This window comes from Theobroma cacao, chromosome 10, assembly GCF_053813885.1.
Source record: "Theobroma cacao isolate CCN51 chromosome 10, ASM5381388v1, whole genome shotgun sequence".
NCBI classification, from domain to species: Eukaryota; Viridiplantae; Streptophyta; class Magnoliopsida; order Malvales; family Malvaceae; genus Theobroma; species Theobroma cacao.
In genome coordinates this window covers 7,868,137-7,940,225 of record NC_142648.1, presented here as the reverse complement: position 1 = coordinate 7,940,225, position 72,089 = coordinate 7,868,137, and the positions used below count along the sequence as shown (strand labels likewise).

The 72,089-nt window shown below is 35.8% G+C and overlaps 1 protein-coding gene and 2 long non-coding RNA genes across 4 annotated transcripts; 1 reads left to right on the top strand and 2 right to left on the bottom strand.

Annotated features, from left to right (window-relative positions):
- Window positions 1-3,018: 3,018 nt before the first annotated feature.
- LOC18586624 (protein PIN-LIKES 1-like) lies at window positions 3,019-5,446 on the bottom strand. Of its 2 annotated transcripts, none has more exons than XM_007010111.3 (10): window positions 5,312-5,446; window positions 5,117-5,196; window positions 4,877-5,001; window positions 4,660-4,781; window positions 4,269-4,475; window positions 4,017-4,109; window positions 3,840-3,940; window positions 3,679-3,731; window positions 3,410-3,595; window positions 3,019-3,322 (listed from the first exon to the last, which is right to left on the bottom strand). In XM_007010111.3, the coding sequence occupies exons 1-10, from the start codon at window positions 5,444-5,446 to the stop codon at window positions 3,198-3,200; spliced, it is 1,227 nt and encodes a 408-aa protein (XP_007010173.3). In that variant the 3' UTR covers window positions 3,019-3,197. The 2 variants fall into 2 exon arrangements, with proteins under 2 accessions (XP_007010173.3, XP_088658759.1); XM_088802633.1 differs by having other exon boundaries at window positions 4,017-4,102; window positions 4,277-4,475.
- Window positions 5,447-29,677: 24,231 nt separating this feature from the next.
- On the top strand, window positions 29,678-32,156 carry LOC148760340 (uncharacterized). Its single transcript, XR_016023157.1, has 3 exons — window positions 29,678-29,962; window positions 30,614-30,693; window positions 31,562-32,156. It is a non-coding gene; the product is annotated as an uncharacterized LOC148760340 (long non-coding RNA).
- A 6,280-nt stretch (window positions 32,157-38,436) lies between these two features.
- Window positions 38,437-40,287, bottom strand: LOC148760339 (uncharacterized). Its single transcript, XR_016028802.1, has 3 exons — window positions 40,185-40,287; window positions 39,454-39,537; window positions 38,437-38,618 (listed from the first exon to the last, which is right to left on the bottom strand). It is a non-coding gene; the product is annotated as an uncharacterized LOC148760339 (long non-coding RNA).
- Window positions 40,288-72,089: the final 31,802 nt, after the last annotated feature.

The window sequence follows — 72,089 nt, the reverse complement described above, 5'->3', positions numbered from 1 at the left end:
TTTGAACTATAAGATTCTATGAAGTATTCAAGGAAATATTTAAATGACTTGATTTGATAATGATTGCGATATGTGTGAGAGAATGATTTTCAAATTGTTTACGAATTTACTATGAATGTAAATATTTACTATGTATTAGTTTTCAACAAGGGGGGTCAAGCCTTTTTTTTTGTTTGTAGTCCACTTGATTATTCTAGCCTTTGGGCTAGTACAGGTATGAGATATTTCTATGGTTAATGTATGGATGTTATTATGCACATGTTAGATATGATGTAGCATAATAAGGATGTTGGATGCATGAGTGTCCATTTATGAAGATATGCATGATTATAATGTGATGTCTTGTGGACATGTGAGATTCCATTTATGATGAAATTGATGATATGGAATGTATGCCATGAGTTATATTTGTTAAGGAAATTCATGTACACTATGGGCTATGTATGAAATGTTTATATGCATGAATGCCATGAGATGTATGTGTGAATGTAACCATATACATTATGGTATGATTATGTTATGGGAATGTTTTATTTTCATGATGCAAACCAAAGATGAGGATGATCTTAAGCTTGAGAGAGATATTATGATGATTGTGGGTGAGGCCAATGTGTTACTCACATAGCCATGATGGTTGTTCACGCAAGGTGAACTAGACGGTAGCAAGGACTTTGTCCATTACCAGCTTGAGTGGGGTGGGAACACTCGATAGATCATGGATGACACCGATGTGCCATTCATGAGAGTGCACTAGAAACCTAAAATAGTGGGGGTTAAACAATAATTTGCCAAAATGTGGCGAACCCACTCATAGTTAAAATGTTATGATGAATGAGATTAATGTGTTAGAGAAATGATTGAATGTGTATTGCTTCATGATTTATGCTTAAATGTCTAGTTATGATTATATGAGTATTGATGATGTTATTCACATTGTAATGTGGTGATATTGGCTTGTCTAGAAAGAGCCTTAGCCTACGGAATGATCACTCAATGTTAGAAAGACTTATGAATGAGTTAGATTCAAGAAAATGCCTAAAAAGTTGGATTTTGTGGCAAAATTATCAATATATCTGAAGTATGTATTGATACATTTTCAACAGAATGCTGTAAGAGGCATTTTATATGAAATGTATCAATACATTACCAAGTGATTTTAAGGAGGTTTTCAAGATTAAATGGCTTTTAATGATTTATGTAAAGATGTTTTCCATGCAATATTATTCAGAGGATGATTAAATGCCATGTTTCATGAACATCATGGTAATGTAAAAGGAATTTATGAATCATATGTATTTACAATTGCATGGTTATGAAAAACTCTCCCCTTTGGCTTATCCCTTTCCTCGTATACATTTACGGAGTTTTCGTGACTCACACGTTATTTTCCCTCATTATTTTTGTTGCAGATCAGTGATAGCACTCTCTTGTTAGTAGCTGGTGTCACAGAAATGTGATGCATTCATTCCTTATTGGTAGGTGTCTAGTAGCTCTTGATGCCTAGTGAGTCGGGTTATGTTCCGCTGACGAGTCAGTCCATGTTATGTTCTGCTGACGAGTCAGTCCGTGTTATGTTTATATTTATAGACTATGAACATGCTTTGTGGTTTATGAGTATGTTATGAAAATATAGCAAAATCTTTGGGCATATTACATTATGAATGCTATGTTAAATGTTTAAAGTGGCTCAAGAGCCCATATGGACACCGAGGGTGTTGAGACATGTAAATGATATGGTGTACTGAGAATGTGGCACTCTGATGGATATATGAAATGTTTGCACTTACAGTAATATGTTGAGAAGTTCTATATATGTGTAATGTTGTGTATGATGGTATGCATGAGTTGATATTATATGTCTATGGATGTTTAAATATGCTTCTGCACTGAGGAATGTTTAATGATGATTGTTAAAGAGGCTTGTTTAGGCCTAATGAGCTATACCCATCTAAGTTCCTGCATTGGTCATGTTCCATCATAAAATGGGATGTGACACTTGGTTTATCCCCTTCCTCGTATCCATTCATTAAGTCTTTGTGACTCACTTGTTATTTTCTCCCTTTTTTTTTAGATCAATAGCTTGTTTGGCTTGGCTACTTGTGAAGTAATAGCCCAACTCATTCATGGTAGGTGAGGTAGAGCCTTCTTTTCAACCTTCTAGTGTCGTTACACTCCACAGTTTGTCGAGTTAAGTCTTGAACTGTTATGTTGATAATGAACTTAATTATATAAATAAATGTTGATTTACTCATACTTGCTTATATTTCTAGATATTATGTTAAGCCCTGGATATGGATGCATGTGAAAGTTAAGACTATGGTGGATGACCCATAGCAAAATACGGACGAGATGCATACCGAACCGCAGTTGTTATAACATTGTGAATATTTGTATGAAATGCGGTAGAAACCACACTATATATTGAGAAGTCCCCTAGTGTGGTGGCTTTGACGAATTATTTTCATATTCTTAAATGTGAATAGAAATGTACGTGAATGGATGGATGAATAACCCATGCATTATTGGTTTAGGTTTACTTGAGCCTAATGGGCTATTCCCATGTAAATCCATGTGCCAATCACGATCCCCTTAAAAAATGGGATGTGACACGTTGTCACAAGGTTAATATATATCTAGAGGTAACAATTACCAAGGTGTATTCGGTTGGCACTTTTACTATGTAGGTTTTTTAAGCAAACAAAACAAAAATCACGTTTGGATATACAAGTAAATAAAATTTTTTGAAAGATTATACATAAATTATTTGTTTTTTACATAACAATATATATGTATGTATATGAATTACTTCTATGTTGATTAATTATGTTATAATTAACGTTATATTTTATATTTATCTATTTTAAATCAAATAATATATTACATTTTACTTTTTATTTTCAATTTATAACAATTCTTCAAAAAGCAAAAAACAAACAGCAAAGAATAAAAGTAGCGAAACATCAATCCAACGAAATTCAAGTAATTAAATATTAAAGTTTATAATTTATTATTCCTATGTTATGTAATAGGAATTATTCCTATATGAAAAAAACTTGACAAACACAAAGCTAGAAAAATTCTGCCTCCTTTAGGAAACCCTTGTCTTCATGTATTCCTTGATACCTACACATCATGTACTTCTATATAGCCTTGTGGTGTTACGAAATATTAAAGGTGAAAAAAGTTTGGCCAACAAATCAAGTTAGAAGCCACATGAAAAAGGTTGACCAAAGTGCGAGGGTGACTGCGGCTACAGCATAAGTCCATAGCATAATCACAGAAGTTTCACCTTGACCAAGCTGAAAAAATTGTGTCATTGTACCTGCCAAAAGTTGGATTAAATCAGTAGAAATTAAGTTGCTCAAAAGGATCCTAGTCAGGAATGCTAATTAGCACAAGCTTGTCATACCTACACTCATTGCAGGGGGAACGGCATACTGAAGCAAAAGAACGAATTGATATAAGGAATCTGAGCCAACCAAGCCAAAATGTTGAGCAGCTTTAACAACACCGATCCCCGAGAGGGGCAAGAAGATGTTCCTCACTGCTATAATCCCTATAATCACACTCCGGCTTACATCTGATCCTTTTAAACCTGCAAGAAATTGCAATGTTGCTTGTGACAAATTCAAGAGGAATTATAACTACGGAGTTCAGAGCACAAACGGTGGATTTCACCTATCAGAAGGTTTGCCCCCATTATCAAGGTTACACATGGAATTGTTGCCTCCCTGAAAATCGTCATTTCACCATTTTTCTTAATAGAAAAAAAGCATGTATATGTATTCATGTGAAATCTATATTATGAGAAGCTCAATAGGATGCCGGACAAAGCATACCCCAGTATATGTGCACAACCATCAATTACACGAAGAGGAGCACTATTACCAATCATTAGTTTTCGGATTGGAGAGGCTGCCCCGATGATGAACCCAACAATCTGAAGAGCAAAGGGATGTTAACAATAGATTAAGCCCGTATAGCAGGGCACATGTTTTCTGCTAACAATTGATTACCGCTGCAATTGCTGCTGGTGCAAACATCTTCTTTAGGTCAATCTTTCCCGAAATCATCTTGATACGCATCATTATCTTCATCAAACCTGACATCTATCCAGAAATCTTGATAAGATTATAAGCCAAAGTAATTGTTTCAATTTAATATTGAAATTAAATTGAAGGTTTAGAGTTAAAATCCCAAAGATGATATCGAAATCATAATCCCCAGTAAAGATTAGAATTTTAGATGAAAATGGAGTCGAAACAAACCCTTGTACTGCTTTCACTGGAAATGGTGCGAGGCAGGTGAGAAGTGTTGCAATCACTTGAAGGTAGGGCAGCTTGTGTGCAACTCCCTGAAACTGTTTCAGATGTGTCTCTTGGAGAATTGAGTCCGGTGGTGGAGCTTTCAATGCTTTTGTTTACATACATGCGCATGATACCATACACATATGACCACATAAAAATGACTCCAATCTGTAGTCAAAGCACAATCTTTATATATAAACTGAAATTAATCTAAATTTATTTTTTTTCTTTATAAGGGAAAAGTCAGGTGAAAATGTGCCCTTAGTTTCCTTTTCTTTGACAAAATTACAGTGACAAATCAAAATTACTTGGTATTAATCTAAAAAAAATTAGAATCGTGTATAAATCATACCGATAAAGATAAAGAAGCATATGGCTTAGCATTTCTAGAGCAAACAGATGGATCTCCGAATGGATTACGTGGTTCCTCACAGAGAGCAGGAACCATAACGAGAGGCAGGTTTCCCATATTTCCTGTGCAAGTTTCCCCAATAACCGAAACAATTGTTGGACATTTACATTGTTTTTGTTATTGACAATTTTAGAACAGGGCTAGATAGGAAATGTACCTGCAGAACAGCAACCAATGACAATACCCTGAAGGTGTTTAGGAGTTCTAGTGATTTTTATGATAAGCCAAGCTAGTGCTGAACCCAAAACGAATGTTATCAAGATATTCACCGGCATGAACCACCTAGAAAAAGCAACAATCAACAAAAGGGAACCGCCCCCATAAATATTTATCAATCGATGCAGAGACGAGAAAGCAGAAGAAATTAAAACAAGGTCAGGGATGGAATGAAACTAACAAGGTTGTGAAACTTTTGAAAGTCATTGTTTCAGCTAAGCTGCTGGCCGCAAGTGCAGGACTGAACACATAGAATACAATCTATACACCAGAGAAAAACCAAAAAACAAATAAACAGTATCTTAACTTATGCAATTCAGTGCTTTGTATCCAGAAAAAGGGAAGGAGGAGTGCATTTATACATGTATATATTTACATTGTTCAAATGGTGTTTTGCCTCCGGTCCCAAGAGCTTCATGCGATCCAAAGCAAGCAACAAGCCAATAGCAGTAATCAATATTATTTTAAGAACTGGCATTACTGCCACAATGAAAAGATTCAGAAACCCCATTTACAAAAACGTTTCCCTGAAAGTGAAGAAGCAATTATGTTCTCTATTCTTTAGCAGTTAAACGTATATATAATAAACACTAAATTGAAACATACAATTATTGGAACTTTTGCAAATGGTTAAGTAAATGGAGTTCAGACTTGGAGCTCTTCTATGTGATTGAGTGAAGTTAAAAAATTGTTAAGTAAATGGAGTTCAGACGTGGAGCTTTTCTATGTGATTGAGTGAAGTTAAAATTGAACATTGAAAACTGGACAGAAGTGTTATTTATAAGTTAGGTGAACTTCCAAAAATGGAGCACTAAATGTATTATTTAAAAAAGTTAAATTTTTTTTACCCTATAGATATAGATATATGTATCTTACTAAAAAAACTAATTGGGAAAATTATATTTGATCAAATAAACATTTATTTCCAAATATGATAATTAGTATTGCCTACATGAGATATTAGATAAAATTAAGAGTGCTTTTTATAAATGGGCCTAAGGGATAAGGCGTTTTTTAGAATGGTTCTCTTTATAATTTTAACTGTTTTTAGCCAAGAGAAAAACAAATGGACAAAATTATCCTTAATGAAATCAACCCATTCGCTAGGCTCCGCGCCTCAACCCAAAACCTATTAACGGGTCAAGTATGTCCTTTATGTGGACCACAACTCTTCGGTTTTCATCGAGAGACCGTACATATCCTTAGAAGCAAGTCTGCAAAAGCATTCCTTGACAGTTCAACTTTCGAGCATTTTGGCAGTGGTAGGAGCCTTTTGGAGTGGTTATTATTCGCACAAAGGTAGTTCACATATTGAGTAGTGTGAGGAAGTTGATATTACGCTGAGAAAGGTATAATATTTTTTTATGAATTTATTTATTTTATTTTGAACCATGTGGATATTTTTGACAGAATGGTTATTGTTCGTGTCTAGGGTTAAGGTTTTTGAGCATAAACCTATACATGTTGCACGTTCATATTGATATTTTTGTTGTTTGAAATTTTTGAATATAAACATGAAGGTGGTATTGTTGGTGTTTAGGGGTGGAAAGGTGACCGGCCATGCGTGACTGGTTGATATGTATGTGTTAGAAATTCGGTTGAGGGTTTAGATGTTGCATGAGTGAGGGCGTGCTTAGGTGGTTGGCACCTTTTGCGTGAGTGGATTTTGGCATGGGGTCACTTTGGGGTTGCATGATTGAAAAAGGGTTCAACTTAGCGTGACTGATTGATAGGTCATTGCGTGACTGGTTTCTATGTTATTGAGTGAATATTGTTCAGGCATGGCGTCAGTTAGTGTGCGCGTGACTCGATTAGTTATTCTTAGAATTGCGTGACTTGTTTATAAATCATTGTGTGACTTAATGTTAATAATTGCGTGACTAATTGATTAGGCATTGCGTGATTATTGTTGTAGGAAATTGCACGAGTGTCATAATTGCATGAAATTTATCTGCATGGGTTCATTCTGTATTATTTTGGGTCAACTGTAATGCTTTAATGTGTATATGTTGATTTACTTAATAATCCATGCTCCACACTTGGATTAATTATTCTGTTTCAGGGATGTCTAAAAACAGTAAAAAATATTATTAGGGTTATTTTTTGAGTGAGCTTATGAGGAGGGTCATTTTTCAGAAATTCCTTTAGTTTTTTTGTTGATCTACAATGATGGTATTGACATGACTAAAATGGGAATGTTATCTGTTTTATGTTGCAGATGGACAGCACAGGAACAGAGCAGGAAAACATGGAGTCCTTGCTTTGTGTGCTGAGGCACCAGTGGGGGTTTAATGTGGGCATTAACATCCACTGTAAGTGGTCGCATCTGCATGTGATACGTGAGATGCCGTGTCTAGTGAACGAGTTGGAAAACTTTAAGAAAACATGCTTCGGGCACATGATGGATGTCGAAGCAGACAAGGGTTTATTTTGTGCCAGTCTAATGCACAAACTAATGCTGCGTAGAATCAACGAACCTGACGCCACGGAGGCAGAGTTATGGTTCGCAATAGGGAAGACGAAGGCTCGCTTTTCTAAGAGGGAGTTCTGTTTGGTCACAAGAGTGAAGTTTGGTCCCCTACAGGCCCTCATTGTCAATCGGTACGAGGCCCTTCTTGGAGGAATTCACCTAAGATATTGGGGACCAGGGAAGGAGGTGAAGATCCAACAAGTTTTAGATATGTTGAAGGGAGGGCCGTTTCAACAGGAAGGAGACACGAGCAAGATGGCCCTCATCTTGATCGCAACGAATGTTTTATTCGGTCAAGACTACAGACGATCTGTGGTTCCATGGTTGTTGTCGTTGGTTGAGAACATCGACAAGTGGAATGCATTCCCATGGGGCACATATGTGTGGAGTTTGACTATGGATTACCTACTGAGGGGTTTCGAACCTCCTGCTGTGGGCGAAGCAAAGAAGAAGTGCTACCACCTCTATGGATTCATATGGGCGTTTCAGGTAGTCTGCCATAGCCTAATGTTTATCATTATCATTATTCTTTTCGCATAAAAATTTATGAGGTGAGTAAAAATGTTACGCAATTGATGTGCAGTTTTGGGCATTGGAAGTAATACTTGAAATCAGAAGCTTGTTCGGAAGGTAGCGACAGTCCAGACAGGTTTGGCCAAGAATGCTTAAATGGCAATGTGACTAGAGGCCTTCAAGTTTCCACGCCAATATTGCAAGTTTGGAGAGAGAGGGCAAGGTGAGTAAATAAACCATATTTTTTTTATTTTATTAATTTTTATTTTGATTATCATAGGGTAGCAAGGGTTATACCTAATGGTAATGTATGTTTTGGTGCAGTTGTGGGCAGTGAGGACGTTGGAGCCAACTGCAGAAGAGATGTTGATCGCATACTGGGCGGACATTGAGGTCAATATCTCCGAGGGGCAGTAATACATTCCATTATGGAAGTTGGAGGATCGGTTAGAATTCGGCCCGCAACAAAAGAGGAAAATAATGAACCTTAAAAGGACAAGTCCAGTATGACGAGCCGTTAAGTGGAGTCACACCACGGACGAGGAGGTCCATTTCGAGCGAGGTGCTGCTGAGGGACTTCATTCTCCTGGTGCAGCTCTTCATGGTGCATCTCTTGTTGCTCATCATGCTGCTGATCCTCCTGCTTTTGCTGCTGCCCCTCCTCCTGCTTCGGGTGTTGCCCCTCATGTTGAGCTGCGCATCTGGGTGCTGCGTTTGCAAATGACTATGAGCATTAAGGGAGAGCTGCAAAAGATGCGGACACAATGGAAGAAAGACCTCTAGTCCTTGCAGACGAATATGCAGATGCAGATGCAGTCAATGCAGTTGGAGATCCAGCGGGTGATGCAGATACAGTCAATGCAGTTGGAAATCCAGCAGTCAATGCAGTTGGAGATCCAGGGGGCGATGCAGATGCAGACGCAGTCACTACATGATCATATCTAGCACTCACTGCAAGGGTTGGAGGATCGGATTATCGGTCGGCTGATCGACCATTTTGAGGTATGAGGTTTTATGTTATTCATTGCGTGAGTTATGACATGTATGATGTATACATTATTCTAATGTGTTTGATTTTTTTGATCGTTTAGATTCGAATCTCACCTCCCGATAGCCCGATTGAACATGATCTTGTGCGTATCCCATCTCCGGTAGAAGCAGCCCAACATTCTCAACCCACACATTCTTCCTAGGCTCCACCTCCTCTGTCTGAGGTCGAAAAGGTACTTCATCCTGCGAGTAGTGGAACTACAACTTCCGCTCGTCCTGCTCCTGTCCCAACTTTAGCAGAGGCCCCCTTGCATGGTGAGATCAGACCTTTTGCTGAGGCTCCACCTCGACCTGAGCCCGAAGATGCACGTGTGATCTTGGCCAACAAATACCTTTGAAGCCCGTACGTTAACCCGGTATTAGTCCAGCGCAAAGCGAAGGACGATTTGAAGGACCGATATGAGTCTTTCCTGAAAAACGATGAAGCAAGGTAAATTGAAAACAGTAGACCATATTAGGGTTAGCAGTTCTAGGATATTTATTAAATAGTCCGTAATACTATAATTTTAATAGAACTCTATTTTAAATTTGTGGGGTTAACATTCTGAGCATCGAAGGGTAGGAAGGCCCTGATTTTTTTAGACGATTGGAGATGCTGACAGAGTTAATGGACATCCAACAGATTGATGCATGCATCAGTGTGTTGTGTAAGCGGGCGTGCGAGCACCATCCACAACACTACAAGCAGAAAATATTGATCGTTGACACCACATTCTATGTAAGTATATTATATTTTACTGAGTTATAATTATTCAAATGTATGGGGTTTAGGGTTAGTTAATTGCATCTAACTATTATGCATAATGTAATTGACAGCTTATTTTGCTCTAATTGAGCGAAGAAATACGGCCTTCGCCGACCGAGAAGACATTCAAGCCAAGTGAGGTGGTTATGCCAGACGAGCTGCTTGAGTATGCTAGGGGGAGACCTTCGTGGGGTTTGCCATGGCATGAGGTTGATGTAATTCTCATACCGTGCATTTTCGACAGCCACTGGGTGGTAGTGCACGTTAACTTGGTGAAATGGACTATGATGTTAGTGGACTCATCATACGGTAGAAAAGATTCACTGAATTTCGGCTTGCGTGAAAAGCAAATGAGTCCACTAACATCATTGTTTCCCATTATATGCCACCAGGCGGGGTACTTTGTCAGTTCGCACCGTCAAAAGCGACCTTTGTCACGGATGAAATGTCAAACCTATTTTATAAAATAATTACGACGTCATTTACATGCTCAATAGAATGGTTACATATTTAGGAAGTTTGAGAAATCGTTAAAAGACGATATTGCCCCTAATGGTATCATTAAGTCAATTAAGCCTCGAACTAAATCAAATAGGAATTTTAAGGTGAAATTAAGAGTTTCACAGTTCAGGGATGACTCAAAATGGTAATTCGGAGTTCGAGGATCAATTTGGAGTCAAACCGAAATTTTCACATCTAGGGGTAAAATCGTAATTTTTCCACCCGCAGACAAAATTTGAGATTTTGAGAGAATTTAGATCACATTTGACAAATTGGAGAATGGTATGAGTATAAGGGATGAAAAATATGTCTATGGACAATTTTTCAGTTTTTGGGGTAAAAATGTAATTTTTCACTTTACGAGGGTAAAGTGTAATTTTTAAAAATTTACTCCACCAAAACTTCGGAAAAGTTTAGAAATTTCATGGAAGACATGGATAAGTGAAGAGGATTGAGTGGTAGAAAAAGAAAGTCAAAAAGATGGCTAGAAAAAAATAAAATAATAAAATATTCAAAAGGTAAATAAAATAATAATATTTTATTAAGCCTATTAAAAGGCTTGAAAATTCCAGAATTCTTCATTGGGATGGTCAGCCAAAACCAGCAGGAGAGAGAGAGAAATAAGAACAAACCCTAGAGTGAGAAAATTCAAAGAAAAAGTGTGATTTTTCAAGGAATCAAGTGTTTAAAGGTATGATTTTTCAAGCTTAGCTTAAGATTTATCATTCCCATGCATTTCCCATCATTTTTCATGGTTGAATCATAAGATTTGAGGATGAATTCAATTCTGAAAAAATGGGTTAGGAGAGAGAAACTTGTTAGATTAATTTGATTTTAAGTTATGTTAGTGTTTTAAGTTAGTTTAGCATATTTAGGAGCAAAACAACAAGAAAAGAATTTATTTTCCTCCATTACCATTATTGGCTGAATTTTTTAGGGGAATATTGGCTGTTGATCTTGATATTTATTTGAGGAATTATGATGAATAATGGTAAATTATGAGCCTAGAAAAATAATGGGAATTTTCGGAGTAAAAATATGAATTTTTACCCACTAGGGGTATTTTTGTAATTTGCTACCGAGACTGATAATTTGCACCACACTGAGGAACATTAAGTCAATTTGGGTACAATTGAGGTATAGAAACTGAAAAAAATTAATTTGAGATTAAATTGGACGCGTTAGTAATTTAATTGGGTAATAGATCGAATCAGGTCAGCACCGCATTTAAGCAGTAGTCGGATAAGTTGCATGTCATATCATGCATATATACCGAGCCTGAATTGATTTTATAATGGTCAAGCATTGATGTGGTGAATTTTGTATTGTACGTTGTGGATAGGTGGTGAGCAAATTACACTGGTAAAAGTACAGAAATTGTGCTTGAAGACTGGGATTAGGAGTACATGGACTCCTAGAACTGTGAGTGGATAATTTATCATCTTAAATATCTAGAGTTATTATACTTGTTTGATGCTTTCATTGAATGGTGAGCTTAAATTATAAAATATTATGTTTTCTAATTAAAATGTTTTTTTTAATAAAAATGAGATTTATACTGATTTTGAAATCAAATATTATTTTGAGAAAATTGAGTATATGGAGACTGTGTTGAAATTTATGATTTTATATGTTATTGAAATTGGGGCTTATGACACTATGGTAGCATGATGGCTAAATTTTTGGAGTTGGCATGAAATATATGAACAGTTTTGGATTGGTTTCGGTAGACTGGATTAAATTTTATTCGCCATATTATGCTACTGAAAATTTTATGGGTCTGGTGGTATATTAAACGGTCACTGCAGTGGTGGGGGTTTCCGTGGACTGCCTATGAGAGGGGCACGGTAACTCAATTATATATTTACCTCCGGGGGGATATGTTGGGTGAAGTATCTCCTGAGGTATGATTTGAGTGCACTTCACGTTCGGGCCACCACGTGAGAGTGAGACTCAGCCAACACCAAGGAACGGTTGCATGTTAGATGTGAAAACATGTTTATGGGTATGGGTCATTGAACAGCCTTGGCGGTCTCAGTGGGATACCTTGACGAAGGTACCCGCGAGAATGATTCTGACAGGGGCCAAGTTTAAGAAATTCATAAGTCGGGAAATTTTGATGAAAAGAAATTATTTGGTATAGATTGAAACGAATTTTGTGTTATGAACATTATTGAGATATAACGTTTTTATATTGTCTCCATCTACTTGGCTTTAGATGCTTTTGATGGTAATTGTTTACTCACTGGGATTATTTAATCTCACCCCTCTTCCTATCCATTTTTCAGGCTCAGGACAGTTTGTTGATAGTTGATTAAGACGAGAATTAATCTCGGAGTTGCATAATAGGAAGTAAGGGTTCGTTGCTCTACACCTTCTTGGTTAGTTGGGGCCCCATGTGTCACTGTAAATGAAATTTCATACTTTAATTATCTTTATTACTATATGAATAAATTTATTTTACTCTTACGTTACAAAAGTTATTTTAGGAAGACTTTGAAAATATTGTGTTTTAAGAAAATAAAATATTTTATTTAATATTTTTATTATATTCAAATAGCTATAATTTTACTTTAAACGAATGTTTTAGACTTCAAAATTTAATTTAAATCATGAAATATGTGTTTCCACTTACATATTACATTTTTACGGATTTCAAAATTTTCAAAAAAAAAAAATGATGAAAATGCCCCTGTGAGCTAGAAAATAATATTTTATTGTTTTGAGTTGGAAACAACTTATGATTTCTTGAAATGCGAGATTTAATAACTGTCGCTCACCGGGGAGATACGGAAGTTGATGCTAAGCCTTGTGGGGTTTCGATCGGCATTCGGGGTAATGAATGCTTATCGGGATGTCGCGGCAGTTGTCACGGGCCCGATGGGAGTTTCGGGTCGTGACATGAAATATAGGTTAAATGAGAAGACCCCGATGCAGAAAGATTCACACAATTGCGGGGATTGGGTTGTAGCCGCGTTGCAGTCGTTGATTGGCTCGGACCATCAGACGCTGAAGGCAAACGCCATAGAGGGCATTCGAACAAAGTTTGCCCTTAAGATTTTTGCCAATAGCTCAAGTTGTTAAATTTTTGAATTTGTTTATTCTTATTCATTCTGTAATTAACATTAACATTATTCTGTATTATTTCCATATTATTCTTTGTTGTATCATTTACATATAATTCTTTGTATTCATTCATGTGATAAGTATACGGGTCCAATAAGAATAACATTGTTTTCTTCTTATTTATATCGTAAAGTCTGTTAGTATTTTACACAATTTACATGACAGCGTTCATTCGATTGCATATGCCAACCCCCATTCACGTTTTTACTTTATAGCCCATATGACATGTTGAATTACATTGCGTGACATAGGGTGGTAAGCAGTTGCTATTGAATTGCATGAATGGTGTGGATAGAATCGCGTCACCGTTTGATATTGATTCGTGGGAGTATTTGTTATGGAGTCACGCGAGTAATAAATTTTTAATCACGTCAGTTGTTAATGTGGAATCCCATCACTAATCCACTTGGAGTCGTGTCAGCAGTAAATATGCATCTCGTCAACCTTTAAGATTTAGAGTCGCGTGAGTATTTGATATTGACTCCCGTTGGTAGTAAATATGGAGTGGCGTTACTAGTTAATATGGAAGCACATGACATGACTTTTTTCCAACATCGCGTCACTAGTTTATATTGACTCGCGTGAGTAATATGTGGAGTGGCGTTACTAGTTGTTATCGAATGGCGTGAGTATGTATTATAAAATTGCGTGAGTAGAGAAAGGGAGTCGCGTGACTGTATATTATGGAATTGCATTACCATTTGATATGGAGTCACGTGAGTTGTATATATGGAGTGGCATTACTAATTATTATTGAATCACGTGACTAGTTGCGCTTGCATCTCGTTACTCACCTATTCTGTGTCTTGTTCTTCGAATAAGGGTAAGCCAATTATCATCGATAATATCAAACCATAACTCAACTTAGAATCATAACAAAATATCGAGTTGAACAGCCTAAACCCTCAACCATATGAAAGTTAAAGCACATGTTATGAATGAAACGATTGGAAGCTATCTTATGCCCTTTATGTTTTTTGATTACAACGGTCGACATTAAGAACAACTATTGCTATTATTATACATCATGTTTTGGGCAAAAATTTTAAGAAGGATGCCAAAATCAATAACGTAAATATTATTAAATTAAATATTTCATGCTTTATTTAATCGTTTACAAAGAAAAATAAATTATGAAGGAGTACAATGAATTTGATAATCCAACAAATGGGCTAAGTACTCTAACTAGAATTTTATGATCTAACTATGCAATGGCATTTTTTTACACAAGGGGAACTGTAGTGAACTATACAAATATCAAATTTTTTCCAACACTTTCTCCTCACTTCCAACAGCTTCTTCTTTGTCTTCTTCCCATCCTTCTGTTTCAATAAACGTTCAGTTGTTCTAGACCTGCCTGAGTATCGATAGCTTATGAATATATCGATAGCTGCTCTGAAAGTGGATGGAACTTGTATGAAAGAGCAAACTGAACTATCTGGTTAGGGAATGAAAAGAACAATACACAAGATGTCCATATGGAAGAGAAAACCTTCAAGTCGCATGTTCAGTTGTTTTGGACCTCCATTGTTCCCCAACTAGTTCCACCGACCCTACCATTGGACTTGAAGGTTTTCTCTTCCATATGGACATCTTGTGTATCTTACTTTCATTCCTCAATCAAACCGTTTAGTTTGCTCTTGCATACAAGTTCCATCCACTTTCAGAGAGACATCTTGTGTTTTAGATTTGCTTTTCTGCTGGAATATGTGCAACTAGTCCCTCAAACTCAAAGGCACCTTCTCTTCTTCGGAGGCTGCCTATTTCCCTTTCTTGACTCTTGGATCTCTGGAGGTCATTTTTCAATTATCTGAGATTGATTAAGATAATTGAATTTGATTCAAATGGTTAATGGTTCCCTTTATTTATAGAAATGAAAGCTGACTCTTCATTTTCTGCAGCCATGTCAGTGCAATGAAGGGGGGTTGAATTGGTTATTAAGTACCTGTTCGTCATGCCTTTTGATCTTATCTACCTCTTAAAAGTAAAAGCCAAGCCAAACATCAATCGTTTGCATATGCTAACTCCCCTTTGCGTGACTTTACTTTATTGCCTATAAGACATGTTGAATTGCATTGCGTGACATAGGGTTGTAAGAAGTTGCTATTGAATGGCGTGAATGGTGTGGATGGAATCGCGTCACTAGTTGATACTGATTCGCGAGAGTATTTGTTATGGAGTCACACGAGTACTAAATTCTGAATCACGTCAATTGTTAATATGGAATCGCGTTACTAATCCACTTGGAATCGTGTGAGTAGTAAATATGGATCTCGTGAACTGCTAAGATTGGGAATCGCGTGAGTATTAGATATTGACTCCTGTTAGTAGTAAATATGGAGTGGCGTTACTAGTTAATATGAAAGCACGTGACATGACTTTTTTGTAGAATGCCGTGAGTGTTAATTCTAAAATCGCATGAGTAAAAAATGGAATCGCGTGACTAGGTATTATGGAATCACATTACTAGTTGATATGGAGTCGCTTCTGTAGTATAAATGGAGTGGCGGCATGAATTCTTATTGAATCGCATGAGTTGATGATATGGGATTGCGTCACTAGTTGATCTTGCATCGCGTGACTCATTTATTTGGTGTCATGTTCTTTGAATAAGGGTAAGCCAATTACCATGGACAATATCAAACCATAACTCAACCCCAAGCACCATCATAACAAAATATTGAGTTAAAGAAAACAAAATACCACAAGTGAATTATGAAATACAAACTACAGTTTCCATAATGCAGTTAACCCACAACTCTCAAATATGAATGTTCATCTCGTATGTTTGACTCAACTAGAACCAATGACAACTGACTTCCTTTGCATTAGAAGTTAATGTCGGAGAAACTCATATGAGGACAGTCAATTCTGTCGCGCTTCTGCTGCCCGAACAACTATATCTATTTTTTGCATTAGAAGATTCTCAACATTCTGTATCCTCAATTCCAATGCCTGCATTGTAGCAATTTGATTACTGAGCTTCTCATCAATCCTCAGAAGCATATTATACATCACATCATTGGAAACAGGAACTCTAGACGGTTGTCTGGATGGAGTATCATGGGCAGGATGAACTGGGCTGCCTTCGATAAAGTTCAATGGCTCATCAAGACTTAAGTCATATCCTCTTTTCACGAGCCATCAAAACGATAGATTACGAGGCCTGCGACTAGTCCAATAAGCTAGATACCTATTGCTCCATATCCCTTTCTTCTTAACTAGAGCCGATATGATGTTCCCGTATGGAAGGGTCATCTCTTCCCGCATGGCAACTTTTCTCATTCTCGTGATCATATATTCTGCAATATTCATGCCAAACTCGCGTCCAATGGTTTCCATCATCCACAGATCCTCAACGCTAACATGTCTTAATCGACTGAGCCTTCCCTGTAATGTGGACGCCAGAAAATTATGTAATAGCCTATCTGGTGTAGAATTCAAACGACGAGCAGAACATGACTCTGTGGTGTATGGTTCTCTTTTGCCTGTCACCTGGGCCCATATGCTGGACAGGTCATGTGATGGTGGAGGTCTGTATTATCCGTGTCTATACTCCATTTTCAAGAGCTTCCCAATATCAAAGGGAGTGACTATAAACTCTATTCCTCCCAAAAACACGTGCAAAACATCTGGGTCAAAATCTCTAGGATTTTTGAATTCATTTTCACTCCGGCGAATGCTGAAGTAAAATTCCCTAATAAGAGTCGGGCTATAATCAAAATATGAAAAGGTACTTAGACCCTTAAGTTTACCCATGTCAAAAAATGAAGATATGTCACCCTCAAGGTATATGTTTTCCTTTAAGCTTTCCCAATCTACCACTTTCCCGCACAATATCATGGCATTCTCTAGTACCCAATACCTACCACCATGTGATATGTCCCTAAACCGTAAGAGAGAGAACAAATCATTACTTGGTTAAATTGAAAAACCAATTGATGCGGCAGGCAATTGAAGAGCTAGTTTCCATTTCTTCCTTGATCGTAGGTGGGAGTTTTCATCATCACCCATACTTTGGTCGCCATTGTCATGGACATTGGGTCTGCTCGAAGATGCGGCCATTGCTTAAGACAGTGCAGGACAGTTCAACTTTGGTGGCTCAACTTCCCTTCACCCTTAAACTAAGTTTGGAACGGTTAGAATATGAAACTGTAGCTATCAATAGATATTGGGAAGATTGGAATATGAAAGAAACGGTTGGAAGCTATCTTATACTCTTTCTGTTTTTTTATTGCAACGGTCGACATTAAGGGTGCTTTTGGTATAAGGGATGTGATGTCATTACATTGCAGCCAATGGATGTAATGTGATTGCATTCCAAAACCAATGCAATCACATTACATTGCACTCTTTCATGTCTTTAAGGACATTTTTACCCATCGAAGCAAAGCATCGTTTTTGGGGCTGAGGGTTTACTGCTTCTAACTATTTTGCTAAAGTCACTTCTCTTTCTTCTAGCTCTACTTCTTCATAATATGAAATTGTGGGTTGAAATCTCCCATTTTTTTTTCTTTCTTTTTTTTTTATCTTCTTCTTGTATTCTTTAATCTGACTTTTTTCTATTAATTTAGGTTTTCTTCATATTTATATTTTAGGGTTGACCACTGAAACAATTTGGCCCTTGGTCGGCAAGCGAGGTTGGATTTTTGGGCTAATCTTCAACATAAGGCCTTGCGTGACTTACCTTGGACATTGCGTGGCTAGTTTGTGATAAGTCATTGCGTGACTAGTTTCTTTTAAGGCATTGCGTGAGTAGTTGGTAGGCATTGCATGACTTACTTTGGACATTGCTTGTTAGTTTTTATTAATGCATTGCGTGATTTTTTTTGAATCCATGTAACTTTTCGAGATCTACGCGTTAACAAACCGCCGTAGGCAGTCTGCTGCCGTTTTGACCCCCAAAAGCCTCATTTTAACCCTGAATTTGAATTTGTACTCTTTTCATGGCTTTTTTTTTTTAAGATTTGACCTCCCATTTATTTATTTTTGTTTAGGGTAAATTTGGTCTTCATAGTAGGAAACCATTGCAATTTTTTTTTAAGATTTTAGGGTGCAAGAAAAAAGTTCTGCTTAGTCACACTTGCATTATTGGTCTCAAGTTTGACTCTTGCTTATTGCAGTGCAATCTTATTTTTTTTGCCATTGATTGCTACCATTAGATCGGTCTCTAGTATCAATTGAACTTACATTAAAATTTTCCAACATATTCCCTGCATATCAAAAATGGATCCTTCTATATGCTGTTTTTAAATTGAATATTTGTAAGGTGGACATGATAAGTTAACTTTGTGTTTACTATATGCTGTTTTTATATAATGTTTATATTTCATGATTTTAATTATTTTTTTATATTGTTAGTTCACACAATGGAAGGGTTTTCTCAAGAGCAAACTGCAACGATCGTGTCTGCTATTGTATTAGCCATTGAGCTGTTCAACATGATACTTTTAGCTAATACTTTGGTTCAAGGATGTTATCAAATTTATGTTGATTGAGACATATTTGTATTTGTTCTTAATTAGATAAGTTATGTTTTTTCTTTAATTTTTAATTAACTATTGTATTATATATATTTGTTATTATGCCGTTTCTATATTATGTTTTATACTTGTAGATGGAAGTTGCATCATCTAAAGAACAACTATTAGTATGAGCAAAACATAATTTTCTGGGCCAAAATGTGAAGCAGGATGCCTAATCAATCACGTAAATATTATTGAATGAAATATTTGTGCTTTATTTAATGGTTTACAATGAAATTCAAATTATTAAGGAGTACAATGAATTTGATGATCCAACAAATGAGCTAAGTACTGTAATTGGAATTTGATGATCCAACTATGCAATGATATTTTCGTAAATAATGGGAACTGTAGTCAACTATAGAAAAAATATCTAATTTTTTCCAGCACTTTCTCCTCACTTCCAGCAACTTCATCTTCTTCTTCCCATCCTTCTTCCTCAATAAACGTTTTTCATATTGCATGGAAGTCATCCCTTGAAACATCCATAACTTTCTCAAAGTAACTTCAATTCTCATGCTTTGGTACACTTTTTCAAACCTCCATAACTAGCATAAGGTCTTTCTCACAAATATCAACATCTTGTGTATCTTACTTTTTGTTCAAACTCTGTCAAACTCAAGTTGAAATAGTATTATTTAATGCAAATATCAATGGCAACTTCGAAACAATCCCTAACAACTGACGTCTGAAGGGCCAATATCTTCACGTACGACACCGATAACGTTATCAGAGTTTGTAGTCCGCATTGGACAGCATTTCGACTGTGCCTGGGTTGTCTGCAAATTGCACATGCCTTGGGTCGACGTCGTCGAGCCATCGACTGAGCAGATGATGTTTCCCCGTTTGTCAGTAGAGATGCAAACAGACTCCAAAATTTTTGTCTATTATGACCATAGCTCTTGCATTGTGAACATCTACGTCGTTCGCTGCCTTCCCCAGCTGATGGAATCCTTTTCCTCCTAGGTCTTCCTGCTTGACCTCGCCAACTTGGTGGCAAAAAGACAATTTGTTGCACGTCATCGGGGATGTCCCACTCACTGGGATGCCCAACCGGGCGAATGGGAACCGCATATCCCTCCACCTAAGACCAAGTCTTGTAATAGTCTGAGCAAAATTCAATGGCTGGACGTTTGCACTTACTGCCAAGGCAATGAAATCACAGATGGCGAACAACGTAAAAATTCAATTCACCATGCACAATATAACAAAACATGATTGCTCATACCTTATTGCCGCCATGGCATGCGTGCAGGGGAGTAGATCAGACTGGAACTCATTGCATGAACACTCATTGGTGCAGAGGTTCACGACTCTGTCCTTACTTCCACTTATAACTTGAAACTCCACCCGATCGATTGCTTGTATGAAAAAGTGACATGCTTCATTGAACCGTCTGTTCAACAAATCGGTAGCCCAAGGGTTGAGGGGCGTGGTTAAATTCAATGCCTCATTGTGCCGGTCATGGAACTAACGTTGAAACATGCATCTAATGCACTCGATCAAGACCGTTATTGGCATTTTTCTTGCATGCCTCAGGCAAGAGTTAATACACTCCGTAGTGTTGGATGTCATTAGCTTGTATCGCCTTACTGGAGACCGTGAACGTGCCCATCTCTCAAGGCCTAATCTCATAAGGATGTCATAAGCAGGTTTGCAAAGCTGTTTCAGCTGATTCATATGTCTGTCAAAATCGACAACCCTATAGCAGTTGGCGGCCATGGTGAAAATCGCTGCAACATCTTCGAGCTTGAACCTGTTTTTAACGTTTTTTCATAAGTGGTAATTGCATAGACCATGATGAGTGTCCTTGTACACTTTCTCAACTGCATTCTTAATGCCAAGATGTTGATCAGAAATGAACATTGCATTTTTAGGACAACCAATCGTACGACGCAATTGGTTAAGAAACCACGACCAAGACTCTTCGTCTTCGATGTGGCCAATGCCAAATGCTAGTGGATATATCTGCTCATTTGCATCTTTGCATACCGCCACAAACAGAATACTCTTGAATCTGCCTTTAAGATGTGTGGCATCGATAGCGACTATAGGCCGCATTACAGTACTGAACCCCCGAATACATGACTTGAATGCCCATAAATAATATTTGAATCGTTATTCCCCATCAGTAGTGACACACGTCACAGTACTGGGATTTTCACGTTTCAACATATGGAAATAAGAGGGGACGAGTTAGAATGACTCTTCCGGCGGACCAAACATAAGACTCTTCGCGTACTCCTTCACTTGCTAGGCCTTACCATATAGGCATTGCAATCCCCACTTGCGATTCATCTCTTCCATTATTTCCTTTGGTCTCAATGGGGTTACACAATTTTCTTACACCCTGCTGGAGAATTACCCTCGCGTTCGCAGTTTGGTACCCACATTGAAAACCATCGACAGTACACGTGTGTACCTTATGCAACGACCGAACTTGCCAATATTCTCCCTCAGGCAACTTCGTTGCACGCAAATCAAACTTGCATGCCTTATCCTTACAACCAACCTCAAAACGAGTGTGACATGACTTTTTAACTCTAAACTCAAAATGCTCTTTTAGTGCCAACATGCTCCAAGCTCGTTTCAATTCAGCCTTCGATAGAAACACTTTTCTGCGATATAAGTGGTCGTCCATTGATATGGATTCCTCACTCTTCACTATTTGGAAGGATATCATATCTAGCCCAAGAATAATCCATTGACGAGATACCCCTGTATTTACCCTCTCTTCATCACTGTCATCAGGCGAACGAATGCTGTTCTCAAGTGCGATAGCTTTCTCGTAAATAGGGTCACCCTCAACATCTTCTAATTCAACGGTTCTGCAATGGTCATCCAACTCAACCTCTTCTAACACAACAGTTGTGGTATGACCTCTACCGCCATCTGTATGATTGCAATCAAGAATGTCGGTCTGCTCAACCCTGTCATCCTCTGAACGGTCTTCATGTCTGCCAACGTAATCATCTTCATAGTCATAACGCAACTCATGGTTTCGATCCACCGTGTCGTCCTCTTCGACATCATCTTTAATTTGATCAGATGCATCGTCATCACTCACAACCATCACAGTGTCATTTGCTAATGACAATGGACCCAATGCATTTTTGGGCGACAGTTGTGTTTGTTGCAAAGTACCGAGTATTTCGTTCGATGCACATTCTGATCGGAATTGTGCAGACATCATTTGCAGACACCTCATGTGTGCGCAAGGCTACTGAAACTCATAAGGATACATCAAATGTGATTGCCATGGTTGTTTGTTAGGAAATGCATGGTGTGGTATGTCAGAATAATTAACATTATGTTCTTGTTGATTACTATGTTGGATACCATGCTCATGTGGAATATTGTCTGCATTTCCTGCCTTAACTGTCACAAACACAACAACTGCCCTCTTATCTCGCAGAATACTCGCTACATCTTCATCATCCCTAATAACTACGTGCGAAACCCTTGCGGCATGGCTGAGCGATGCATGTAGCTCGATTTCATTATGTGAGTTGACCCCAACAACCTCTTCAACCAGCTTCACTAGTCTAGAAAATGACAAATCACTCCTAACACCCCTCACTCGTGTCTCACCACCTTTGTAAGCGTCATCAACCCAATGACCACCGTATGTAATCATAAGCTTCACATTTGGTAGGTCGCTGAAATTTAACAGAAAATAAGTGTCACGATCAGTCAATTTATCAAAAATAGCCCCTCAATGCATAGAAACCACTTATGCAATGCCTAAGTCACATTTGGCCGGTCGTAAAAATTTAAAAGAAATTAAGTGTCGCAATGTCTAATACACATTAATGCAATGCCTAATAACTAGTGAACAAACGCCCCTAAACAAGAGGCAAATTGCACAAGTCACGCGCCACGGTTCTCGCAATATATAACAATAGGTCACGTAATACATAAAAACCAGTAACACAATTCTAAAAAACTACTGAACAAAAGCCTCTAAACAACACATGAATTGCACAAGTCACGTGCAACCACTCTCGCAATACATAACAACACGTCACGTAATATATAAAATTCGATCACGCAACCCTAAAAACTACTAAACAAAAGCCCCTAAACAACACATGGATTGCACAAGTCACGCGCCACCACTCACTCTACAACAAGTAACGTAATATATAAAAATCAGTCACGCAAGCCTAAAAACTACTAAACAAAAGCCTCAAAACAACACATAAATTGCACAAATCACGCGCCACCACTCTAGCTACAACAGCTAATGCAATATATAAAAACCAGTCACGCACTGCCTAAAAAACTACTGAACAAGAGCCTCAAAGCAACACATGAATTGCATAAGTCAGTCACGCACCGTCAGGCTCGTAACACCTAAGAATAAGTCACCCAATGAATAATAAGCCTCTAAACAAGAGGTGAATTGCACTAGTCACGCACCACCAGTCTCGCAATACCTAATAATAAGTCAATCAATGCCTAATATCCATTCATGTTATGCCAACTTAAACAGTCACATACTGGCCCAACGCCATGCAATACATAACAACACGTCACCATAGGTACTTTATTCCATATACATACAAACCACTCACGCAATGTCTCAACAGAAGATATGCATAGCACAATTCACGCACCGCGTATCACCCACTATCCCCATACTTAATAATAGGTCACCTAATGCCTAACATCCATTCATGAAGTTATTCAGCATAATATAACTTGAACGAAGAAAATAACTCAATGAAATATGTGCTCAATGAAAATAAAAATTGCTATAAATTTTATTCAAATTTTATTAAAAAGACCCCCTCGAAAATACAAGGAAATGATACAAAAAAAATAAATCGTAGTTCATTTCTTCGTAAGTTCATCTAGTTTAAACTCTATCTTGGCGAGAATCTTTTTGTTGCTCAGGATGGCAGCCTCTAGGTTAAAAGTCCTTTGCATCAGGTTGTCGATGAGCACTTGAATCTCTTGCTGGAATATGTGCAACTGGTCCCTCACACTCAAGAATATGTGTAATTTGTCCCTCACACTCAAGAATATGTGCAACTAGTCCCTTACACTCAAAGGCACCTCCTCCTCTTTGGAGGCTGCCTCTTTCCCCTTCTCAACTCTTGGATCTCTAGATGTCATTTTTCAATTATTTGAGATTGATTAAGATAATTGAATTTGATTCAAATGGTTAATGGTTCCCTTTATTTATAGGCATGAAAGTTGACTCTTCGTTTTCTACAACCATATCAGTGCAATGAAAGGGGGCTGAATTGGTTATTAAGTACCTGTTCGGCCTGCCCTTTCATCTTATCTACCTTTTAAAAGCAAAAGCCAGGCCAAACATCATTTTCCAAGAAATTCTTAATAAAAAGCAGCTTCAAGGTTTTCTCTCTTTTTCACTAATCAACAAGGATTTTAATGTTACCTCTTTTCTCTTCTTTTTTTTTTTTAATTTAGGCATCATGGTCGACCAACCAAAATCTAATACTATTGCTACTATACAAGTCTAAAATTATATATAAACTTCAAGAATTACATTAGAGCTTATTAGGTTATTGAAGATAATCAGTAGAGAATCACCTTCAGCATTAGGTAGCTAAAGTCACGCAATGTCTACAAATAGGTCACGCAATACTCAACAAATATTCAGTCACGTAACGCCTATAAAGATCTAACGCAATGCTCAACAAATATTCAGTCACGTAGTAACTGTCACGCAACGCTCAACATATATTCAGTCACATAATGCCTATAAAGAACTCATGCAATGCTCAACAAATATTCAGGCACCTAATGCCAAATAAACAGGTTACGATTCCTAATATCCAGTCACTCAATGCCTAACAAATATTCACGCATCGCCTATAAATTGATTGATTTCACTACCCCCAGCCAGATTTAAGTTTCCAAACTCATATAATTTACCCATCAACTTTTTCGTTCTATGAATAACCCTAAATAAACGCAAGAACCCATAACAAATACCTTGATGTCATCTCTGCACTTTAGGATCGTGAGAAAGTTGGCTACCGATATAGACCTCGATGGTGTTGGAGAGCTGGATGGAGGGATAGCTAAATCTAAATCAAGATTTAATTTTGGAATTTTAAGCTGAATGGTGGGAGAGTAGAAAGAAAGAAACTCAGACGCGCCTTCATTTGGATTAATTGGATTAAAAGGTATTCTTGTCAAGTCTTGTCAAAAATTGGCTAAAAACAGTTAAAATTATAGAGACGGTAATTTTTGAAGTCACTTTACTACGAAGGTCATTTTTCACAATTTCCTCTAAAAGTAATCAAACTAATAACTTAAAAAGATAAAGAATAGAAGTTACACAACTCTCAAAAAATTATAACATGAGTGAGCTTCAAAAATAAAATGCTAGGAAATAAAGAAAAATTATATGTACGATTGATTTTATGTGCATAATATATGTAAAATTTGATTATTCTTTGTAGTTATCAATAAAGAACGAAATTGTTTGACAAAATGGTTTAATAGGAAAAAAATCGATAATTTAGGTAACTAAAAGGGTTTAGCATAATACCAAATTAAGAATATGAATCTAAAAACTAGGGGTGGGTAGGGTCTAGTTGGTCAATCTTAAGGTTGTCAACGGGTAAGGTATCCGTTAATTTTGAGATACCCGAATCCTAATTCTATAAAAGATAAAGTATCCAAACCCTATTAATTACCTGAATGTTTTTAAAAAATACTACCCTAACCCTAACCCTAATCCTAATATATTCCCACTATCCTATAATTACCCTAACTCGTTTAAAAATTCGATTATGTAAAAAAATTATTAAAATGCTATTCATGGGTGCCCAATTACTCGAGCTCGAATTTGTACCCATATCTATATACAATAATATTTATCTTACATATTCCATATAATTTACTAATAGTTAAATTAATAAAAACACACAAATAATAAAATTTAAATTTAAATAATAAAAAACAAATATCTCAAACATAATTAATAATTTTGTAAGTTATAATTTTTGTAATGTTAACACAAAATAGAAAGCAAATATGTTTAAATTTAAACTGTATATATACTAAAATATTTTTAGTATATATATAATAGTAATTATATTTCTTAAAAATGAGCCCAATGTATATAAAGTATATATATTTAAAGACATTACAAGTCAATTAATAATCATGGTTTCATTAATTAATTTAATTAACTATATAGGTTTGTCCTTAACTATATGAAATTAAAAAAAATAGCTAGGTTTCAAAACTATTCTAATCTCACAACTTTCCTTAAGATATATATATATATATATATATTATAAGTTTATATAAATAAAGGTATATATATTGTAATTACTAATTTTATAAGTTATAATTTTTGTAATGTTAACAAAAAATAGAAAATAAATATGTTTATATTTAAAGTACATATATATATATATATATATATATATATATATGCTAGCACCCGAACGCTTAACTCATTCGTTGGTACATGATCCCCTACTTAAAAAGTAAAGTTCAAATTCCCTTTCTCCTTATTACAATATATATATATATATATATATATATGCTAAAAGTATTTTAATATATATAATTGTAATTATATTTGCCACGACCCGGAACTCCCATTGAGCCCGTGACAACCATCGCGACGTCCCGATAGGCACTCGTTACCTCGAATGCCGATCGAAACCCCGCAAGGCTTAGCATCAGCTTTCGCATCTCCCTAGTGAGCGACAGTTATTAAATCTCACATTTCAAAAAAATCATAAGTCATTTCCAAATCAAAATAATAAAATATTACTTTCTGGATCACAGGGGTATTTTCATCATTTTTCTTCAAAAATACCGAAACTCGCCAAAAACATGGTGTAAAAGCTAAATATATTCATACATACTTTAAATCAAATAACTGAAGAATAAAATTACTTTTACAGTGACACGTGGGCCTTCAACTGACTAAGAAGATGTAGGACTACGAACCCTTACTTTCTAGGATGTAACTTCGAGATTAATTCTCATCTTAATCAACTATCAACAAATTGTCCTGAGCCCGAAAAATGGATAGAAAGAGGGGTGAGATTATGATTATATAATCCCAGTGAGTAAACAATTACCATCAAAAGCATCTAAAGTCGAGTAGATGGAGACAATATAAAAACATTATATCTCAATAATGTTCATAACACAAATTTCGTTTCAATCTATACCAAACAATTTCTTTTCATCAAAATTTCCCGGCTTATGAATTTCTCAAACTTGGCCCCTACTAGAATCATTCTCGCGGGTACCTTCGTCAAGGTATCCCACTGAGACCGCCAAGGCTGTTCAATGACCCATACCCATAAACATGTTTTCACATCTGACACACAGCCGTTCCTTGGCGTTGGCTGAGTCTCACTCTCACGCGATGGCCCGAACGTGAGGTGCACTCAAATCATACCTCAGGAGATACTTCACCAAACATCTCCCCCCGGAGGCAAGTATATGTCACGACACGGAACTCCCCATCGAGCCCGTGACAACCGTCGTGAGGCCTCGACAAACATTTTTCACCCCGAATGTCGATCGAAACCTCGCAAGGCTCTCGTATCAGCTTCTGCACTTCCCCGGTGAGCAATAGTTATCAAATATCAAAATTCGAAGGATTACAAATCATTTCCAAATCAGAACATAACATATTGTTTTCTGGCTCACAAGGGTATTTTCGTCATTTTTGTCAAAGATCTCGAAACTTGCTAAAAATGTACTAGGTAAGCAGAAAATATATATTTAATGATTTAAAAACAAATTAAGTATCTAAAACGTTCATTTGAAGTGAAAATTTGACCATTTGAATATAATAAAAATTATCAATAAAATAAACTATTTTCTTGTAAAATAATTTTCATAAAACTATCGGTACATAATTCTTATAGCGTAAAAGTTAATTATATTCATATATACTATAAAGCAAATAACCAAAGCATAAAATTTCTTTTACAGTGACACGTGGGCCCACATCTAACCAAAATGCATCGAAAGTTGAAAACCTACAACTTTTACCGATTCGAGTCCAAATGAAGGTCCTTGTCAAAGTCAGCTAACTATGAAATTTCCTGAGCCTGAAATGTGAGGAAATGAGGGTGGTGAGATTATAAAATCTCAATGAGTAAACAAATACCATCTAAACTATCTAAAGTTTAGTAAATGGAGACAATTAAAATAAGTCATCATACTGTAATTTCATTACCTTTCAACTCATTTCAACCAAATAAAATCAATCCATATAAATCGAGTAATCAACTTGGCTTATGAATTTCTTAAAATTTTGGCTCGTGCCAAAACTCATACTCGGTGATACCTTGCGCAGGGCATCCAATCGAGTCCGCCAAGGCTATTAAAATTTTTGTATACACTTAAAATATATTTTTAGTTTGAGAAAATTACAATTGTTCCTTGGGGTTGGTTGAGTTCCCCTTCACGTGGTGGTTTGGCGTGAAGTGAACCCTAAGCTTTACCGCAGGAGATACCCTACGCGCCTCTCCATTCGAGGTAAGAATATAATGGAGTTTACCGTGCCCCTCTAATAGGCTGGTCCACTGAACCCCCTCTGCAGTAAATAATTAATATATACTCCACCAATCAATAAAATTTATTCTAGCATGACATGGCAATTTATCGCAACCTAGCCTCTCAAGGCTGAATACTCAGTATAAATAATTCTAACACCAAAATCAGTTTAGCCATTCATGCTCATATATTGTCATAAGCCATTCAATTTAAAACCATAAATTTACAACACAAGCGGGCAGTCTCCAATTACTCTATTTTCAAAACCAGTATTCGATTTTCCAGAAAATTTATAAAATCATTTTATAAAATCATAATTTCTCTTAAAACATAGCAATTTACCATTTAAACCCATTTTCCATAAAATACACAATTGTATAAAACTACTCTAGATAATTAAGACGATAATAAGTTCATTTACAGTTCTGAGAGTCGATGTACTTCTAATCCCAGTCTCCAAGCACAATCTCTGTACTTTTACTAGTGTACTTTGCTCACCACCTATCCACAATGTACAATACATAATTCACCACATCAATGCTTGACCATTATAAAATCAATTCAAGCGCGGTATATATGCATGATATGATATACAACTTATCCGACTACCGCTTAAATGCGGTGCTGACCTAATTCGGCCTATTATCTCCAATTTAACTCCAAATCAATTCTTCTCACTTTCTACACTCCAATTATACTTAAATTACCTTAGTGACTGTGAATGAGATTCAATTTATCAGTCCCGATAGCAAATTATGAAAATACCCTTAGTGGGTAAAAATTCATATTTTTGCTCCGAAAATTTCTATTATTTTTCTAGTGTCAAACCCTGCTTTGTAAAATAATTATAATATCATTCACATGCTCGATAGAATGTTTGTATATTTAGGAAGTTCGAGAAATCGTTAAAAGACGATATTGCCTCTAATGGTATCATTAAGTCGATTAAGCCTCGAACTAGTTCAAATAGGAATTTTGAGGTGAAATTAAGAGTTTCACAGTTCAAGGATGACTCAAAATGGTAATTAGGAGTTCGAGGATCAATTCGGAGTCAAATTGAAATTTTCACTATATAAGGGTAAAATTGTAATTTTTCCATCTGCGGATAAAATTTGAGATTTTGAGAGAATTTAGATCACATTTGACAAATTTGGGAATGATATGAGTATAAGGGATAAAAAATATGTCTATGGACAATTTTTCAGTTTTTGGGGCAAAAATGTAATTTTTGATTTTTACGGGGGCAAAAGTGTAAATATCAAAAATTACTTCACCAACACTTTGGAAAAATCTGGAAATTTCACTTAAGACTTGGATAAGTCAAAGGGAATGCATGGTGGAAAAAGTAGGACAAATGGATGGCTAGAAAAAAAAATGAATTAATAAAATATTTAAAATATGAATAAAATAATATTATTTCATTAAACAATAAAAAAGGCATAAAAAAATCAGCCCACCCATTCTTCTTCTTCAACATTCGGCCAAGCAAGAAACAAGAGAGAGAAAGGAGAAAATAAAACCCTAGCTAAGAAATTTAAAGGGAAAATAGGTGGAAATTCAAAAATCAAGTGAAAAAAGGTAACATTTCTTAAATTTGTCTTGTGCTTTACCTTTCCCATGCATTTTTCATCATTTTTCATGGTTGAATCATGTGATTTGAGGATGATTTGAATTCTGGTCATATGGGTTTAGAGAGAGAAAGTTGTTAGATAAATTTGATTTTGAGCTATGTTAGTGTTTAGTGTTAGTTTAGCATATTTAGGAACAAAACAACAAGAAAAGAATTTATTTTCCTCCATTACCATTATTGGCTGAATTTTCTAGGGGAATATTGGCTGATGATCTTGATGTTTATTTGAGGAATTATGATGAATAATGATGAATTATGAGTCTAGAAAAATAATGGAAATTTTTGGAGCAAAAATATGAATTTTTACCCATTAGGGGTATTTTCGTAATTTGCTATCAAGACTGATAATTTGCACCACACCGAGGGACTTTAAGTCAATTTGGGTGCAATTGAGGTATAGAAACTGAAAAAAATTAATTTGAGATTAAATTGGACGCGTTAGTAATTTAATCGGGTAATAGGCCGAATTAGGTTAGCACCGCATTTAAGCGGTAGTCGGATAAGTTGCATGTCATATCATGCATATATATCGAGCCTGAATTGATTTTATAATGGTCAAGCATTGATGTGGTGAATTATGTATTGTACATTGTGGATAGGTGGTGAGCAAATTACACTGGTAAAAGTACCAAAATTGTGCTTGAAGACTGGGATTAGGAGTACATCGACTCCTAGAACTGTGAGTGGACAATTTATCGTCTTAAATATCTAGAGTAATTATACTTGTTTGATGCTTTTATTGAATGGTGAATTTAAATTATAAAATATTATGTTTTCCAATTAAAATGTTTTTTTAATAAAAAATGAGATTTATACTGGTTTTGAAATCAAATATTGTTTTGGGAAAATTGAGTATATGGAGACTGTGTTGAAATTTATGATTTTATATGTTATTGAAATTGGGGCTTATGACACTATGGTAGCATGATGGCTAAATTTTTGGGGTTGGCATGAAATATATGAACAATTTTGGATTGGTCTCGGTAGACTGGATTACATTTTATTCGCCCTATTATGCTACTGGAATTTTTATGGGTCTGGTGGTATATTAAACGGTCACTGCAGTGGTGGGGGTTTCCGTGGACTGCCTATGAGAGGGGCACGGTAACTCAATTATATACTTACCTCCGGGGGGAGATGTTGGGTGAAGTATCTCCTGAGGTATGATTTGAGTGCACCTCACGTTCGGGCCACCACGTGAGAGTGAGACTCAGCCAACGCCAAGGAACGGCTGTGTGTCAGATGTGAAAACATGTTTATGGGTATGGGTCATTGAACAGCCTTGGCGGTCTCAGTGGGATACCTTGACGAAGGTACCCGCGAGAATGATATTGGCAGGGGCCAAGTTTAAAAAAATTCATAAGTCGGGGAAATTTTGATGAAAAGAAATTATTTGGTATAGATTGAAACGAATTTTGTGTTATGAACATTAATGAGATATAACGTTTTTATATTGTCTCCATCTACTCGGCTTTAGATGCTTTTGATGGTAATTGTTTACTCACTGGGATTATTTAATCTCACCCCTCTTCCTATCCATTTTTCAGGCTCAGGACAGTTTGTTGATAGTTGATTAAGACGAGAATTAATCTCGGAGTTGCATCATAGGAAGTAAGGGTTCGTAGCTCTACACCTTCTTGGTTAATTAGGGGCCCACGTGTCACTGTAAACGAAATTTCATACTTTAATTATCTTTATTACTATATGAATAAATTTATTTTACTCTTATGCTACAAAAGTTATTTTAGGAAGACTTTGAAAATATTGTGTTTTAAGAAAATAGAATATTTTATTTAATGTTTTTATTATATTCAAATAGCTATAATTTTACTTTAAACGAATGTTTTAGACTTCAAAATTTAATTTAAATCATGAAATATGTGTTTCCACTTACATATTACATTTTTTCGGATTTCGAAATTTCAAAAAAAAAGAAAATGACGAAAATGCCCCAGTGAGCTAGAAAATAATATTTTTATTGTTTTGAGTTGGAAACAACTTATGATTTCTTGAAATGCGAGATTTAATAACTGTCGCTCACCGGGGAGATGCGGAAGTTGATGCTAAGCCTTGCGGGGTTTCGATCGGCATTCGGGGTAATGAGTGCTTATCGAGACGTCGCGGCGGTTGTCACGGGCCCGATGGGAGTTCCGGGTCGTGACATCTAGGCTCATAATTCATCATTATTCATCATAATTCCTCAAATAAACATCAAGATCATCAGCCAATATTCCCCTAAAAAATTCGGCCAATAATGGAAATGGAGGAAAATAAATTCTTTTCTTGTTGTTTTGTTTCTAAATATGCTAAACTAACTTAAAACACTAACATAACTTAAAATCAAATTAATCTAACAACTTTCTCTCTCCTAGCCCATTGTGATCAGCCATCATTTCCTCATGAAAACATGTAATTTAAGCATGAAAAATAAGGAGAAATGCTTAAGGAAAATAGATTTCAAGCTTAAGTTGAAAAATCCTACCTTTTTTCACTTGTTTTCCTTAATTTTCTACACTCTTTCTCTTGAAATTCCTCACCTAGGGTTTGTTCTTCCTCTCTTTCTCTCTCTTCCTTGCTTGGCCGGCCATATGAAGAAAATGGGCTGATTTTATGCCTTTTTATAAAGAAACAATAAAATAATAAAGGTATGACACATGGCATCATGTCATTGGCCCTTTTTTAAAACTTTAAAAATTTTAATCCTTTTTATTTCTACCACACAATTATTCAATGGTAAAAATGAGGATAAGAGATGACCATGTGCTGGAAAAATGTCCTGGTGGTGGAAAATTACTGTTTTGCCCCTAGGGTTGTAAAATTACCATTTTACCCCTATACTCCAAATTATACCGAAATTAAAATTTTTCACTTCTAAACCTCATATCATACTCCAATAAGTCAAATGGGGCCAAAAATCTTTTCTAAAAATTCCCATGTTGTCCCCAAGTGGCAAATGACCATTTTGCCCCTAGATAGCGAAAATTCCGGTTTGACTCCAAATTGATTCTCGAACTCCGAATCACCATATTAAACCATTCTGGGACTTTAAAATTCTTAATTTCATCGTATATTCTCTATTTGATCTAGTTGGAGGCTTAAATCAACTTTGTTGTACGTCTAGGTACAATACCGACTTTTGTAAATTTTTCGGGACTCTCCTAGCATGCAAACATGCTATCCATCACATGTATGTCATGACAAATATTTTTATAGAGTTGGGCTTGTCATCTTCTCCCCACTTGGATCAACCATATGATCCTTCTTCATGACTGATTTCGATATCTGGCTAAATATTAATATTTTAATATTGTTTCATTAATAAAATATTATTTTATTCTAAAAATTTTATCTTGTCTCCTTGATACCCAAAATACCTTATTATGCCTCACTTGACTTCCGAATCGCCTTTTATCTCACAAATTCTCCTCCGATAAAATTATTATTATTTTATTGTTATTTTCTCACTTACGGGATATTTTATCCTAAACTACTCCTTTCGTCTTTTATCACTTTTAAACATTTTAATTGACCTCAATTTGCATTCGATCAACTTTATTTATCACCATATCAAAGTATGGGGTATTTCAATCTCCCCCACTTAAATAGAATTCGTCCTCGAATTCCCATCGATGTTGCGTTATCAATCTCCTTGTATGATCCTACTCCTTGTTCCTTCTATGAGGACATTCAATTTATTTACCTCGTTCGCCTTCAGTTCAATTAAATGCTTTATTTATGGCAATTATCATCCATTGGAACCGGATTAGTAATACTTTTTACAACCATGATCTCTTATATCGAGACACTAAGTATGCCTTTATCACCATTATTACATTTGAACCGTAACTTCATCTCAATTATACCGATTTCGATCACATATCATACTTACTTATGTATACCTATTCATCATTTTATTAATTTGCTCCATACCAAATTTCTCAACCTTAATTCATTCATTTTATATTGGTCCATACCCTTCCTTTAATAGAGTTCCATTAGGAACTTAAACAATCCAAGGTTTACTGTCACGACCCGGAACTCCCCATCGAGCCTGTGACAATCGCCGCGAAGCCTCGACAAACATTCTTCACCCCGAATGTCGATCGAAACCTCGCAAGGCTCTCGTATCAGCTTTCGCACTTCCCCGGTGAGCAACAGTTATTAAATCTCACATTTCAAAAAAATCATAAGTTATTTTCAAATAAGAACAATAAAATATTATTTTTTTGGCTCACAAGGGCATTTTCGTAATTTTTCATCAAAAATCTCAAAACTTGCTAAAAATGTAGTAGGTGAGCAGAAAATATATATTTAATGATTTAAAAAAAATTAAGTATCTAAAACGTTCATTTGAAAGCAAATTGTTGACAACTAGTACTATTCAAAAATAATAAATAAAATATTCTATTTTCTCATAAAATAAATTTTTATAGAAATATTCGTAAATAATTTTTCGCACATGAAAGTAAAGTAAAAATTGTATGAATAAATATACAGATAACCAAAATATAATTTTTGATCTGCAATGACATGTGGGCTCCAATTGACCAAGAGGATGTAAGACTGTGAACTCTTACTTTCTATAATGCAGTTCTGAGCTTAGTTCTCATCCTACTCGACTATCTACAAACTGTCCTGAGCATGAAAAATGTATAGGAAGAAGGGGTGAGATTTTATAATCCTAGTGAGTAAACAGATACCATCAAAAGTATCTAAAGCCGAGTAAATGGAGACAATTAAAATAAGTCATCATACTGTAATTTCATTACCTTTCAGTTCATTTCAACCAAATAAAATCAATCCATATAAATCGAGTAATCAACTTGGCTTATGAATTTCTTAAAACTTTGGCTCGTGCCAAAACTCATACTCGGTGATACCTTGCGCAGGGCATCCAACTGAGTCCGCCAAGGCTGTTAAAATTTTGTATACACTTAAAATATATTTTTAGTTTGAGAAAAATACAGTCGTTCCTTGGCGTTGGCTGAGTTCCCCTTCACGTGGTTGTTTGGCGTGAAGTGAACCCTAAGCTTTACCCCAGGAGATACCCTACGCGCCTCTCCGTTCGAGGTAATAATATAATGGAGTTTACCGTGCCCCTCTAATAGGCTGGTCCACGGAACCCCCTCTGCAGTAAATAATTAATATATACTCTACCAATTTGATAAAATTCATTCTAGCATGACATGATAATTTATCGCAACCTAGCCTCTCAAGGCTGAATACACAGTATAAATAATTATAACATCAAAATCAGTTTAGCCATTCATGCTCATTTATTGTCATAAGCCATTAAATTCAAAACCATAAATTTGCAACACAAGCAGACAGTCGCCAATTATTCTATTTTCAAAACCAGTATTCGATTTTTCAGAAAATTTATAAAATCATTTTATAAAATCACAATTTCTCTTAAAACATAGCAATTTACCATTTAAACCCATTTTTCATAAAATCACACAGTTGTATAAAACTACTCTAGATAATTAAGACGATAATAAGTTTACTCACAGTATTAGGAGTAAAAATACTCCTATCTTCCGCCCTCGGGTGCAGTCTCTTACCCGAAACAATTGACTCACCACCTATCCATAATCCATGATACAAAATTCAATAAATTGTGTCAATTTATCATAAATTATTTCAGGCTCTTATCCATGCGTATGCACTAGATAGGATTTGAAATGTTTAGACAATCGCTTAATTGCGGTGTCTGACCTAACTCGCCTATACACTGTGTAAAGTCTTAAAATCCCCAATTCGACTCCAATTCCATCAATTTCAATTTCAATTATCCAATTATTTCCACAATACCTCAATGACTGTGAATTTGGTCTAATTTATCAGTTTGGACTATAAATTACGCTTTTACCCTTAGTGGGTAAAAATTTTAATTTATTGCACAGAAAATTTCCATTTAATTTCCAACCTCATAATTCATCATTTTTCCACCCAATTCTCTTAAAATAAAGTCAACCTCATCCTCACATACCATTGGCTAGATTCGGCCTACAGAAATTCATGGAGAAGATAAATATTTTTCTTGTTGTTTTGCTCATAAACATGCTAAACTAACACTAAACACTAACATAGCTCAAAATCAAATTTATCTAACAACTTTCTCTCTCTAAACCCATATGACCAGAATTGAAATCATCCTCAAATCACATGATTCAACCATGAAAAATGATGGGAAATGCATGGGAAAGGTAAAGCACAAGACAAATTTAAGAAATGTTACCTTTTTTCACTTGATTTTTGAATTTCCACCTATTTTCCCTTTAAATTTCTTGGCTAGGGTTTTATTTTCTCCTTTCTCTCTCTTGTTTCTTGCTTGGCCGAATGTTGAAGAAGAAGAATGGGTGGGCTGATTTTTTTATGCCTTTTTATTGTTTAATGAAATAATATTATTTTATTCATATTTTGAATATTTTATTAATTCATTTTTTTTCTAGCCATCCACTTGTCCTACTTTTTCCACCATGCATTCCCTTTGACTTATCCAAGTCTTAAGTGAAATTTTCAGATTTTTCCAAAGTTTTGGTAGAGTAAATTCTTCAAAATTACACTTTTGCTCTCGAACTTTTCAAAAATTACATTTTTGCCCCAAAAATTGAAAATTTGCCATAATGCATAATTTTCACTCCTCATACTCATTTCACATTCCAAATAATTAAATTTGATCAAAATCCTTTCAAAAATTAAATTTTCGATTTTGGATGGCAAAATTACCATTTTACCCTTTTACTCCAAATTATACTAAAGTTAAAATTTTTCACTTCTAAACTTCAAATCTTACTCCAATAAGTCAAATGGGAACAAAAATCTTTTCTAAAAATTCTCATTTTGTCCCCAGGTGGTAAATGACCATTTTGCCTCTAGATAGCGAAAATTTCAATTTGACTCCAAATTGATCTTCGAACTCCGAATCACCATATTACACAATTCTGGGACTTTAAAATTCTTAATTTCATTGTAAATTTTCTATTTGATCTAGTTCGATGCTTAAATCAATTTTATTGTACCTCTAGGTACAATACCGACTTTTGTAAATTTTTCAAGACTCTCCTAGCATGCAAACATGCTATCCATCACATGTATATCATGATAAATATTTTTATAGAGTCGGGCTTGTCATCTTCTCCCCCACTTGGATCAACCATATGATCCTTCTTCTTGATTGACTTCGACATCAAGCTAAATATTAATATTTTAATATTATTTTATTTATAAAATATTATTTTATTCTAAAAATTTTATCTTGTCTCCTTGGTACCGAAAATACCTTATTATGCCTCACTTGACTTCCAAATCGCCTTTTATCTCACAAATTCTCCTTCGATAAAATTATTATTATTTTATTGTTATTTTTTTCACTTGCGAAATATTTTATCCTAAACTATTCCTTTCGTCTCTTATCACTTTTAAACATTTTAATTGACCTCAATTTGCATTCGATCAACTTTATTTATCACCATATCAATGTATGGGGTATTTCATTTACCTTCAAAGTCACTCATAACTTTAATCGTTCATTGCATGTCCGTTAACACTTTAGCTCACTGAGCTCCTCTAGCATTATTTCAAAATCTCCCAATTACTGAGAACAATTCTTAACCTTAGTTAGTGAAATTATCAATTTCATATATACATGTGTACATGTATTTTCAAATGTTAACATCTCTCGTTATGTATAGAGATCCATGTGTTCACATACCTTGGACTACATTCCCCCTTTATTCATCTATATCCCAATCCTAGTTTCAATATAATAATTCTTATAGTGCATGTCAACGTTCTTATTATACTTGCGTATATCTTCATATCATTCATATCATTTCCAACCATATGTTTGAGTTTCCTTGTACTATATATCATTGCATCACAATGTCATCTCCATTGAATTATAATATATTAGGCGTGTATGCTTTATAATCCTATTGATGCCTCAAAGATTTATCTTAACTTGATCATTGCATCTGTCACGACCCGGTATTCCCCTCGAGCCCGTGACAACCGCCGCGGTGTTCCGGTAGACATTTATTGCCCGAAATGTCAACCCGAAACCCCGCAAGGCTTTACTATCAGTTTCTTTGTTCCCTTGTGAGCAACCATTGTCAAATATCGTGTTCTAAAAGATTTTAAGCTATTTCCAACTTTAAACAAATAAAATATTAATTTTTCGTCTCACAGGGGTATTTTGGTCATTTTTCTCAAAAATTTCGAAACTGGCTAAAACGTAATATACAAGTACAAAACACATAATTCATATTCAAAATGAGTTTAAAAGTCTAAAATCTTCATTTAAGACGAAATTATGGTTATTTGAATATAATAAGAGAATAAAAGAAATATTAAGTAAAATATTCTATTTTCTTATAAAACAATATTTATAGAGTTATACGTGAATAATTTTTATAACGTAAAAGCTAAATAAATTTATACATACTTAAATGCAGTAAGCCAAAATATTTAATTTAATTTACAATAACAAGAGTGCCCCCGAATAAACAAAAGTAAAGAGGACTGTGAACCTACGGTTTGGAAAATGCAGATCCCACTGTAGTCCTCGATGAGATCAGCTATCTACAGTCTATACTGAACCTGAAATGGGTGGAAATGAAGGTGGTGAGATTATAAAATCCCAATGAGTAAACAAACCTCATCATAAACATCTAGAGTTGAGTACATGGAGACAATAAAGTAAATCATCATAAACTGGGTTATAGCATTAGAACACATTTTGTTCAAAACACGTAAAGAGGCTTATGAATCTCATAAAAATCTAGGCTTGTGCCATAAATCCATTCTCGGGGACACCTTGGTCGAGGCATCCTACCGAGACCGCCAAGGCTATTAAAATTCACATTTCACATAAATCATGTTTTTGTTTTGAAAACATAGCCGTTCCTTGGCGTTGGCTGAGTTCCCCCTCACGTGGTGGTTTAGCGTGAAGTGAACCCTAAACTTTACCTCAGGAGATACCCTACGCGCCTCTCCGTTCGAGGTAAGAATATAATGGGGTTTACCGTGCCCCTCTAAAAGGCTGGTCCACAGAAACCCCCTACTGCAGTGATTAATTAATATATAATCCACCATATAATAAAACTCAATAACATGATATGGCAATTTTGTAATTCGCAGTTTTTCAAGGCAACCAAACAATTCGCATTTCAATACAATTGCCAACTAGCCAATCATGCTCGATTTATCATAAGCCAGTTAATTTAAACAATCAAATTGCCACAATTAACAGTCTCCGTGTACTCTATTTTTCAAAATCACTATTAATTTCAAAACAATTTATAATTTAATTTCATTGAAACTCATTTATTCATAAAATATGAAAATTTATCTTTTTAAATTCCTTTTTTCATAGAATTCATGAAAGCATCTAAAAACCACCCTAGATAATTAAAATGACAGTAAGTTTACTCACTATGTCTAGAATGCAGACTTTCGAAGCACTCTGTCTACTGGTCCTCGGATGCAATTTCCTTGCCTTTATCGGAGGACTCACCACCTTGACACAATACAAAATCGAGAGTTTCACCAAGTTGGTACTAAATCAAAATTAAATTAATTTAGAATACCAATGCATGATATGGAATGCAAAATGCACTGGTAACTATCTAAACCCGGTATTGGCCTAATTCGTCTTATCACCCGATTAAATTCTTAACGGGTCCGTTTAAACTCCAATTTAATTCTTTTCAGTTTCTATACCTCAATTGCACCCAAATTAACTTAATGTCCCTCAGTGTGGTGTAAATTATCAGTCCCAACAGCAAATTACGAAAATACCCCTAGTGGGTAAAAATTCATATTTTTGCTCCGAAAATTCCCATTATTTTTCTAGGCTCATAATTCATCATTCCTTAACCAATTCTCCTAGAATAAAATCAAACTCATCCTCACTCACTACATGGTAAATTCAGCCATTAATGGTTGGGGGAGAAAATAAATTCTTTTCTTGTTGTTTTGTTTCTAAATATGCTAAACTAACTAAAAACACTAACATAAATTAAAATCAAATAAATCCAACAACTTTCTCTCTCCTAACCCATTTTTCCAGAATTTAATTCATCATGAAAACATGTAATTTAATCATGGAAAATAAAGAGAAATGCTTGGGAATAAGAAAACTCAAGCTTAATAGAAAAAACTCACCTTTTTCACTTAATTTCCTTGAAAATTCACACTTTTTCTTTGATTTTCTCTCTCTAGGGTTTTGTTTTTGTTTTCTCTCTCTTCTTGCTGGTTTGGCCGGCCATGGGGTGGAAGATGGGCTGATTTTGTGCCTTTTAAAAAGGAAAATAATAAATTAATAAAGGCATGACACATGGCATCATGTCATTGGCCCGTTTTTAAAATTTTAAAAATTTAAACATTTTATCTCCACCACATGTTTAGTCAAGGGTCAAAGATGAAGACAAAGGAAGACCATGTGCTGGAAAAAATATCCTGGTGGTGGAAAATTACAATTTTGCCCCTGAGGTGGCAAAGTTACCATTTTACCCCTATACTCCAAATTATACCGAAATTAAAATTTTTCACTTCTAAACCTCAAATCATACTTCAATAAGTCAAATTATACTCCAATAAGTCAAATGGGGCCAAAAAATTCTTTTTTAAAATTCTCATTTTGTCCCAAAGTGGCAAATGACCATTTTGCCCCTAGTTAGTGAAAATTCCGATTTGACTCCAAATTGATCCTCAAACTCCAAATTGCCATTTTAAGTCATTCATGAACTGTGAAACTCTTAATCTCACCTTAAAATTCCTATTTGATCTAGTTCGAGGATTAAATAAACTTTGTTGTACCTCTAGGTACAATATCGACTTTTGTAAATTTTTCGGGACTCTCCTAGCATGCAATCATGCTATCATCACATGTAAGTCATGAATAGTATTTTATAAGGTCGGGCTTTACAGCATCTCATGCAATACCACAATTCCTAAGAGTCATCCTTTTTCCTTGATTATCCTTCATACCTTTACATTACCTTGTATCTTTCTTGCATTATGATATTGATTTGTCACTTAAGACTCAAACTCATTTGAATCATGTATACCTCAAGCATTTTCGAATTCCAATTTTCGTAATATATATTAGGAAAGTTTCATTATCTGACTTCATTCTCAGGGTCAACTTCTATCATCCTTTGTTCCACTCCTTCATATGAACATAACATCATTCTTCCTTAACCAATTTATAAATTGTACTTGAAATTGTAGAACTTAAAACTAGATTCTCCTCAAGTATTTTTCAATATTAATACTAATATCACTCTTATCTTACAGCTTCCTTTTTATAATCACATAACTTAGTGTTTGCTTTAACGGGATCCAAAGCAAAACTTCTCTTGAGTATTTCCTTGGAAATATCTATCTTAAACTTATGTCTCACAGCATGTGATCCCTTAACTTGTGATTTAGCCGTTAGGCTTCTCAGCAAGTTTTAAAAATTTTTCGTTTCATACTTGCTGTGTATGATTAGAATCTCTTCTCAAAGATGTTTATGTATTCCTAAAACACTTACTCTTAAAGATATATAAATACGTACTCATCCATTCAATCCCTAACTCATCTTCACAGGTTTCTAGGGTGTCACACAATTAGCTTCATGTTGTTACTAACCCTTGTCATTTTACTGTATCAAAACAGATATTATAAATTCTCGTAATGATATTCTATATAAACTGATTTTCTATACCAGTCTCGTAATTCTTCCTTCACACTTTCATTATTTGGTATCTCATCTCAATATAGTCATATCAAGAATCTTTCAATTTTTCTTTTAATTATATGCCTATATACAAGGTAATAAAGAGGTTTTTCAACTCATTTGGGTAAACATTCTCAAGAATATTTAAAACTCCCAGATAACAAAACACAATGACTAATAACCAAAATTCAATTTGTAAGCTCATTATCGTGTCACTCCCATCTTACTCATGCTGTAAAACCCAACCCTATAAATACATGTCATGACATACATGCACTGAGTAGCATGTTATTATGCTAGGAAAGCACATAAGAAAAGACGAAACCCGATATCGTACCTAACGGTACACTTGAGTTGATTTAACCTCGAACTAGTTCAAATAGGAATTGTAGGATGAAATTTAATATTTTATAGTCCATGAATGACTAAAAATGATTGTTCGGAGTTCGAGGGTTCATTTGGGGTAAAATTAGAAATTTTGATATTTAAGGGCAAAATCGTCATTTTGCCACCTAAGATAATAATTTGATCATGGAGTGAAATTTTTGACAAGATTAACTATTTGGAGTATAATTTAATGATAGGAAGTGAAAAAGTTTAATTCTGGTGATTTTTGGAGTGTAGGGGCAAAATCGTAATTTTGCCACCCATGGACAAATTTTGAGATTTTGAGAGAATTTAGATCAAATTTGACAAATTGGAGAATGGTATGAGTATAAGGGGTGAAAAATATGTCTATGGGCAATTTTTCAATTTTTGGGGCAAAAATGTAATTTTTGACTTTTACGGGGGCAAAAGTGTAAATTGCAAAAATTACTCCACCGAGACTTTGGATGAGTCTGAGAATTTTATCTAAGCTATGAATATATGAGACAAGTGTATGGTGAAAATTTGGAAACAAATGGATGAAATTTTAAAAATGGGCCAATGGGAAAGTGACACATGGCATTTTTTAATGAAATAATATTATTTTAATGAAAAGTCAGCCATTTAAACCCAAATTTTGAGTGCTGGCCGGCCATAAGGAAGAAAAACAGAGGAAATAGAGAGGAAAGGAAGAAGAAAAGAAAAACCAAAGAGAAACAAGAAAATTCAAAGAGAAATTCGCGGTTTTCGACCGTTTACGCGTCTAACGGTAAGATTTTTCGATTTTCGCTTGATTCCTACCTTTCCTATGCCTTTATTTCCATTTAGCATGCTTGAGGAGAGAGATCAAAAAGTGATATCAAGGGCTGGACGAAATTCTAGGAGAGAGAAATTGAAATTTTTAGGTTTTGATTTTTAGTTAAATTGATAGTTTTAGTTAGTTAAATGTGTTTAGAAATTAAATTGGGCAAGAAATCAGTAAATTTTCACAATACCCACTCTTGGCTGAATGCTCAATGCTGTACAATGATGATGAATTGATTTTATTCTAAGGAAAATGAAGAGAAATGATGAAAAACGATTAAACGTGATAGAAAAACAAAGTAGAAAATTTACCGAGTTAATGTCCCATTTTTGGCCGAATTTTCCAAGGAAGGGAGTGAGCTGATTTTGTTGTTTTTAGAAGGTTATTGGCTGATATTTAATGGTTAGAAATGTTGGAGAGAGAATGGGATGATTTAGAGCTAAAATGGAGCGCGTTAGCAATTTATCGGGCAAAGTGCCAAAAATAGGTTAATACCGCGTTTAAGCCGTTTTAGGCTATTGCATTTCATACCATGCATTAGTATAGGATTTAAGTTAATTATATAGTGATTTAGCATCAATGTGATGAATTGTGTAAATTTTTGTAATGTGTCTAGGAGGAGAGCCTTCCGGAAAAGGCAAAGAAGTCGTACCCGACAAGTAGTGATCGGGGCGTTTAGAAAGCTTTTAGTTTGTACAAACGGTGAGTAAACTTATTATTATTGTAAATTATCTAGAGTTTATTTTTAAATGCCCTTTATGTATTTTATGAAATGAAAACGGGATTTTTGATGTTTTAGGAATAAATGTGATAAATAAAAATATATTGTATTGATTATGAAATTGAGTAATTGGAGGCTACAAATTGACTTGAAAAATATATTTTACTAGGAATGGCTTATGAGAAATGAGTATATGTGGCTATATTTTGTGAGTACATTTGGGAAATTTATGTAAGTTGATTTTACTATGCAGGCTGGATAAATAAATAAAAGCCACGTTATACTGTCGAAATTTTATTAAAATTGGTGGGTTAGTCACTGCAGTGACGGGTTTCCGTGGACTGCCTATTAGAGGGGCACGGTAAACCCAGTTATATAGTTACTCCGGTTGTAGAGGCGAGGAGGGTAACTCCTGGGGTAGTATTAGAGTTCACTTCACGTCGAACCCCCACGTGAATGTGTAACTCGGCCAACGCCAAGGAACGGCTGGTTTTAAAAATAAAAATGTGTTTCACGTGTGAATATTTTAACACCCTTGGCGGACTCGGTTAGATGCCTCGGCCAAGGTATCCCCGAGGATTAGTTTTGGCTTGAGCCTTGTTTTAATAAAAGATATAAGCCTTAACAACTGTTTTGGTAAATTACAAATATTTTATGGTTTAAGAAACAAATTGAAAACATTATGAAATGGGTTGAAATTTGTTGTTTAAACTTGCCTCCATTTTACTCGCCTTTAGATATTTATGATAATGTCTGTTTACTCATTGGGATTGCAAAATCTCACCCAACTCCTTTCCACCCATTTCAGGTTCAGTATAGACTGTAGATAGCTGATCTCATCGAGGACTACTATTGGATCTGCATTTTCCAAACCGTAGGTTCACAGTCCTCTTTACTTTTGTTTATTCGGGGGCCCTCTGGTTATTGTAAATTAAATTAAATATTTTGGCTTACTGTATTTCAGTATGTATAAATTTATTTAGCTTTTACGCTATAAAAATTATTCACGTATAACTTTATAAATATTGTTTTATAAGAAAATAGAATATTTCCCTTAATATTTCTTTTATTTTCTTATTTTATTCAAATAACCGTAATTTCGTTTTAAATGAAGATTTTAGACTTTTAAACTCATTTTGAATATGAATTATGTATTTTGTACTTGTATATTACATTTTAGCCAGTTTTGAAATTTTTGAAAAAAAAAATGACCAAAATACTCCTGTGTGGCGAAAATTTTATTTTGATTGTTTTTGATCTAAAATAGTAAATATTCTCTAAAAACTCGATATTTAACAATGATTGCTCACAGGAAAGGAAAGAAACTGATATGTAAGCCTTGCGGGGTTCCGGTTGGCATTCCGGATAATGAGTGTCAATCGGGACGTCGCGGCGATTGTCATGGGCCTGAGGGAGGTTCCGGGTCGTGACAATTCGATTGGTATCAGAGCTTTTGGTTTTAAAGATAAGAGTTTTTGGTTTTAAAGTGGTTTTAAAAATTTACAATATCAGTGTGGCCCCGGATTAAGTTAAGTTAGGTTGAATAGAATGCATGCATTTTCATATAGAGCCTAAGGTTCCCTAAGCTTACTCGTTTTCTCTTATAGATTATTATGCCTCCTCGACGCGGACGCCCACCTCTCACTAGATCAGTTGGGAGGGGAAGAGGTCGTTCCCAACGTCATCAGCCAAATACCATAGAGGACGAATCAGCTGCATCTACCCTTCGAGCAGCACCTGCTGCTGAGCAGGCCGATAGTCCTCCACATCCTCCATCTCCTCAGCCACCTACGGGTATTCCCGCCATGCCTACTGAGGCAGCACAAGCATTGGCAGCTTTCTTTGCAGCAATGGCTGGTCAAGCTCAGACTGGTCAAGTTCCACCTGTAGTGCCTCCAACTACTCCTTTAGTTCCACCACCAGTACAGGATGTATCCATTTCCAAGAAGCTGAAGGAGGCTAGGCAATTGGGTTGTGTATCTTTCACGGGTGAGTTGGATGCCACTGTGGCAAAGGATTGGATTAATCAGGTTTCAGAGACTCTCTCTGATATGAGATTAGACGACGACATGAAGCTGATGGTGGCTACGAGATTATTAGAGAAGAGGGCTCGTACTTGGTGGAATTCGGTGAAGTCCCGTTCCGCTACTCCTCAGACATGGTCTGATTTTCTCAAGGAATTCGATGGTCAGTATTTCACTTATTTCCATCAGAAAGAAAAGAAGAGAGAATTTCTGAGTTTGAAACAGGGAAATCTAACTGTAGAGGAGTACGAGACTCGTTTTAACGAGTTAATGTTATATGTGCCAGATCTGGTGAAATCTGAGCAGGATCAGGCCAGTTATTTCGAGGAAGGGCTCCGTAATGAGATTAGAGAGCGGATGACAGTGACTGGTAGGGAGCCGCATAAGGAGGTGGTACAGATGGCTTTACGAGCTGAGAAGCTCGCGATTGAGAATAGGAGGATTCGGACTGAGTTTGCAAAAAGGAGGAATCCTGGTATGTCTTATAGTCAGTCAGTAAAAAGAGGCAAGGACTCAGCGATTTCAGGGAGTACTACTTCTGTTTCCGTGACATCTCCTCGACCTCCATTTCCACCATCACAACAGAGACCTTCGAGGTTTAGCAGATCTGCTATGACTGGTTCTGGGAAGAGTTTCGGAGGTTCTGACAGATGCAGAAATTGTGGGAATTATCATAGTGGGCTATGTAGAGAGCCAACAAGATGTTTCCAATGTGGACAAACGGGTCATATTAGGAGTAATTGCCCACGGTTAGGACGAGCCACGGTAGTTGCATCATCTTCACCAGCTCGCACTGATATACAGAGGAGAGATTCTTCTGGGTTGCCACCGAGACAGGGAGTGGCCATACGGTCCGGTGTGGAGAGTAATACCCCGGCACATCCACCTTCGAGACCACAGACTCGTACCTCGACAAGAGTTTTCGCTGTGACGGAAGATGAGGCACAAGTCCGACCTGGAGCAGTGACAGGTATTATGTCTTTATTTGATAAAGATGCTTATGTTTTGATAGATTCTGGCTCAGATAGGTCTTATGTGAGCACCACATTTGCATCAATTGCTGATAGAAACTTGTCACCATTAGAGGAAGAAATTGTAATTCACACCCCTTTAGGAGAAAAGCTAGTTAGAAATAGTTGTTATAGAGACTGTGGGGTAAGGGTAGGCGAGGAAGAATTTAGGGGTGACTTAATTCCTCTAGAGATCTTGGATTTTGATCTAATATTGGGTATGGATTGGTTAACTGCACATCGGGCGAACGTGGATTGTTTTCGAAAGGAAGTTGTTCTTCGAAATTCGGAGGGAGCAGAGATTGTGTTTGTAGGGAAACGCCGAGTATTACCGTCTTGTGTAATCTCGGCCATCAAAGCTTCAAAATTAGTGCAGAAAGGGTATCCGACTTATTTGGCATACGTAATTGATACTTCAAAGGGGGAACCTAAGTTAGAGGATGTCCCGATAGTAAGTGAGTTTCCTGATGTATTTCCTGATGATTTACCGGGACTGCCTCCTGATCGAGAGCTTGAGTTCCCTATTGATTTACTTCCAGGTACCGCACCTATTTCTATCCCTCCATATAGAATGGCTCCAGCAGAGTTGAAGGAGTTGAAAGTACAATTGCAAGAGTTGGTGGACAAGGGTTTTATACGCCCTAGTATATCTCCATGGGGAGCACCGGTTTTATTTGTGAAAAAGAAAGACGGTACACTTCGGTTATGTATCGATTACCGACAGCTTAACAGAATGACCATTAAGAACAAGTATCCGTTACCGAGGATTGATGATCTTTTCGATCAATTACAGGGAGCTACAGTGTTTTCCAAGGTTGATCTAAGGTCTGGGTATCATCAGTTGAGGATTAAAGAACAAGATGTACCCAAGACAGCGTTCAGGACTCGGTACGGTCATTATGAGTTCTTGGTCATGCCTTTCGGGTTAACTAACGCACCGGCAGCTTTTATGGATCTCATGAATAGGGTGTTCCACCCTTACCTGGACAAGTTTGTTATTGTGTTCATTGATGACATACTGGTTTACTCGAGAGATAATGATGAGCACGCTGCCCACTTGCGTATAGTATTACAAACTTTGAGGGAAAGACAGTTGTATGCAAAGTTTTCGAAGTGTGAGTTTTGGTTACAGGAAGTGGTATTCTTGGGACACGTAGTATCGAGAACTGGAATATATGTTGATCCTAAGAAAGTAGAGGCAATTTTACAATGGGAGCAACCTAAGACAGTGACGGAGATTCGTAGTTTCCTCGGATTAGCCGGTTATTATCGGAGGTTTGTTCAGGGGTTTTCCTTAATAGCAGCTCCTTTGACCCGTCTAACTCGTAAGGGAGTTAAGTTTGTGTGGGATGATGTTTGTGAGAATCGATTTAAGGAGCTAAAGAACCGGTTAACCTCCGCTCCCGTTTTAACACTTCCTGTTAATGGTAAGGGATTTGTAGTATATAGTGATGCCTCAAAGTTGGGGTTAGGGTGCGTATTGATGCAGGATGAAAAAGTTGTGGCTTATGCTTCTAGACAGCTAAAGAGGCATGAAGCAAATTACCCTACCCATGATTTAGAGTTAGCAGCAGTGGTGTTTGCTTTAAAAATCTGGAGGCATTACTTGTATGGTGAGCATTGTCGGATATTTACGGATCACAAGAGTTTAAAATATTTGCTCACCCAAAAAGAGCTTAATTTGAGGCAAAGGCGATGGTTGGAGTTGATAAAAGATTATGACTTGGTGATAGACTATCATCCGGGAAAGGCGAACGTTGTAGCTGATGCCTTAAGTCGTAAGTCTTCATCGTCTTTAGCAGCGCTTCAGAGTTGTTATTTTCCAGCATTAATAGAGATGAAATCTCTTGGGGTCCAGTTGAGAAATGGTGAGGATGGATCCTTATTGGCAAACTTCATTGTGCGACCTTCGTTACTTAATCAGATCAAGGACATTCAGAGGTCTGATGATGAGTTAAGAAAAGAAATTCAAAAACTGACCGATGGGGGAGTCAGTGAGTTCAGATTTGGAGAGGATAACGTCTTGATGTTTAAAGATCGAGTTTGTGTTCCTGAGGGAAACCAGTTGAGACAAGCGATCATGGAAGAAGCCCATTCATCTGCCTATGCATTGCATCCCAGAAGCACCAAGATGTATAGGACTATCAGGGAGAATTATTGGTGGCCGGGTATGAAGCGAGACGTAGCAGAATTCGTAGCAAAGTGTCTCGTATGTCAGCAAGTTAAGGCGGAGCATCAGAGACCAGCAGGTACACTTCAGTCTTTACCTGTTCCCGAGTGGAAATGGGAGCATGTAACTATGGATTTTGTTTTGGGATTGCCGCGGACACAGAGGGGAAAGGATGCGATTTGGGTGATCGTAGATCGGTTGACTAAGTCCGCTCACTTTTTAGCTGTCCATAGTACATACTCTATTGAGAAGCTGGCTCAGCTCTATATAGATGAGATTGTGAGGCTACATGGAGTTCCCGTTTCTATAGTGTCAGACCGAGATCCTCGATTCACTTCTCGATTCTGGCCGAAATTTCAAGAAGCTCTTGGAACCAAATTGAAATTTAGCACTGCTTTTCACCCACAGACGGATGGTCAGTCAGAAAGGACTATCCAGACCTTGGAGGATATGTTACGGGCTTGTGTCATTGACTTTATTGGGAGTTGGGACAGACATTTGCCATTAGTGGAATTTGCTTACAACAATAGCTTTCAGTCTAGCATTGGTATGGCACCATACGAAGCTTTATATGGAAGGAAATGTCGTACTCCACTTTGTTGGGATGAAGTGGGTGAAAGAAAGTTAGTGAGTGTGGAATTGATCGAGCTAACTAATGACAAGATCAAGGTTATACGAGAGAGGCTAAAGGTAGCCCAGGATAGGCAGAAGAGCTATGCAGATAAACGGAGAAAAGACTTGGAGTTTGAGATCGATGATAAAGTTTTTCTTAAGGTTTCTCCTTGGAAAGGTAATAATTTGAATACTTTGAAGTATTAAATCTTATTGATTATACTATCATGATAAATTATGGTGTTTTATTGGATAATGAAAGGTGTGATTCGATTTGCGAAGAGGGGAAAGCTCAACCCTAGATATATTGGACCATTCCAAATAATTGAAAGGATTGGACCAGTGGCTTATCGGTTAGAATTACCTCCAGAGTTAGATCGGATCCACAACGTTTTCCATGTCTCCATGCTTAAGAAATATGTACCAGATCCCTCTCACGTCCTCGAAGCACCTCCGATCGAGTTGCATGACGATTTGAAGTTCGAGGTACAACCTGTGAGTATCTTGGATCGAAAGGATCGAGTACTGAGAAACAAGAGTATTTCAATGGTCAAAGTATTGTGGAAAAATGCTCGAATGGAGGAAATGACATGGGAAGTAGAGCATCAGATGAGGAACCAATACCCGCATCTATTTGTCGAATCTGGTAAGTGAAATTTTGAGGTCAAAATTTTATTTTAAGGGGGGTAGAATTGTAAAACCCAACCCTATAAATACATGTCATGACATACATGCACTGAGTAGCATGTTATTATGCTAGGAAAGCACATAAGAAAAGACGAAACCCGATATCGTACCTAACGGTACACTTGAGTTGATTTAACCTCGAACTAGTTCAAATAGGAATTGTAGGATGAAATTTAATATTTTATAGTCCATGAATGACTAAAAATGATTGTTCGGAGTTCGAGGGTTCATTTGGGGTAAAATTAGAAATTTTGATATTTAAGGGCAAAATCGTCATTTTGCCACCTAAGATAATAATTTGATCATGGAGTGAAATTTTTGACAAGATTAACTATTTGGAGTATAATTTAATGATAGGAAGTGAAAAAGTTTAATTCTGGTGATTTTTGGAGTGTAGGGGCAAAATCGTAATTTTGCCACCCATGGACAAATTTTGAGATTTTGAGAGAATTTAGATCAAATTTGACAAATTGGAGAATGGTATGAGTATAAGGGGTGAAAAATATGTCTATGGGCAATTTTTCAATTTTTGGGGCAAAAATGTAATTTTTGACTTTTACGGGGGCAAAAGTGTAAATTGCAAAAATTACTCCACCGAGACTTTGGATGAGTCTGAGAATTTTATCTAAGCTATGAATATATGAGACAAGTGTATGGTGAAAATTTGGAAACAAATGGATGAAATTTTAAAAATGGGCCAATGGGAAAGTGACACATGGCATTTTTTAATGAAATAATATTATTTTAATGAAAAGTCAGCCATTTAAACCCAAATTTTGAGTGCTGGCCGGCCATAAGGAAGAAAAACAGAGGAAATAGAGAGGAAAGGAAGAAGAAAAGAAAAACCAAAGAGAAACAAGAAAATTCAAAGAGAAATTCGCGGTTTTCGACCGTTTACGCGTCTAACGGTAAGATTTTTCGATTTTCGCTTGATTCCTACCTTTCCTATGCCTTTATTTCCATTTAGCATGCTTGAGGAGAGAGATCAAAAAGTGATATCAAGGGCTGGACGAAATTCTAGGAGAGAGAAATTGAAATTTTTAGGTTTTGATTTTTAGTTAAATTGATAGTTTTAGTTAGTTAAATGTGTTTAGAAATTAAATTGGGCAAGAAATCAGTAAATTTTCACAATACCCACTCTTGGCTGAATGCTCAATGCTGTACAATGATGATGAATTGATTTTATTCTAAGGAAAATGAAGAGAAATGATGAAAAACGATTAAACGTGATAGAAAAACAAAGTAGAAAATTTACCGAGTTAATGTCCCATTTTTGGCCGAATTTTCCAAGGAAGGGAGTGAGCTGATTTTGTTGTTTTTAGAAGGTTATTGGCTGATATTTAATGGTTAGAAATGTTGGAGAGAGAATGGGATGATTTAGAGCTAAAATGGAGCGCGTTAGCAATTTATCGGGCAAAGTGCCAAAAATAGGTTAATACCGCGTTTAAGCCGTTTTAGGCTATTGCATTTCATACCATGCATTAGTATAGGATTTAAGTTAATTATATAGTGATTTAGCATCAATGTGATGAATTGTGTAAATTTTTGTAATGTGTCTAGGAGGAGAGCCTTCCGGAAAAGGCAAAGAAGTCGTACCCGACAAGTAGTGATCGGGGCGTTTAGAAAGCTTTTAGTTTGTACAAACGGTGAGTAAACTTATTATTATTGTAAATTATCTAGAGTTTATTTTTAAATGCCCTTTATGTATTTTATGAAATGAAAACGGGATTTTTGATGTTTTAGGAATAAATGTGATAAATAAAAATATATTGTATTGATTATGAAATTGAGTAATTGGAGGCTACAAATTGACTTGAAAAATATATTTTACTAGGAATGGCTTATGAGAAATGAGTATATGTGGCTATATTTTGTGAGTACATTTGGGAAATTTATGTAAGTTGATTTTACTATGCAGGCTGGATAAATAAATAAAAGCCACGTTATACTGTCGAAATTTTATTAAAATTGGTGGGTTAGTCACTGCAGTGACGGGTTTCCGTGGACTGCCTATTAGAGGGGCACGGTAAACCCAGTTATATAGTTACTCCGGTTGTAGAGGCGAGGAGGGTAACTCCTGGGGTAGTATTAGAGTTCACTTCACGTCGAACCCCCACGTGAATGTGTAACTCGGCCAACGCCAAGGAACGGCTGGTTTTAAAAATAAAAATGTGTTTCACGTGTGAATATTTTAACACCCTTGGCGGACTCGGTTAGATGCCTCGGCCAAGGTATCCCCGAGGATTAGTTTTGGCTTGAGCCTTGTTTTAATAAAAGATATAAGCCTTAACAACTGTTTTGGTAAATTACAAATATTTTATGGTTTAAGAAACAAATTGAAAACATTATGAAATGGGTTGAAATTTGTTGTTTAAACTTGCCTCCATTTTACTCGCCTTTAGATATTTATGATAATGTCTGTTTACTCATTGGGATTGCAAAATCTCACCCAACTCCTTTCCACCCATTTCAGGTTCAGTATAGACTGTAGATAGCTGATCTCATCGAGGACTACTATTGGATCTGCATTTTCCAAACCGTAGGTTCACAGTCCTCTTTACTTTTGTTTATTCGGGGGCCCTCTGGTTATTGTAAATTAAATTAAATATTTTGGCTTACTGTATTTCAGTATGTATAAATTTATTTAGCTTTTACGCTATAAAAATTATTCACGTATAACTTTATAAATATTGTTTTATAAGAAAATAGAATATTTCCCTTAATATTTCTTTTATTTTCTTATTTTATTCAAATAACCGTAATTTCGTTTTAAATGAAGATTTTAGACTTTTAAACTCATTTTGAATATGAATTATGTATTTTGTACTTGTATATTACATTTTAGCCAGTTTTGAAATTTTTGAAAAAAAAAATGACCAAAATACTCCTGTGTGGCGAAAATTTTATTTTGATTGTTTTTGATCTAAAATAGTAAATATTCTCTAAAAACTCGATATTTAACAATGATTGCTCACAGGAAAGGAAAGAAACTGATATGTAAGCCTTGCGGGGTTCCGGTTGGCATTCCGGATAATGAGTGTCAATCGGGACGTCGCGGCGATTGTCATGGGCCTGAGGGAGGTTCCGGGTCGTGACACATGCATCATAGGCGTGAGGTATTCGGAGCATTACAACGTTGAATAGTCAATGCTGAAGTACTGTAGCTATTGGAATTTTCTTCATCAAAACTATTTGTCTGCATTCAAAGTCACCACATCAATCATTCTCAACCAGTGGGTTTCCTTTCTAGACATATATCATGAGTTTCATAAGTATAGGTACCTTCTATTTTCTTGTCAACACACTAAGCCAGGTTAATACTTTCATCTCATGTCATTTTTTGACTTTTATCAACATTCATAAAATTCCACCTCAAAACATCCTTTCCATACAGTGTAATAAATTCATGATACATATACCGCTCCACACATAAGTTGCTTACTATCTACGACTTTCCTCAAATTTATTGTCATCCCCATCCAATTAGCTTCTTTGTCTTATACTCCAATAATTTTATTGACTTTCGGTATAATTAACTACGAAAACAACCCAGCTTCCTCCTCACTTTATTCTCGCAATCTTTACTGAATCAAAATTTTATATTCCCCATATTTCATAATTTAACTTCATTGGGTTATATTTGTGCCCAACTATTACCTCATAGTGTCATAACATCACTGAATAATCCCCTTCATCCTTAAATTACAATCATTAACGTAATCAAATTATCCATTCCGAATATCATTTATAACCTTATTGCTTCCTTCTATAACCTTCCTCAATAATTATATTACCAATTTATCCCTATCATACTAAAGATTCCCATATACCTTCAGTTACTTAAACAGCCATTTTATAATACATTCTAGTCATATACTTTTAAAAGCCAAACTATTTTTACTTCTTTGTACAGATCATTATTATCTCTTTTACACAACATCTACTTAGAGTTAAGGTACTGTAAAATCTTACGAAAATATTACATGTCCTTGGGATCATCATCTTAATCTGATCTTATAGGAAGATTCTACTCCCAGTCCTCCTAAAGATCCTCTTCCTGAGATTTTTTTTTCTTTGCTTTTCAATCCAGGCTTGTTGTCTTCTCCTAATGTCCTTGGCACTCACCGGTGTAGCATTTCTTCCACATCCAGGAGGAAAATGGCGTACAACGTTTACCCCCTTCCTAAGATGAATATCTCCCCTTGCAATTGTCTTCCTCATATGTTCTCTATGGTACTCTTCGGATTGTCTCGAAAGGAAATCTATTTCAGTTTTTAGAATATTGGAGCTATTCTCACTTTCAAAATTCTGGCTACTCTCAAAGCTTTCCTTATTATGGACCCATTCTGCTAAGTTTAGAGGAATTCTGTTATTAGGAATTCGGGATGGACCACCTTCCGAATCACCTGTATCAATGTGCCATTTGCTTCTAACCGTAGAATCTAGAGATCCCTCGCTATCACTATGAGAGGTATCGGGACTACCACCTCTTCTAGACATGGTGTGTATATCACGAATGCACCTCAAAACCTATATGCAATCAAATAGTTATTGCTTAATTATTTATGCATCTCAAAAGTAGGTAGATTTCTATATGTAGATGCATACATTCTATTCAATTTAACCTAACTTAACTTATCTTAACTGAACTAGACTTAGGGCCACGCTGACACTGTAAATTTTAGAACAACTTTAAACCCAAAAGTTTAGATCTTTAAAACCAAAAGCTCTGATCTTTAAACCATGCTCTGATGCCAATCTAAATTATCACGACACGGAACTCCCCATCGAGCCCGTGACAACCGCCGCGAGGCCTCGACAAACATTCTTCACCCTGAATGTCAATGAAACCTCGCAAGGCTCTCGTATCAGCTTCCGCACTTCCCCGATGAGCAATAGTTATCAAATATCAAAATTCGAAGGATTACAAATCATTTCCAAATCAGAACATAACATATTGTTTTCTGGCTCATAGGGGCATTTTCGTCATTTTTGTCAAAAATCTCGAAACTTGCTAAAAATGTACTAGGTAAGCAGAAAATATATATTTAATGATTTAAAAACAAATTAAGTATCTAAAACGTTCATTTGAAGTGAAAATTTGACCATTTGAATATAATAAAAATATTCAATAAAATAAACTATTTTCTTGTAAAATAATTTTCATAAAACTATCGATACATAATTCTTATAGCGTAAAAGTTAATTATATTCATATATACTATAAAGCAAATAACCAAAGCATAAAATTTCTTTTACAGTGACACGTGGGCCCACATCTAACCAAAATGCATCGGAAGTTGGAAACCTACAACTTTTACCGATTCGAGTCCAAATGAAGGTCCTTGTCAAAGTCAGCTAACTATGGAATTCCTCGAGCCTGAAATGTGAGGAAATGAGGGTGGTGAGATTATAAAATCTCAGTGAGTAAACAGATACCATCTAAACTATCTAAAGTTGTCACGACCCGGAACCTTCCTCAGGCCCATGACAATCGCCGCGATGTCCCGATTGACACTCATTATCCGGAATGCCAATCGGAACCCCGTAAGGCTTACATATCGGTTTCTTTCTTTTCCTGTGAGCGATCATTGTTAAATATTGAGTTTGTAGAGAATATATACTATTTTAGATCAAAAACAATCAAACTAAAATTTTCGCCACACAGGGGTATTTTGGTCATTTTTTTCTCAAAAATTTCGAAACTGGCTAAAACGTAATATACAAGTACAAAACACATAATTCATATTCAAAATGAGTTTAAAAGTCTAAAATCTTCATTTAAAACGAAATTACAGTTATTTGAATATAATAAGAAAATAAAAGAAATATTAAGGAAAATATTCTATTTTCTTATAAAACAATATTTATAGAGTTATACGTGAATAATTTTTATAGCATAAAAGCTAAATAAATTTATACATACTGAAATACAGTAAGCCAAAATATTTAATTTAATTTACAATAACAAGAGGGCCCCCGAATAAACAAAAGTAAAAAGGACTGTGAACCTACGGTTTGGAAAATACAGATCCAATGGTAGTCCTCGATGAGATCAGCTATCTACAGTCTATACTGAACCTGAAATGGGTGGAAATGAGGGTGGTGAGATTATAAAATCCTAATGAGTAAACAGACATTATCATAACTATCTAAAGGCGAGTAAAATGGAGGCAAGTTTAAACAACAAATTTCAACCCATTTCATAATGTTTTCAATTTGTTTCTTAAACCATAAAATATTTGTAATTTACCAAAACAGTTGTTAAAGCTTATATCTTTTATTAAAACAAGGCTCAAGCCAAAACTAATCCTCGGGGATACCTTGGCCGAGGCATCTAACCGAGTCCGCCAAGGGTGTTAAAATATTCACACGTGAAACACATTTTTATTTTTAAAACCAGCCGTTCCTTGGCGTTGGCCGAGTTACACATTCACGTGGGGGTTCGACGTGAAGTGCGCTCTAATACTACCCTGGGAGTTACCCTCTTCGCCTCTACAACCGGAGTAACTATATAACTGGGTTTACCGTGCCCCTCTAATAGGCAGTCCACGGAAACCCGTCACTGCAGTGACTAACCCACCAATTTTAATAAAATTTCGACAGTATAACGTGGCTTTTATTTATTTATCCAGCTTGCATAGTAAAATCAACTTACATAACTTTTCCAAATGCATTCACAAAATATAGCCACATATACTCATTTCTCATAAGCCATTCCTAGGAAAATATATATTTTTCAAGTCAGTTTGCAGCCTCCAATTACTCAATTTCATAATCAATACAATATATTTTTATTTATCACATTTATTCCTAAAACATCAAAAATCCCGTTTTCATTTCATAAAATACATAAAGGGCATTTAAAAATAAACTCTAGATAATTTACAGTAATAATAAGTTTACTCACCGTTTGTACAAACTAAAAGCTTTCTAAGCGCCCCGATCACTACTCGTCGGGTACGACTTCTTTGCCTTTTCCGGAAGGCTCTCCTCCTAGACACATTACAAAAATTTACATAATTCATCACATTGATGCTAAATCACTATATAATTAACTTAAATCCTATACTAATGCATGGTATGAAATCCAATAGCCTAAAACGGCTTAAACGCGGTATTAACCTATTTTTGGCACTTTGCTCGATAAATTGCTAACGCGCTCCATTTTAGCTCTAAATCATCCCATTCTCTCTCCAACATTTCTAACCATTAAATATCAGCCAATAACCTTCTAAAAACAACAAAATCAGCTCACTCCCTTCCTTGGAAAATTTGGCCAAAAATGGGACATTAACTCGGTTAATTTTCTACTTTGTTTTTCTATCACGTTTAATCGTTTTTCATCATTTTCTCTTCATTTCCCTTAGAATAAAATCAATTCATCATCATTGTACAGCATTGAGCATCCAACCAAGAGTGGGTATTGTGAAAATGTAATGATTTCTTGCCCAATTTAATTTTTAAACACATTTAACTAACTAAAACTATCAATTTAACTAAAAATCAAAACCTAAAAATTTCAATTTCTCTCCCCTAGAATTTCATCCAGCCCTTGATATCACTTTTTGATCTCTCTCCTCAAGCATGCTAAATGGAAATAAAGGCATAGGAAAGGTAGAAATCAAGCTAAAATCGAAAAATCTTACCGTTAGACGCGTAAACGGTCGAAAACTGTGAATTTCCCTTTGAATTTTCTTGTTTCTCTTTGGTTTTTCTTTTTTTCTTCCTTTTCTCTCTATTTCCTCTCTTGTTCTTCCTTATGGCCGGCCAGCACTCAAAATTTGGGTTTAAATGGGCTGACTTTTCATTAAAATAATATTATTTCATTAAAAATGCCACGTGTCACTTTCCCATTGGCCCATTTTTAAAATTTCATCCATTTGTTTCCAATTTTCACCATACACTTGTCCCACATATCCATAGCTTAGATAAAATTCTCAGACTTATCCAAAGTCTCGGTGGAGTAATTTTTGAAATTTACACTTTTGCCCCCCGTAAAAGTCAAAAATTACATTTTTGCCCCAAAAATTGAAAAATTGCCCATAGACATATTTTTCATCCCTTATACTCATACCATTCTCCAATTTGTCAAATTTGATCTAAATTCTCTCAAAATCTCAAATTTTGTCCGTGGGTGGCAAAATTACGATTTTGCCCCTACACTTCAAAAATCACCAGAATTAAACTTTTTCACTTCCTATCATTAAATTATACTCCAAATAGTTAATCTTGGTCAAAAATTTCACTTCATGATCAAATTATTATCTTAGGTGGCAAAATGACGATTTTGCCCTTGAATATCAAAATTTCTAATTTTACCCCAAATGAACCCTCGAACTCCGAACAATCATTTTTAGTCATTCATGAATTATAAAATTTTAAATTTCATCCTACAATTCCTATTTGAACTAGTTCGATGTTAAATCAATTTAAGTGTACCGTTAGGTACAATATCAGGTTTCGTCTATTCTTAGGTGCTTTTCTAGCGTAATAACATGCTACTCAATGCATGTATGTCATGACATGTATTTATAGGGTCGGGTTTTACAATTCTACCCCCCTTAAAGTAAAATTTTGACCTCAAAATTTCACTTACCAGATTCGACAAATAGATGCGGGTATTGGTTCCTCATCTGATGCTCTAGTTCCCATGTCATTTCCTCCATTCGAGCACTTTTCCACAACACTTTGACCATTGAAATACTCTTGTTTCTCAGTACTCGATCCTTTCGATCCAAGATACTCACAGGTTGTACCTCAAACTTCAAATCGTCATGCAACTCGATCGGAGGTGCTTCGAGGACGTGGGAGGGATCTGGTACATATTTCTTAAGCATGGAGACATGGAAAGCGTTGTGGATCCGATCTAACTCCGGAGGTAATTCTAACCGATAAGCCACTGGTCCAAGCCTTTCAATGATTCAGAATGGTCCAATATATCTCGGGTTGAGCTTTCCCCTCTTCGCAAATCGAATCACACCTTTCATTATCCAATAAAACACCATAATTTATCATGATAGTATAATCAATAAGATTTAATACTTCAAAGTATTCAAATTATTACCTTTCCAAGGAGAAACCTTAAGAAAAACTTTATCATCGATCTCAAACTCCAAGTCTTTTCTCCATTTATCTGCATAGCTCTTCTGCCTATCCTGGGCTACCTTTAGCCTCTCTCGTATAACCTTGATCTTGTCATTAGTTAGCTCGATCAATTCCACACTCACTAACTTTCTTTCACCCACTTCATCCCAACAAAGTGGAGTACGACATTTCCTTCCATATAAAGCTTCGTATGGTGCCATACCAATGCTAGACTGAAAGCTATTGTTGTAAGCAAATTCCACCAATGGCAAATGTCTGTCCCAACTCCCAATAAAGTCAATGACACCTGCCCGTAACATATCTTCCAAGGTCTGGATAGTCCTCTCTGACTGATCATCCGTCTGTGGGTGAAAAGCAGTGCTAAATTTCAATTTTGTTTCGAGAGCTTCTTGAAATTTTGGCCAGAATCGAGAAGTGAATCGAGGATCTCGGTCTGACACTATAGAAACGGGAACTCCATGTAGCCTCACAATCTCATCTATATAGAGCTAAGCCAGCTTCTCAATAGAGTATGTACTATGGACAGCTAAAAAGTGAGCGGACTTAGTCAACCGATCTACGATCACCCAGATCACATCCTTTCCCCTTTGTGTCCGCGGCAATCCCAAAACAAAATCCATAGTTACATGCTCCCATTTCCACTCGGGAACAGGTAAAGACTAAAGTGTACCTGCTGGCCTCTGATGCTCCGCCTTAACTTGCTGACATACGAGACACTTTACTACGAATTCTGCTACGTCTCGCTTCATACCCGGCCACCAATAATTCTCCCTGATAGTCCTATACATCTTGGTGCTTCCGGGATGTAATGCATAGGCAGATGAATGGGCTTCTTCCATGATCGCTTGTCTCAACTGGTTTCCCTCAGGAACACAAACTCGATCTCTAAACATCAAGACGTTATCCTCTCCAAATCTGAACTCACTGACTCCCCCATCGGTCAGTTTTTGAATTTCTTTTCTTAACTCATCATCAGACCTTTGAATGTCCTTGATCTGATTAAGTAACGAAGGTCGCACAATGAAGTTTGCCAATAAGGATCCATCCTCACCATTTCTCAACTGGACCCCAAGAGATTTCATCTCTATTAATGCTGGAAAATAACAACTCTGAAGTGCTGCTAAAGACGATGAAGACTTACGACTTAAGGCATCAGCTACAACGTTCGCCTTTCCCGGATGCTAGTCTATCACCAAGTCATAATCTTTTATCAACTCCAACCATCGCCTTTGCCTCAAATTAAGCTCCTTTTGGGTGAGCAAATATTTTAAACTCTTATGATCCGTAAATATCCGACAATGCTCACCATACAAGTAATGCTTCCAGATTTTTAAAGCAAACACCACTGCTGCTAACTCTAAATCATGGGTAGGGTAATTTGCTTCATGCCTCTTTAGCTGTCTAGAAGCATAAGCCACAACTTTTTCATCCTGCATCAATACGCACCCCAACCCCAACTTTGAGGCATCACTATATACTACAAATCCCTTACCATTAACAGGAAGTGTTAAAATGGGAGCGGAGGTTAACCGGTTCTTTAGCTCCTGAAATCGATTCTCACAAACATCATCCCACACAAACTTAACTCCCTTACGAGTTAGACGAGTCAAAGGAGCTGCTATTAAGGAAAACCCCTGAACAAACCTCCGATAATAACCGGCTAATCCGAGGAAACTACGAATCTCCGTCACTGTCTTAGGTTGCTCCCATTGTAAAATTGCCTCTACTTTCTTAGGATCAACATATATTCCAGTTCTCGATACTACGTGTCCCAAGAATACCACTTCCTGTAACCAAAACTCACACTTTGAAAACTTTGCATACAACTGTCTTTCCCGCAAAGTTTGTAATACTATACGCAAGTGGGTAGCGTGCTCATCATTATCTCTCGAGTAAATCAGTATGTCATCAATGAACACAATAACAAACTTGTCCAGGTAAGGGTGGAACACCCTATTCATGAGATCCATAAAAGCTGCCGGTGCGTTAGTTAACCCGAAAGGCATGACCAAGAACTCATAATGACCGTACCGAGTCCTGAACGCTGTCTTAGGTACATCCTGTTCTTTAATCCTCAACTGATGATACCCAGACCTTAGATCAACCTTGGAAAACACTGTAGCTCCCTGTAATTGATCGAAAAGATCAATAATCCTCGGTAACGGATACTTGTTCTTAATGGTCATTCTGTTAAGCTGTCGGTAATCGATACATAACCGAAGTGTACCGTCTTTCTTTTTCACAAATAAAATCAGTGCTCCCCATGGAGATATACTAGGGCGTATAAAACCCTTGTCCACCAACTCTTGCAATTGTACTTTCAACTCCTTCAACTCTGCCGGAGCCATTCTATATGGAGGGATAGAAATAGGTGCAGTACCCGGAAGTAAATCAATAGGGAACTCAAGCTTTCGATCAGGAGGCAGTCCCGGTAAATCATCAGAAAATACATTAGGAAACTCACTTACTATCGGGACATCCTCTAACTTAGGTTCCCCCTTTGAAGTATCAATTACGTATGCCAAATAAGTCGAATACCCTTTTTGTACTAATTTTGAAGCTTTGATGGCCGAGATTACACAGGACGGTAATACTCGGCGTTTCCCTACAAACACAATCTCTGCTCCCTCCGAATTTCGAAGAACAACTTCTTTTTGAAAACAATCCACGTTCGCCCAATGTGCAGTTAACCAGTCCATACCCAATATTAGATCAAAATCCAGGATCTCTAGAGGAATTAAGTCACCCCTAAATTCTTCCTCGCCTACCCTTACCCCACAGTCTCTATAACAATTGTTTCTAACTAGCTTTTCTCCTAAAAGGGTGTGAATTACAATTTCTTCCTTTAATTGTGACAAGTTTCTATCAGCAATTGATGCAAATGTGGTGCTCACATAAGACCTATCTGAGCCAGAATCTATCAAAACATAAGCATCTTTATCAAATAAAGACATAGTACCTGTCACTGCTCCAGGTCGGACTTGTGCCTCATCTTCCGTCACAGCGAAAACTCTTGTCGAGGTACGAGTCTGTGGTCTCGAAGGTGGATGTGCCGGGGTATTACTCTCCACACCGGACCGTATGGCCACTCCCTGTCTCGGTGGTAACCCAGAAGAATCTTTCCTCTGTATACCAGTGCGAGCTGGTGAAGATGATGCAACTACCGTGGCTCATCCTAACCGTGGGCAATTACTCCTAATATGACCCGTCTGTCCACATTGGAAACATCTTGTTGGCTCTCTACATAGCCCACTATGATAATTCCCACAATTTCTGCATCTGTCAGAACCTCCGAAACTCTTCCCAGAACCAGTCATAGCAGATCTGCTAAACCTCGAAGGTCTCTGCTGTGATGGTGGAAATGGAGGTCGAGGAGATGTCACGGAAACAGAAGTAGTGCTCCCTGAAGTTGCTGAGTCCTTGCCTCTTTTTACTGGCTGACTAAAAGACATACCAAGATTCCTCTTTTTTTCAAACTCAGTCCGAATCCTCCTATTCTCAGTCGCGAGCTTCTCAGCTCGTAAAGCCATCTGTACCACCTCCTTATGCGGCTCCCTACCAGTCACTGTCATCCGCTCTCTAATCTCATTACGAAGCCCTTCCTCAAAATAACTGGCCTGATCCTGCTCAGATTTCACCAGATCCGGCACATATAACATCAACTCGTTAAAACGAGTCTCGTACTCCTCTACAGTTAGATTTCCCTGTTTCAAACTCAGAAATTCTCTCTTCTTTTCTTTCTGATGAAAATAAGTGAAATACTGACCATCGAATTCCCTGAGAAAATCGGACCACGTCTGAGGAGTAGTGGAACGGGACTTCACTGAATTCCACCAAGTACGAGCCCTCTTCTCTAATAATCTTGTAGCCACCATCAGTTTCATGTCATCGTCTAATCTCATATCAGAGAGAGTCTCTGAAACCTGATTAATCCAGTCCTTTGCCACAGTGGCATCCAACTCACCCGTGAAAGACACACAACCGAGCTGTCTAGCCTCCTTTAGCTTCTTGGAAATGGATACATCTTGTATCGCTAGTGGAACTAAAGGAGTAACTGGTGGTACTATAGGTGGAACTTGACCAGTCGGAGCTCCACCAGCCATTGCGGTAAAGAAAGTTGCCAATGCCTGTGCTGCCTCAGTAGGCATGGTGGGAATACCCGTAGGTGGCGGAGGAGGTGGAGGATGTGGAGGACTATCGGCCTGCTCAGCAGTAGGTGCTGCCCGAATGGTAGACGCAGCCGATTCTTCCCCTACTGCATCTAGCTGACGACGTTGGGAACGACCTTTTCCCCTCCCAACCGATCTAGTGAGAGGTGGGCGTCCGCGTCGAGGAGGCATAATAATCTATAAGAGAAAACGAGCAAGCTTAGGGAACTTTAGGCTCTATATGAAAATGCATGCATTCTATTCAACCTAACTTAACTTAATCCGGGACCACACTGATATTGTAATTTTTTAAAACCACTTTAAAACCAAAAACTTTTATCTTTAAAACCAAAAGCTCTTATCTTTAAAACCAAAAGCTCTGATACCAATAGAATTGTCACGACCCGGAACCTCCTTCAGGCCCATGACAATCGCCGCGATGTCCCGATTGACACTCATTATCCGGAATGCCAACCGGAACCCCGCAAGGCTTACATATCAGTTTCTTTCCTTTCCTGTGAGCGATCATTGTTAAATATTGAGTTTTTAGAGAATATATACTATTTTAGATCAAAAACAATCAAACTAAAATTTTCGCCACACAGGGGTATTTTGGTCATTTTTTTCTCAAAAATTTCGAAACTGGCTAAAACATAATATACAAGTACAAAACACATAATTCATATTCAAAATGAGTTTAAAAGTCTAAAATCTTCATTTAAAACGAAATTACGGTTATTTGAATATAATAAGAAAATAAAAGAAATATTAAGGAAAATATTCTATTTTCTTATAAAACAATATTTATAGAGTTATACGTGAATAATTTTTATAGCGTAAAAGCTAAATAAATTTATACATACTGAAATACAGTAAGCCAAAATATTTAATTTAATTTACAATAACAAGAGGGCCCCCGAATAAACAAAAGTAAAGAGGACTGTGAACCTACGGTTTGGAAAATGCAGATCCAATGGTAGTCCTCGATGAGATCAGCTATCTACAGTCTATACTGAACCTGAAATGGGTGGAAATGAGGGTGGTGAGATTATAAAATCCTAATGAGTAAACAGACATTATCGTAACTATTTAAAGGCGAGTAAAATGGAGGCAAGTTTAAACAACAAATTTCAACCCATTTCATAATGTTTTCAATTTGTTTCTTAAACCATAAAATATTTGTAATTTACCAAAACAGTTGTTAAGGCTTATGTCTTTTATTAAAACAAGGCTCAAGCCAAAACTAATCCTCGGGGATACCTTGGCCGAGGCATCTAACCAAGTCCGTCAAGGGTGTTAAAATATTCACACGTGAAACACATTTTTATTTTTAAAACCAGTCATTCCTTGGCGTTGGCCGAGTTACACATTCACGTGGGGGTTCGACGTGAAGTGAGCTCTAATACTACCCCGGGAGTTACCCTCCTCGCCTCTACAATCGGAGTAACTATATAACTGGGTTTACCGTGCCCCTCTAATAGGCAGTCCACGAAAACCCGTCACTGCAGTGACTAACCCACCAATTTTAATAAAATTTTGACAGTATAACGTGGCTTTTATTTATTTATCCAGCCTGCATAGTAAAATCAACTTACATAACTTTCCCAAATGCATTCACAAAATATAGCCACATATACTCATTTCTCATAAGCCATTCCTAGGAAAATATATATTTTTCAAGTCAGTTTGCAGCCTCCAATTACTCAATTTCATAACCAATACAATATATTTTTATTTATCACATTTATTCCTAAAACATCAAAAATCCCGTTTTCATTTCATAAAATACATAAAGGGCATTTAAAAATAAACTCTAGATAATTTACAATAATAATAAGTTTACTCACCGTTTGTACAAACTAAAAGCTTTCTAAGCGCCCCGATCACTACTCGTCGGGTACGACTTCTTTGCCTTTTCCGGAAGGCTCTCCTCCTAGACACATTACAAAAATTTACATAATTCATCACATTGATGCTAAATCATTATATAATTAACTTAAATCCTATACTAATGCATGGTATGAAATCCAATAGCCTAAAACGGCTTAAACGCGGTATTAACCTATTTTTGGCACTTTGCCCGATAAATTGCTAACGTGCTCCATTTTAGCTCTAAATCATCCCATTCTCTCTCCAACATTTCTAACCATTAAATATCAGCCAATAACCTTCTAAAAACAACAAAATCAGCTCACTACCTTCCTTGGAAAATTCGACCAAAAATGGGACATTAACTCGGTTAATTTTCTACTTTGTTTTTCTATCACGTTTAATCGTTTTTCATCATTTTCTCTTCATTTCCCTTAGAATAAAATCAATTCATCATCATTGTACAGCATTGAGCATCCAGCCAAGAGTGGATATTGTGAAAATTTAATGATTTCTTGCCCAATTTAATTTTTAAACACATTTAACTAACTAAAACTATCAATTTAACTAAAAATCAAAACCTAAAAATTTCAATTTCTCTCCCCTAGAATTTCATCCAGCCCTTGATATCACTTTTTGATCTCTCTCCTCAAGCATGCTAAATGGAAATAAAGGCATAGGAAAGGTAGAAATGAAGCTAAAATCGAAAAATCTTACCGTTAGACGCGTAAACGGTCGAAAACTGTGAATTTCCCTTTGAATTTTCTTGTTTCTCTTTGGTTTTTCTTTTTTTCTTCCTTTTCTCTCTATTTCCTCTCTTGTTCTTCCTTATGGCCGGCCAGCACTCAAAATTTGGGTTTAAATGGGCTGACTTTTCATTAAAATAATATTATTTCATTAAAAAAATGCCACGTGTCACTTTCCCATTGGCCCATTTTTAAAATTTCATCCATTTGTTTCCAAATTTTCACCATACACTTGTCCCACATATCCATAACTTAGATAAAATTCTCAGACTTATCCAAAGTCTCGGTGGAGTAATTTTTGAAATTTACACTTTTGCCCCCATAAAAGTCAAAAATTACATTTTTGCCCCAAAAATTGAAAAATTGCCCATAGACATATTTTTCATCCCTTATACTCATACCATTCTCCAATTTGTCAAATTTGATCTAAATTCTCTCAAAATCTCAAATTTTGTCCGTGGGTGGCAAAATTACGATTTTGCCCCTACACTTCAAAAATCACCAGAATTAAACTTTTTCACTTCCTATCATTAAATTATACTCCAAATAGTTAATCTTGGTCAAAAATTTCACTCCATGATCAAATTATTATCTTAGGTGGCAAAATAACGATTTTACCCTTGAATATCAAAATTTCTAATTTTACCCCAAATAAACCCTCGAACTCCGAACAATTATTTTTAGTCATTCCAGGACTATAAAATATTAAATTTCATCATACAATTCCTATTTGAACTAGTTCGAGGTTAAATCAATTTAAGTGTACCGTTAGGTACAATATCAGGTTTCGTCTATTCTTAGGTGCTTTTCTAGCGTAATAACATGCTACTCAATGCATGTATGTCATGACATGTATTTATAGGGTCGGGTTTTACAAAAGTCGAGTAAATGGAGACAATTAAAATAAGTTATCATACTGTAATTTCATTACCTTTCAACTAATTTCAACCAAATAAAATCAATCCATATAAATCGAGTAATCAACTTGGCTTATGAATTTCTTAAAACTTTGGCTCGTGCCAAAACTCATACTCGGTGATACCTTGCCCAGGGCATCCAATCAAGTCTGCCAAGGCTGTTAAAATTTTTGTATACACTTAAAATATATTTTTAGTTTGAGAAAAATACAACCGTTCTTTGGCGTTGGCTGAGTTCCCCTTCACGTGGTGGTTTGACGTGAAGTGAACCCTAAGCTTTACCCCATGAGACACCCTACGTGCCTCTCCGTTCGAGGTAAGAATATAATGGAGTTTACCATGCCCCTCTAATAGGCTGGTCCACTGAACCCCCTATGCTGTAAATAATTAATATATACTCCACCAATCAATAAAATTTATTCTAGCATGACATGGCAATTTATCGCAACCTAGCCTCTCAAGGCTGAATACTCAGTACAAATAATTCTAACACCAAAATCAGTTTAGCCATTCATGCTCATATATTGTCATAAGCCATTCAATTTAAAACCATAAATTTACAACACAAGCGAGCAGTCTCCAATTACTCTATTTTCAAAACCAGTATTCGATTTTTTAGAAAATTTATAAAATCATTTTACAAAATCACAATTTCTCTTAAAACATAGCAATTTACCATTTAAACCCATTTTCCATAAAATACACAATTGTATAAAACTACTATAGATAATTAAGACGATAATCAGTTCACTCACAGTTCTAGGAGTCGATATACTGCTAATCCCAGTCTCCAAGCACAATCTCTATACTTTTACCAGTGTACTTTGCTCACCACCTATCCACAATGTACAATACGTAATTCACCACATCATTGCTTGACCATTATAAAATCAATTCAAGCTCGGTATATATGCATGATATGATATACAACTTATCCGACTACCGCTTAAATGCGGTGCTGACCTAATTCAGCCTATTATCTCCAATTTAACTCCAAATCAATTCTTCTCACTTTCTACACTCCAATTATACTTAAATTACCTTAGTGACTATGAATGAGATTCAATTTATCAGTCCTGGTAGCAAATTACGAAAATACCCCTAGTGGGTAAAAATTCATATTTTTGCTCTGAAAATTTCCATTATTTTTTTAGGCTCATAATTCATCATTATTCATCATAATTCCTCAAATAAACATCAAGATCATCAGCCAATATTTCCCTAGAAATTCGGCCAATAATGGTAATGGAGGAAAATAAATTCTTTTCTTGTTGTTTTGTTTCTAAATATGCTAAACTAACTTAAAACACTAACATAACTTAAAATCGAATTAATCTAACAACTTTCTCTCTCCTAACCCATTGTGATCAGCCATCATTTCCTCATGAAAACATGTAATTTAAGCATGGAAAATAAGGAGAAATGCTTAAGGAAAATAGATTTCAAGCTTAAGTTGAAAATCCTACCTTTTTCCACTTGTTTTCCTTAATTTTCCACACTTTTTCTCTTGAAATTCCTCACCTAGGGTTTGTTCTTCCTCTCTTTCTCTCTCTTCCTTGCTTGGCCGGCCATATGAAGAAAATGGGCTGATTTTATGCCTTTTTATAAGGAAACAATAAAATAATAAAGGTATGACACATGGCATAATGTCATTGGCCCGTTTTTAAAACTTTAAAAATTTAAATCCTATTAATTTCCACCACACAATTATTCAATGGTCAAAATGACGATAAGAGATGATCATGTGCTGGAAAAATGTCCTGGTGGTGGAAAATTATTGTTTTGCCCCTAGGGTGGTAAAATTACCATTTTACCCTTATACTCCAAATTATACCGGAATTAAAATTTTTCACTTCTAAACCTCAAATCATACTCCAATAAGTCAAATGGGGCCGAAAATCTTTTTTAAAAATTCTCATTTTGTCCTCAAGTGGCAAATGACCATTTTGCCTCTAAATAGCGAAAATTCTAGTTTGACTCCAAATTGATCCTCGAACTCCGAATCACCATATTAAACCATTCTGAGACTTTAAAATTCTTAATTTCATCATAAATTCTCTATTTGATCTAGTTGGAGGCTTAAATCAACTTTGTTATACGTCTAGGTACAATACCGACTTTTGTAAAATTTTCAAGACTCTCCTAGCATGCAAACATGCTATCCATCACATGTATGTCATGACAAATATTTTTATAGAGTCGGGCTTGTCATTTTCTCCCCCACTTGGATCAACCATATGATCCTTCTTCATGACTGATTTCGATATCCGGCTAAATATTAATATTTTAATATTATTTCATTAATAAAATATTATTTTATTCTAAAAATTTTATCTTGTCTCCTTGGTACCCAAAATACCTTATTATGCCTCACTTGACTTCCGAATCGCCTTTTATCTCACAAATTCTCCTCCGATAAAATTATTATTATTTTATTGTTATTTTCTCACTTGCGAAATATTTTATCCTAAATTACTCCTTTCGTCTTTATCACTTTTAAACATTTTAATTGACCTCAATTTGCATTCGATCAACTTTATTTATCACCATATCAAAGTATGGGGTATTTCAATATATAATTGAGTTACCGTGCCCCTCTTATAGGCAATCCACGGAAACCCCCACCACTGCAGTGACCATTTAATATACCACCAGACCCATAAAATTTTCAGTAGCATAATATGGCGAATAAAATTTAATCCAGTCTACCGAGACCAATCCAAAATTGTTCATACATTTCATGCCAACCCCAAAAATTTAGCCATCATGCTACCATAGTGTCATAAGCCCTAATTTCAATAACATATAAAATCATAAATTTCAACACAGTCTCCATATACTCAATTTTCCCAAAATAATATTTGATTTCAAAACCAGTATAAATATCATTTTTATAAAAAAAAACATTTTAATTGGAAAACATAATATTTTATAACTTAAACTCACCATTCAATAAAAGCATCAAACAAGTATAATTACTCCAGATATTTAAAACGATAAATTGTCCACTCACAGTATTAGGAGTAGAAATACTCCTGTTTTCAATCCGCGGGTACAGTCCTTTACCCGTATCCAATGGCTCACCACCTAACCATAATCCATGACACATATTCCAATTAAATTATGTCTAACAGTCATAAGCTATTTCAGGCTCGATGTATATGCATGATATGATATGCAACTTATCCGACTATCGCTTAAATGCGGTGCTGACCTAATTCAGCTTATTACCCGATTAAATCGATATACGCATCCGTTTAAACTCCAAATTAATTTTTTTCAGTTTCTATACCTCAATTGCACCCAAATTGACTTAATGTCCCTCAGTGTGGTGCAAATTATCAGTCCCAGTAGCAAATTACGAAAATACCCCTAATGGGTAAAAATTCATATTTTTGCTCCGAAAATTCCCATTATTTTTCTAGGCTCATAATTCATCATTATTCATCATAATTCCTCAAATAAATATCAAGATCATCAGCCAATATTTTCCTAGAAAATTCGGCCAATAATGGTAATGGAGGAAAATGAATTCTTTTCTTGTTGTTTTGTTTCTAAATATGCTAAACTAACTTAAAACAATAGCATAACTTAAAATCAAATTAATCTAACTTCATTCTCTCTCCATACCCATTTGGGCAGCCATGAATTCACCATGAAAACATGAAATCTAACCATGAAAAATAAGGAGAAAAGCATGGGAAAGGTAGATCACAAGTCAAAATCAAGAAATTTTACCTTTTGTCACTTGTTTCCTTGAATTTTCACCAATTTTCCCTTGAATTTCTCCACCTAGGTTTTTGTTTTTCTTTTCCCCCTTGTTTTCTTGCTATGGCCGGCCAAAATGAAGAGAAAATGGTGGTGTGGGCTGATTTTTATAGTTAAATAAACCCCTTGTTTTCTAAACTTGCCACATGTCACTACATTATTGGTCCATTTTTTTAAAATTCTTATCTTTTAAGCTTTAAATCTCCACCACACATTATTCCTTCAAATATCCATAACTTAGATAAAATTCTCAGACTTATCCAAAGTCTTGGTGAAGTAATTTTTGAAATTTACACTTTTGCCCCCGTAAAAGTCAAAAATTACATTTTTACCCCAAAAGCTGAAAAATTATCCATAGACATATTTTTCATCCCTTATACTCATACCATTCTCCAATTTGTAAAATGTGATCTAAATTCTCTCAAAATCTCAAATTTTGTTCGAGGTTGGAAAAATTACGATTTTACCCCTACACTCCAGAAATCACCAAAATTAAACTTTTTCACTTCTAAACCTCAAATCATACTCCAATAAGTCAAATGGGGCCAAAAAAATCTTTTCTAAAAATTTCCATTTTGTGCCCAAGTGGCAAATGACCATTTTGCCCCTAGATAGTGAAAATTTCGGTTTGACTCCAAATTGATCCTCGAACTCCGAATCACTATTTTAAGTCATCCCTGGACCATGAAACTCTTAATTTCACCTTAAAATTTCTATTTGAACTAGTTCAAGGCTTAATCTACTTAATTATACCATTAGGGGCAATATCGTCTTTTAATGATTTTCTCAAACTTCCTAAATATGTAACCATTCTATTGAGCATGTAAATGACGTCGTAATTATTTTATAAAACAGGGTTTGACAATATTCCTTATAAATGAACCTAATATATATAATATATATATATATATTAAAAGACATTACATGTTAATTAATAATTATAGTTTCATGAATTAATTTAATTAACTTTATGGGTTTGTTCTTAATTACATGAAATTTTAAAAAAAAAGTTTCAAACCTATTCCAATCTCACAACTTCTCTTTAAATTTATATATTATAAGTTTATATAAATAAAAATATATATATTATAATTAATAATTTTATAAGTTATAATTTTTGTAATGTTAAGACAAAACAGAAAATAATTTGTTTATATTTAGAGTATATATATACTAAAAATATTTAGTATATATATAATAGTAATTATATTTCTTATAAATTAACACAATATATATACTATATATATTAAAAAAATCATAAATTAATTAATAATCATATTTTATGATTTAATTTAATTAATTATATGGATTTGTCCTTAATTTCATGAAATTAAAAAAAATAGTTAGGTTTTAAGACTATTTTAATATTGACAGCTCTCTTTAAGAATATATATTA

Excerpts from the sequence above, each read along its gene's own strand:
- LOC18586624 (XM_007010111.3), bottom strand. The coding sequence starts at position 5,446 with ATGGGGTTTCTGAATCTTTTCATTGTGGCAGTAATGCCAGTTCTTAAA. Across the intron at positions 4,476-4,659 it reads ATGCTTCTTTATCTTTATCG|ATTGGAGTCATTTTTATGTG; the intron begins GTATGATTTATA and ends CTTTGACTACAG. Across the intron at positions 3,323-3,409 it reads TCCCCCTGCAATGAGTGTAG|GTACAATGACACAATTTTTT; the intron begins GTATGACAAGCT and ends AACTTTTGGCAG.